Source organism: Phoxinus phoxinus (genome assembly GCF_949152265.1).
Source record: "Phoxinus phoxinus genome assembly, chromosome: 15".
Classification (NCBI taxonomy): Eukaryota; Metazoa; Chordata; class Actinopteri; order Cypriniformes; family Leuciscidae; genus Phoxinus; species Phoxinus phoxinus.
In genome coordinates, this window is record NC_136890.1 from 14,985,056 (window position 1) to 15,057,144 (window position 72,089).

General features: G+C 44.0%; 2 long non-coding RNA genes across 3 annotated transcripts; both read left to right on the forward strand.

Annotated features, from left to right (window-relative positions):
• Positions 1–30,628: 30,628 nt before the first annotated feature.
• LOC307011723 lies at positions 30,629–50,024 on the forward strand. Of its 2 annotated transcripts, none has more exons than XR_013800467.1 (4): positions 30,629–30,738; positions 42,530–42,587; positions 42,942–43,006; positions 49,991–50,024. It is a non-coding gene; the product is annotated as an uncharacterized lncRNA (long non-coding RNA). The 2 variants fall into 2 exon arrangements; XR_013800468.1 differs by lacking the exon at positions 42,530–42,587 and adding an exon at positions 42,707–42,771 and having other exon boundaries at positions 30,694–30,738; positions 49,991–50,016.
• On the forward strand, positions 38,641–40,177 carry LOC307011324. Its single transcript, XR_013800400.1, has 3 exons — positions 38,641–39,092; positions 39,554–39,585; positions 39,711–40,177. It is a non-coding gene; the product is annotated as an uncharacterized lncRNA (long non-coding RNA).
• Positions 50,025–72,089: the final 22,065 nt, after the last annotated feature.

The following is a 72,089-nucleotide window of genomic DNA, read 5'->3' on the forward strand; positions in this document are numbered from 1 at the left end:
ATTGACTGCGAGAAGGTGAATTGATTTGTATGGAGTGCATGGAAATATGATGGATTTTTTTCCCATCAAAACAATCCCTGAGGGATAACAGTCCAGGCAAGGGGGCGGTTGGAGTGTAAATCACAAAACCTAGAGAGGTTTTGCATGGTGTAAAATAAGCAGTACAAGGCAAGAAAACACCACTGCTTATGCAACTCCACCACCTGTTTCCAAAGCAGAATAAAGCTGATGAATATGCAGTTGGTCACACTGCATATCTGATATCTGTGTTTATTTAATATTATAAAAAAGCTCAGATGGATAATTTCATGGTGAACACTGAAGGAAAACACTAACCCAAAGGTTCTGATCGGCGTCCGTTTATTTGATAGCCATGAACGCACAAATCAAAAAGATCCGAAGTGCAAAGAAAACATGTCCGTGAACTGCACAAATGAGACATGATGCACTAAAAACAGCATTTCATTCCAAGTTGGGACTGAAACAAATGCTCTCGCATTAGTCTGTCTGGATTAAATCCCTCATTGCATCACTAATGAGTTATTTTATTTGTTTACCAGATGAGCTCGACATTGCGTATGGGATACTAACATTAATAACGTAATCAATGGGAAACAAAAACAACAGCAGCAAATAAAGCATATCTATTCATTCAGACCTGGCTCCCGCAAAGCCTTGATTGTCTGACATTGCTAATATCCTGCCTATTACAAATGGATTGAAAGCAAATTTCACTGCACAGTGACATGCCTGATTACTCCCATGTTTCAAGGGAAGTTATTCACCATCAGACAAATATTAGAAAGGGCCTAGATTAAAGAAGGGTTGAAACAGGAAGTCAAATCAAAGCTCCCCCTCCATGCACAGCTAATGAAACGTTTTCAAATACAAGCAATTCCAGAGCTGTAAAGAGTGCAGTGTGCTTTCACAAAAATACACACACATACACATAAAACGGCCCCACACAGACTATGGCTGCTTCCAAATCCACATACTGTCTGTATTGGTACTTCTTTTAAATAAATAGTTCCTTTGCGACCATTAAAAAAGTAGTATGTATAGGATGTATGAATATACTCTGGGCGTACTACCTTGGCTCCTTTTTTAAGGACATGTGACCTAACCAAGTCAGTTGCATTGCTTCATTGTCATTCACAAATCCCCTCCCATGGCTTCATGGGATAGTGAAGTGACAATCAGAAAATAATAGGTCATTTTTCCTATTGTGAACTACTACCCAGCTAACAGGGAATATTTAAATATTTAATTTTTAATTAACTTTATTATTTAAAGTTAATTAAACTAACTTTAAATATTTTTTATTTAAAAAAATAAAAAAACTTTAACTTTAAAGTTAACTTTAAATATTTAAAGTTTAAAATTTAAACTTTAAATTTAAATTTTTATTTAGATTTAACTTTAAAACCCAGAACTTTAAATATTTGTTTTAAGGTTATGTCAATGTTAAGATAAAACGAGAAAATGTTTCAAACTAAATTTCCAGAACATCCTTATGATGTAATTTATACTTGATGAATTTTAATCAAGGTTTTTACATGTCCTTAGAACAACATTCTTGAAATGTCCTTCTGATGTTATTGATATGTACTGTCATGTCTCCCATGTGGACTTTTTTTTTTGGGGCCCTCTTCTGTTTCTGTATAGTTTTTTAGTTGTTTGATGGATCCTTATTTTCTTGTCGTCTGGTTTTCTGGCTCCTCGTGTTCCCTATTCTGTTTTGTTGTATTTAATAAACTTAAGCCTGCAGTTAGTTCCACACCTATACCTTCGTTGCCCTCGCTTGTTACAGGACAACTGACCAAACGATGGAACTAGCAGGTATGCACCTTATCTTTCTCTGTCAGGGTGAGTTTTTCCTCGGGGACCATACCAGATCATTTTTGGACTTGACCTCACACTCATTTTCTGAACAATTCATTGATCACTTTTCATTACTGTGGACTTAATGAACAACTTAAAGCCCGGCTTTCCATAGATAGTACTTAAGGAACCTGCGAGTTTGTAAAGCATGCTCTCCTTGTCAGCGGCTCCCCCTTCACCATGGGAGAGGAGGAGGAGGATCTCACCATCAACACTCAAGAATTTGGGGGGCTCTATGTGTCTCAAGCTTCGGCGGCTACAGAGCTTGGCCCACAATGGGTCCTAGCATTCTCCAGCCTGTCAGTCTCAGCGCTCTCAAGCCTGGTGGTCTCAGCGCTTTCAAGTCCGGCTGTCCCAAGTCTGCTGGTCCCAGTGCATCAAAGTCCGGTGGTCTCAGCATTTACATTTATTAATTTTGCAGACGCTTTTATCCAGTAAGCGATTTATCGTGAAGTGGCAAACAAACACAAGAAGTTGTAAGCCGCGCTATATTGGTCCAATGAGGGTTTCCAATAACACGGGAAGGTTTCTTGCGCGTTCCGTCTTCCCAGCATCTCAAAGTAATTTGGGTTAAATGCAATACATTTCTCATAAGTATTTACTCGTTATTTCATCTGACTCCATAAATTAAAGGTTTTGATAATATCTATGCATCACTAAAAGTGAGCGAATGTTTTCTCTAAACTTCTCAAAACCTGATTTCTTTTTGTTTAACTAAGTTGGAAATGAGACATTTGTACCACTCACTCTGAGACATTTTAAATGATACTAAACATAATAATCATTCATATTATAGCACATATATATTCTTGTGTGAGTCTTTAGGCGTGAGAGGGAGTGAGACTGTATGGGGGAGGTCAGATGTTAATTTCCAGCAAGGTCCTTTGTTTCATAGACCAGTCTATCTCTCCAACCAGTTTCTCCAGCCTTACAAAGTGCTCAAAATACAAAGTTTCAGACATTGTGAGTAGCATAAGCTAGAATAGGGAGGGATAAAAGAAAGGTGAAAGCATATAATTTTTTTTATGATGATGAAGTTAAGTGCTCACGGAAGAGATGAGTTTTCAGCTGTCTTTTGAACGCTGTCAGGGATTCTGCATTCCAGTAGAAAGCGGGAGATCTTTCCATCTGCAAGGAACAGTAATCGAAAATGTTCTGGAGAGTGATTTTTTGCCTCTCGTTGATGGTACCACGAGCAGGAATAATTTCAGTAATCAAGTTGTGTGTTTTCTATCAGCCGTTTAGATTTAGGACCAGTGATGCCAGATTAACAAATTATCACTCTTTTGATCTAATTGTCTGAAATTGCTTGGGATTCAGTTTGATTCATTCGGGTTGGTTCACTCACGCACTAAATTGTTTACAGAGGTTTCTCACCTAAAAAAATATTTGACTACAATCTAGGAAACAAAAATTGCAATTATCTCTGCAGCAGTGAAGCAGGTATTTATTGCTCCTGGAACTTGTAAATGATGCTGTACTAAAGATGATTTAAATCCATTTATCCATCAGTATCAAAATAAGCACACACTTTTTGACGAGGGTACTTTGCGTCAGTTCTGATGAAAGGCTAGAGATTGCTCATATATGAATAATACATTAAAGATTTGGTTGATTATGATTTAACTTTTTTAACTTTAGTTAGTGTGTAATGTTGCTGTTTGAGCATAAACAACATCTGCAAAGTTTCAACGCTCAAAGTTCAAAGCAAAGAAAGATATCTGCTTTTAAAGAAAAGGACTAAAACAAACGGCTGGTAGGGACTACCCCAGATAGCAAGCACAGTTGGGCCGATTCCGGCTGAAATGCGTCATTGTCGCGTACGCGACATTCCTCCCGGGTTAGTGACATCACTAACCCTAGAATTTACATAAACCCCACCCCCGGGAATGAGATTTACAGATTGTCATGACAGAATATGCTTATCAATGACTAGAAGATAGTTAACTCCACATCAGCTATAAATTCATCAACTAACCATTCAGAAATGTCCTGTTGCATTCTACATGTTGTCACTTCTTCTTGAGTCTCTCCATCATTGTCTGACTCCGGATTGAACATAAAATACTAAAAGTTGTTGAATTTTTCAGTGCATGTCTGTGTGAGGTAAAAGGACACAAGCTGTTGAAGCTCCGCCCTCTGTGCCGGGAGCAGCAGCTCATTTGCATTTAAAGGAACAGACACAAAACGGTGTGTTTTTGCTCACCCTCAAAAAGTGACAACTTTAACATGCTATATTCAAATATCCAGTGTTGTGCATGAACTCGTTCATATTTTGGGCGAACGTGAACTGATCTTACTGTATTACTGCCTGATGAACGTTACTGTGAGCTCGTTCATTCTGGTGTCGGTGAACGGCACGCTCTCTCAGTTTAACTTCGTTCAATAGGGTGCCAGATTTCTATAGAGCCTTCCAGGCAAAAACCGGCTAAAACACCCCGTAAACGGGCCTTAATATGTAGCATAAAAAACACCCAATCTGGCAACACCAGCCACCAGTGTCTACCGACTCTCTTGTTCGATCTCGTTCATCAAAATGAACAAATCATTTTTCCTAATCATTTCGTTCATTTAAGGGGCTTTAAATGTTATACTATTAACTGGTAAATTCCCCGAACACATCCACTTACGCAATCTTGATCATATTCTGAATTATTAAATCATTCAAAAATCGTTTACAGGGAACATAAATGATTACTTTACCTTCCGAGTCTTTCGTTCATTTGTCACGTGACAGATGCAATGAATGGATTCATGAACGACTCATCACTAAAATCAAAACAAAAAGCAGCATGTAGGCGTCACATGATCATTTAAACGAGTTTTATGAGGATGGTAAACATCTGACGTAGCTTCAGTGTTAAAACTGATCAAATAATTGATGTGGTTCTATATGGGCTGTGGCAATCATTTTGAAAAATAATAGCTCGCAGCAACATGAAAAAAAGAACTACGAACTAGTTCATTTTTGAAACAGTGAACTATGAACTGAACTAGTTCATTTTAAAATTTGTGAACTGAACTTTGAACTAGTTCATGTAGAAAGTGAACTTTCCCAACACTGGAAATATCTGTGGGATATTTTGAGCTAACACTTCACATACACACTCTGGGGACATCAAAGTCTTATTTTACATCTTGTGAAAAGGGCATTATTCCACCCCTTTAATACATTACATGTATTTTAATGAGTTAACTAGAAGAAATGAATCAGTTTTGGCAAATGGCACACTGACCGAGCTCACTTGAGGTTTCTGAATCTAACTGACTTACTGTGATACACAAAATATCAAGGCCGTTGCTAATTCATTTGCTTTCACAATATAGGTCTATAGGAAATTACATGTAAAACATTGGAGGGTATGATACACAGCAATATAGTTTCACCTGTTCTGACTGTATCATTCATGAAAAAAAAGTAAAAAGAAACTGCTGTGATAAATACAGTCAACAAAATCTCATATTTTGATTCTTATGCACCTGCAACTTCGATGTGAGTAAAATTTATTTCACAAGTAATAGTATTAAAAGGCTCTCCACATGAAGTTCATATGCAATTCATCTCTCTTCTGGTTTGGTCTGTTCCTGTTTATTCTGCAATCAGATCTGGATGTCTGCTTTATGCAGCACCGCCAACACTAATGCTGCTCCATAAGTAAGGACCACTTATGCAAAATCATAACTGTAATCTCTTTATTCCATTACCGTCAATGACAAGTTCCAATGAGTCATACATATTTATTCATCAAGAGATTTCCTATATCCCACTGTTTGAAAAGCATTTCTCTCTGCCAGTTATGAAGCCACATTACTATTGCAGAAGCTTTATTTCAGAGGCAGATAACCCGTTCCAATTTTACTGTGGTCACACATTAATTAATCCTCAAGGAGGATTCAAAGTGCTACACTTTAACACAAAGCGTTGTCTCTGGAGCCTAAATGACTCTTTGTTCAGGATTAAATAAGAGGGAGAAGGGAATCAGTCCCACGTGACAGGAACAGTGAGAGGCTTTGCTCTGTTTGTAATGCTCCAGCAGTGCTGTTAACCCACAATAAAATCTGAATTAATGCACACATTCTTAGGTCAAAGACTATCTCATATCCCCTTCACCCAACAACACTGAGGATTTAAGAAGGAACAGGACATCACAGTGACAGTTAAATGACCACACTTTGCCTGCTATGAGATGTTTTAGCAGTGATAGGCGATGTTTGTCCATCCCACTTAGCTCATCAAGTTGATAACAGTTAAAACCGTTCAACTGGCTAAAAAGAGCAAAATGAGGCACAGACAGGGGCACAAAAAGGGGGTATGCAACAATTTCAAACAATGGGTTTATCAACACATTCTCACTCCCAACTCATCAAACATTGACACTTGGTCAGGTCACCCCTCTGCATTACTTTTTAACACACATGGTACGCCTTTAGCGTCATTTTGGGTACTCCGTTGATGTTTGCCTTATGCGCCAGATTAAGAGGCATTTAATTATTTGCATTTGTAAAAGAGTAAGTGATTTTTTAGATATTTATATTTTCAAAGGTAAATAGAAGGACCTAACCCTAGTCTCAGCCTCAGACGTCACACCAACTGGATTGGCTGGATTGTAGTCTGATGCAGATGGCACAAAAAATTGGAAACACTTCTGGAGTTTCTAAGTTGTCATCTGATTGGTTAAATTCTACAGGATGTCCAGGAAACGTGTGTGTTGCATTCTTTAACAGTCCGCATGGAAACAAAGATGCCATGACCCCAAACCCCCTCATGGAAAAAGAAAGCCATCGTGTTCACAACTGTGACAATGAGCGCTTATCAGGTTCAATTAAAGGCTGGATTTTCAAAAGTATTTGAAGTATGTAAAGTTTGCACTGTATACTCTTTAAAATAAGAGTTTTACAGATCAGTCTGTTAGGACATCGACGTTACATTTTCACTCCCCTAAACTTGATGCAAAAATAAAAAGAACTGTGATTGGTTGCTTTACATGTCAGTCAGATGGCATCTGAGTGGTCCTTGACCAATGAAAGCTGCTATAGAGTCCAGACCTTCTTCCGTCAGTTTGAAGGTCTAGCTACGCGAAACTAACCCCAGCCCTAAACCTACACGCTTCTTATGTTTCTTATAACCATATACTGTAAAATAAGTAACAGGCAAATGAATCTAGTCACATTCAAACACTGACCAAAAAACTGTATAAAATTATTACATACAACTCATGTTGCATTCCAAGTCTTCTGAAGCCATACAATATTTTTTTTATAATTTAGAACAAAGTTGAACTTTTAGGTTTTAAATGCTGAAAACGATACCGCTCCATGAATGCATGCAGCCATATCTAAGTCAAAAGATACACCCAAACTTTAACATGATGCAACCGGTTACGAGACACATGAGAGCCAATGCCATTTCACAATCAAAGCTTATGAAACGCTTCTTCTGGCGGCAATTTTTAAATGTGTATGCACAGGATTTGAGCTTGACGGTGGTCGTTTTTGGGTCTGTTCCAAAGACCGTTACATATAAGCTTTGATTACACTGTTTTAAAAATAATAAATTGATAAAAAATTGCGTGCTACAGGTCAATGAGAACTTTTTAATTTTAGCTCCATTAATATTGAAAAATTTACTTCATAAAAATTACTCCTCGGGTAACATTTGTGTTTAATTAAAGTGTACCAATATTTAATCCAAGACTGGCCACATGTGAATCCACAAATGTGGGAGTATGCGCAACCATAAGCCAGAAATGTCAGATCATTCGAAGACCCCCCTCCCCTGTCCAAAACAATTGCTGAGCTCAGAAGTTTTCAAAGAGCAGTTGACAGTTTAATTGCAGTTACATTCAGTTCAGCGCATGAATTACTGGTGGTGGTACTTAAATGTCAGGATATTGAGTGAAATATAGAGTCTCTTTTTTAGTGAATCAAGTTATTGAGTAGAAACACAAAATTCAATTACTTTAATTTGTTAAAGGGATTGCTAAATTATGACTCTGATTGGCTTATTTATTTTAGATATGACTGATTCAGCATTTTAGCCAAGTGGTCAAGGTTTGGCTGGTTAATATGGGCCAGGAGATGCCCTAACTATAGCAGTGTTTTTTTTTTATACTATTGACAGCCATTCAAAAGCAACCGTGCATTCTGACTAAATAATTTTTTTTGCAGATATTCATTGCTGATTTCAAATATAAAATTTACAGTAATACAAGCTTGGTGAACAGCTTTGGAGAATTTAATGTTTCCCTATTCAAAGAGACAGGAGCTGCGCTTGCATGCCTGAAAGAGCTGCCTGAGAGGAGTTTCAAAGATGGCCACTGAGTGAAATGACTGGCCATAAAGGGATTTTTATCACAATTTACATATACAATATATCAGCCTGGTCTCACTAGATATACATAAGTAGTCAGAACATTTGCAGGGACAAAAATATATATATATTTTTTACATTTGGATAGTAAAAAATGGATGTATTGACAGCATTTAAAACATAACATGCACTAGCACTTGGGCTTATCAAACTTAGTCATTCTCATTAAAATGCTCTTGTTAGGCTTATGATCTCATATTGGCTATGCGTGTGACTATGTTGTCATTAGCAACTGCTCGCGTTGCATACGCTGGCTTTTAGCACTATGCAGCACAGATTCAAACAGCTTGCGGTGATAGGAATTCGCAATTCATGGTGCTACTGCAAATGGAATCATTTCTTCTGTGGCACAGCTCTAAAACAGTCACTATTCAGTTGAGTCACTTCAGCGCTATCGGACACGCTTGGTCTATCTAGTTCTTGGAAACACAGCGTTCTTAAAGCTATAGTGTATTGTATACCGTGCTTGCATTTGAATGTATTTTTATTTGTATACCGTGCTTGCATTTTCATAGGCTGACATTCAACTTGGTTGTATATTTAGTAAAAAAAAACTGTTTTTTTTTAAACACTGCTTGTTCTAAAGGCTAGGCCTGTCTCGTGGCTATTGAAAACTGCTTGCATTAAAAGATGTTAGTTGCTATTGGAAACATGTTTTTTTTGTATTTTTAAGGTTATTTAGCCCAGTTGTTATTTGGAACATGACTGTGTTTTAGTCTTGTATCTGGTGTCAATGTCACATGCTGTGCTAAGCTTATCAGGTAGCCTATCAGCAATATGCTGTCATTTCAGCAACACTGCTCTCAGTACTGTATGGTGGTTGCTAGTGCAATGTTATTGAATATATGCTTGTTACTTAGGCATCTAGTATTATAGCGCATACGGTCCTCAGCACATGCTGTAGTAATCAAGCATTGTTTTATGCTTATCTGGTTGTATTGGAAAAATGCTCATTCTTTATCCTATCCGATTAGTTAAAGTTACCACATGCTAGTGGCTAAAGCTATTGAGATATCGGTAACATGCTTAGTACACAGTACATTTACCGCTGAGGTCTGGTATTCAACACTAACAACATCGTAGCTTGATGGTCCTGTGAAGGAGTGTGGAATCATGGGAGTCGTCATCTTCACCTCCACAGCCGATGGAATCCGTAGGATGGGAGCAGAAATCATGTTCATGAATGAGGAAGCACACTGTATTTCATTGGTTAGCTGCACACTGCATCTGACTCAGAGCTAGAGGGTGTATGCTTCCCTGACCGGACTACACTAGTTTTAATACTAGTCCTATAGTTATAAATACATGCTAGTTTTATCCGTTGGGTTGCCGCTAGTCTGAACTATTGCTGTAGGGTGTATGGTTCCCCTGCCAAACTACACTAGTTCTACCAGAAAGACTCGGGAGATAGAATGAAGTAACAAGCAATAATGTATTGACAGCCCAGCAAGCAGTTATTTCTTTGGCGCAGTCCGTAGTGCATTATCCGAGGGTAGCGAATCTGCATTTCCTGCCTGAAGACGAAGGCAGGGCGCAGCCGACCCCCCCGGGAGGTATGGACAGGACCATCCTGGTGGTGGTGGGGAGGATGGAGGTAATTGTCGTGTCAGCATCTGCAAACTCAAACATGTGTAAGTACTGATCTTTTATACAGCGAGTATAAGGACATGATTGGATAGATGTGAAGGTAATAAGTGAAAATTAAGTCTTCCTGGCAGAACTTATGCTAAAGCTTTCATTTTTAGCAATGGTTCTGTGATTATACAACATGCTTGTTGTATCCGTTTTGTTGCCGCTAGTCGGAGCTAGTATGTTTTAGTGTCTAAATAAACGTAATTGTGAGTGTGGTAGAACCAGACTAAAATACATACTAATACTCATGTGATTACAGTGGATATTTCAAAATGAAAAAATAATGAATGCATGGCTTTCTGAGTTTGCCTATACTATACTCAATGATGTTTTATTAACAAAGTTCAGGAGGAGCACGTTCAGACAATCAAACCTAATTAGACACGAGTGGACCACACCCTGCTAATCAACCCAATCAACGAGGTAAGAGGTGTATATATACTGCAAACTTACCTCGTTGACAGTTTAACAGCATCCCTCCACCACCCCATCTCCTCACTTCTAGTCTAAATACTCTTACAACAACGGGGGAGTACTCTGGGTTTGGGCAAAATTTCCGAGCTCGGAGCCCTCCCCCGGACAGCACGCCAAATACGCATAATCTTTACTCTGTTTAATTGATGTAAGGGTGAACTCGTGAAAATCAATAAGTACTTGTCTTATTGATTTTCTGATTGATCACTTACAAAAAAATGAAGGGTCAATAATTTTTTATGGTAGGTTTATTAACAGACAGAGACAGAATGTCAACCAAAACATCCAGAAAAAAAACACATTATATATATATATACTGAACAAAATTATAAACGCAACACTTTTGTTTTTGCCCCCATTTTCATGAGCTGAACTCAAAGATCGAAGACTGTACATATGTACATAAAAGGCCTATTTCTCACAAATCTGTCTAAATCTGTGTTAGGGGGCTTTCACACTGGGCTCGTTTGCTACGGTTCGAGCCCGAGCGAGATTGTTCTCGGCGCCCCCCGCAGCGTTGGTCTGGTTTCACACTCAACTTGATTCAATATATTGACTAATGTAAACACAGGTTTACAGTGCGTGTCGCATAAGTTGGCCTTCTGCTGCTTGCAAACGGACTCTTTTGAGCAGACAGTGGATTTCCAAATGTGTTGCCCTGATTCCACGCGCTATGTGCGAATACACTGCAGGCTCACTTTCGCTCGTATCCAAGGTAAATCATCAACACTATCATCCCACATGTGTTTTATTCAACTAAATACATCATAATCAGCTAAAACGCATGCACAGGTCACTTTACTTCTTGAATAAGTGTGCACCCGAGTCCGTGTTGCTTTCACATTCACGCAAACCGCAGCACGGTTCGGGAGCAACCAAACTCAGACCACCTTCTCCAGGTAGTCTCGGTTTCGGTACCCCAGTGTGCACCCAGGTCTGCATAACAGCGTTCACATTAGAAATTTTTCATGCAAACCGTTCCCTGTTCCGAATTAAAATGCCAGTGTGAAAGCCCCCTTAGTGAGCACTTCTCTTTTGCTGAGATAATCCATCCGCCTCACAGCTGTGGCATATCAAGATGCTGATTAGACAGCATGATTATTGCACAGGTGTGTCTTAGGCTGGCCACAAAAAAAGGCCACTCTAAAATGTACTGTTTTATCACACTGCATAATGCCACAGATGTCGCAAGTTTTGAGGGAGCGTGCAGTTGGCATGCTGACTGCAGGAATGTCCACCAGAGCTGTTGCCTGTAAATTGAATGCTCATTTCTCTACCATAAGTTGTCTCCAAAGGCGTTTCAGAGAATTTGGCAATACATCCAACCGGCCTCACAACCGCGGACCACGTGTAACCACACCAGCCCAGGACCTCCACATCCAGCATCTTCACCTCCAAGATCATTTGAGACCAGCCACCCGGACAACTGCTGCAGAAATCGGTTTGCATAACCAAAGAATTTCTGCAAAAAACTGTCAAAAACAATCTCAGGGAAGCTCATCTGCATGCTCCTAATCGGGGTCTCGGCCAGACTGCAGTTCGTCGTCGTAACCGAATTGAGTGGGCAAATGCACACATTCGATGTTGTCTGGCACTTTGGAGGGGTGTTCTCTTCACGGAATCCCGGTTTTCACTGTACAGGGCAGATGGCAGACAGCGTGTATGGCGTCGTGTGGGTGAGTGGTTTGCTGATGTCAACGTTGTGGATCGAGTGGCCCATGGTGGCGGTGGGGTTATGGTATCGGCAGGCGTATGTTGTGGACAACGAACACAGGGGGATTTTATTGATGGCATTTTGAATGCACAGAGATACCGTGACGAGATCATGAGGCCCATTGTTGTGCCAATCATCCATGACCATCGCCTCATGTTGCAGCATGATAATGCTCAGTCCCATGTTGCAAGGATCTGTACACAAATCCTGGAATCTGAAAACATCCCAGTTCTTGCATGGCCAGCATACTCAACGAACATGTCACCCATTGAGCATGTTTGGGATGCTCTGTTTCAGCGTATACGACAGCGTGTTCCAGGTCCTGCCATTATCCAGCAACTTCAGACACCCATTGAAGAAGAGGGGTCTAACATTCCACAGGCCACAATAAACAACCTGATAAACAGCTTGCACTGTGTGAGGCAAATGGTGGTCACACCAGATACTGACTGGTTTTCAGCCCATCCAAGACCTTAATGTGCTTCTTCTTGAGCCACTCCTTTGTTGCCTGGGTGGTATGTTTTTGGCCATTGTCATGCTGGAAGACCCATCCACAACCCGTCTTCAGTGTTCAGGCTGAGGGAAGGAGGTTCTCTTCCAAGATTTTACGGTACATGGCCCCGTCCATCAGCCCCTCAATACGGCAATATCATCCTGTACCCTTAGCAGAGAAACAGCCCCAGAGCATAATGTTTCCACTTCTGTGCTTGACTGTAGGGATGGTGTTCTTGGGGTCATAGTCAGCATTTCTCTTCTTCCAAACATGGCAAGTTCAGATGATGCCAAAGAGCTTAATTTTGGTCTCATCTGACCACAGCACTTCCTCCTAAGCCTTCTCTCAATCATTAGATGTTTATTGGCAAACTTCAGACAAGCTTCTACGTGTGCCTTCTTGAGCAGGGGGACCTTGCAGGTGCTGCAGGATTTCAATCAATTACCAATGGGTTGCTTGGTGACTGTGGACCCAACTGCCTTGTGATCATTAACAAGCTCCTCCCGTGTAGTTCTGGGCTGATCCCTCACCTTTCTCATAATCATCCTTACCCCATGAGGTGAGATCTTGCATGGAGCTCCAGATCAAGGGCCATTGATGGTTATTTTGTAGGCCTATTTCTTCCATTTCCGAATAGTGGCACCAACAATTGTCTCCTTCTCACCAAGCTTCTTGCTAATGGCCTTGTAGCCCATGTCAGCCTTGTGCAGGTCTACAATCTTGTTCCTGATGTCCTTTGACAGCTCCTTGGTCTTTCCCATGATGGTGGAGAGGTTGGAATTGAAGATACAGTCTCTGTGGACAGGTGTCTTTTATACACATTATGAGCTGACATTAGGAGTACTTTCTTAAAGTGACAGGACTAATCTGTGTTTCACATGGGCACATAACCAATCTGTGGGAGGCAGAATTATTGCTGGTTGGTAGGGGATCAAATACTTATTTCACTCGATTAAATGCTAATCAATTTATAACCTTTATATAATGTGTTTTTTCTGGATTTTTCTCTATCCGTTAAAATAAACCCACCATAAAAATTATAGACCCTTCATTTCTTTGTAAGTGGGCAAACTTACAAAATCATCAGGGGATCACATAATTGTACCGTTATGGTATATTGTACACTTCAAATACAGCTTTTGAAAAAAAAATATACAGTGTTTCTCTAAATATTTTATCATTTTTTCAAGGTCAGGTCGTCCACCAGCTGCATCTTAAAATTAACATTTGTATGTTACTGTGATGGAGAGTCTGAGACATTCGGATCCATTTGCAGTAATTTTATTGAAACACACAATGAAGCAAAAGACAAGGCAGACTAGGAACAGGCAAGGGAGATCCAGGAATCAGAGTGGTTACCAGGCGTGGGTCAGGGCAGGCAGAGAACGTTCGTGAAGGATCCTTGGAAACACAGGCTGGGGTCGGAGAACCAGGAATACTTGAGTAAATACAGAGATCGCTTGGAAATGAACGCCGTGGCAGAATCAAGACTTCGCAATGAAGGTGAGTTGGGAGTGTGCATATAAAGGGAGCTGAGAGAGTCAGAGTGAGAACAGGTGCGCTGATAATGGGATGGGACAGGGCTGGTAGGTAATGAGTGTGAGGAGGTGGAAGATGGGAAGTGCAGTCCTAGTACTCAGGGGAAAGTGATCTGATGCCGCCAGAGGGAGGCGATAGAGATCGTTCCGTGACAGAGCCCCCTCCCTGCGAGCGGCTCCGGAAGCGAGGGCCTGGACGACGACGGGGTCTCCCTCGGGGTCTAGGAGCTGGACGGTCAGGGTGGTCCTGATGGAAAGTGGTCAGAAGCGCAGGGTCCAAGATGTTCTGGGACCTCACCCACGAGCGCTCCTCAGGACCGCACCCCTCCCAGTCGATGAGGTACTGAAGAACCCCGCCGCGCCGCCTGGAGTCCAGAATCTCCCGAACCTGGTAGATCTCCTCGCTCCCGACGTCGATGGGAGGAGTACTCCTGGTAGCGTCCTCTGGGTTGCTCTCACTCCTGGGTGTAGTGGCGGGTCTGAGAAGAGAGACATGGAAAGTGGGTGAGATGCGGTATGAGGCAGGGAGTGCTAACCTGTACGAAACGGGAGTGATTCGTCTAAGGATACGGAATGGTCCAATGAAGCGGGGAGACAGTTTTTTGCAAGGAAGTCGGAGACGAAGGTTCTGAGTGGACAACCATGCCCACTGGCCCGGCCTGAAGAGGGGGCCGCCTCTTCTGCGTCGATCTGCCTGTCTTCTGAACTGACGCACAGCACGCTGAAGATGAACGTGGGCAGTGTTCCAAGTCTCCTCACTCCTCCTTAACCAAGTGTCCACCGCAGGGAGATCTGTGGGTTCACCAGACCAGGGAAACAAGGGAGGTTGGAACCCCAGTACGCACTGGAATGGAGTGAGACCGGTTGAGGGCTTGCGGAGGGAGTTCTGGGCGTATTCAGCCCAGACGAGGAACCTGCTCCAATCCTGTTGATTCTGATGGCAGTAGGTGCGGAGGAAACGTGTGAGGTCCTGGTTAAGTCTCTCCACCTGTCCGTTGGCCTGCGGGTGATAACCAGAGGTGAGACTGACGTTAATGTTTAGTTTGCTGCAGAGTGCTCTCCATACCCGAGATGTGAACTGGGTCCCCCTGTCGGACACCACGTCCTCGGGCAGGCCATACAAACGGAAGACGTGTTGAAGGAGTGACTCAGCGGTTTGGAGGGCTGTAGGCAGGCCGGCCATGGGTATGAAGCGGCATGCTTTGGAGAAACGGTCCACCACGGAGAGGACGGTGGTGAAGCCCTGGGAAGCTGGCAGGTCGGTGACGAAATCCACAGCAATGTGGGACCAGGGACGCCGGGGGATCGGAAGTGGTTGTAGTAGACCTGCTGGCTTCAGGTGAGAGGCTTTCACCATGTTACAAGTGGTACACTGATGAATAAACTTTACGGTGTCAGCATGGACTGAGGGCCACCAGAAACGGTTGGTTACCAGCTGGATGGTAGCAGAAATCCCTGGATGACCAGCACTGGGTGTGCAATGTACCCATTGAAGGACACGGGTGCGGAGATCCAGAGGTACAAACACCCGGTCAGGAGGACATTCTGAAGGAGCAGGGAGATTGTTCTGTGCCGCCGAAATCTCTGACATGATATCCCAAAGGACTGGGGCTACGATGAGGGTCGGAGGCAGGATGGGCTCTGGCTGTGAGATTTCAGTGGCTCCGTCAAACTGACGAGACAGAGCGTCGGCTTTCCCATTCTTGGATCCTGGGCGATACGTGATCTTGAAGTTAAATCTTGAAAAGAATAGTGACCACCTAGCCTGCCGGGAATTCAGTCGCTTCGCTGACTTGATGTATTCGAGGTTGCGATGATCAGTGAGGACCGTGAAGGGTAGAGGGAACGCCCTTGAGATCAGGATTCTCTGACTGACCGAGAGCAGCTTCAGGACCATGGACAGCGGACTGACAGTTCGCGGAGCAGAACGGGGACCACTGAATTATTTCTCTCTTGCACCACGAGATATGAGGGTCGTGCTTCTCCAGCCAGGGAAATCCTAGAACAACAGGATGTTGAGGTGAATTTATGGCGAGCAGTTGAATTAACTCAGAATGTTGAAAACCGGTATCGAGGGTTAACTGTTGAGTGATATATTGAATCTTGCCGGACCCCAGGGGGCGCCCATCCAAGGCTGCTATTGCCACTTGAGGTTCACATGAAACGAGAGGGAAATGATGAGCTTTAGCAAAAGTGACATCAATGAAATTTCCCGCTGCCCCAGAATCAATCAATGCAATGGTGTTAACAGTCTCATTATCGGTGCTGATAGATACTTTTACAGTGAGAGAATGCATAGTGAGGAGACTGGGACTCACCGCAGGAGAGAAATTAGAGCTGGGTCTCACGGGGCATGTCGCCCTCAGGTGGCCGGCTTTGGCACAATACAAGCAGAGGTTCCGGCGCATTCTCCGGTCGCGCTCCTCAGTGGTTAGGCGCGTGAAGCCGATTTGCATGGGTTCTGGTTCAGCATTGGCGGAGGAATATTCGGCGATGCGAGGTTTGAGTGACGTGCGGCGAGCGCGCATGAGGTTATCCAGACGAATGGTAAGGTCCATGAGTTGAGAAAGGGTTTTTCCGTCATCTCGGCATGCGAGTTCTCCCTGTAGATCAGAATTGAGTCCCTTACGGTAGAGTAGACGTAATGGATTCTCCTCCCAGCCCGTCTGAGCAGCGAGAGTGCGGAAGGTGAGGGTGTAATTCGCCGCGGAGGATCCTCCCTGACGAAGAGACAGCAACAGCTCACCCGGGTCCTTTCCGTCGGCGGGATGTTCGAACACCTCTCTGAATTGGATGAGAAAATCGTCATAAGAGGGAAAAGCGAGATTACCTCCTGACCACAGCGCCGTCACCCATTCCAGGGCCTTTCCAGTCAGTAACGAGCATATGAAGGACACACGGCCATCGTCGCTAGTGAAGAGGTGAGGTTGTTGATTAATATACAGAGTGCATTGCAACAGGAACCCCTTGCACGTAGCTGAAGATCCATCATATTTCTCAGGAAGGGATAAACGGAGACTATTGGATGTACTCACACTGGGCATGGGTTGAGCTGGGGGTGCAGCGATCTGTGTGGCCGCGGTGGATTGAGGAGAAAGTGACTGCATGGATCTCACCAGTTCCTCGGTGAGTGAAGTTAATTTCTCCAGCTGTCGTTGATGAACCACCAGTACTGAACCTTGATTAGAGAGTTCTGTGGAAAACTGATGCAGGGCTGCTGGATCCAGTGTTGGCGAAGTCTTCTGTGATGGAGAGTCTGAGACATTCGGATCCATTTGCAGTAATTTTATTGAAACACACAATGAAGCAAAAGACAAGGCAGACTAGGAACAGGCAAGGGAGATCCAGGAATCAGAGTGGTTACCAGGCGTGGGTCAGGGCAGGCAGAGAACGTTCGTGAAGGATCCTTGGAAACACAGGCTGGGGTCGGAGAACCAGGAATACTTGAGTAAATACAGAGATCGCTTGGAAATGAACGCCGTGGCAGAATCAAGACTTCGCAATGAAGGTGAGTTGGGAGTGTGCATATAAAGGGAGCTGAGAGAGTCAGAGTGAGAACAGGTGCGCTGATAATGGGATGGGACAGGGCTGGTAGGTAATGAGTGTGAGGAGGTGGAAGATGGGAAGTGCAGTCCTAGTACTCAGGGGAAAGTGATCTGATGCCGCCAGAGGGAGGCGATAGAGATCGTTCCGTGACAGTTACATTGACACTGTAAATGTATTTAAAGGATAATTCCGGTATTTAACACCTTGAGTCTATATTGTAGTTTGTTTTGGATGAACAAGAGTGGTGGACAACATTTTTTTGACAATGGTTCCTCTCTCGAGTTTTTTACTATAAAAGAATTGGCCATGGACCCATTTAACATTGGAGTCAATGGTCATGTCCGAAAATGTAATTAAAACAACCTTTAACATTAGTTTTCAAAACTGTGCAACTCACTTAGTGATTAGTGATGTTAGTTGATGTTCCAGAAACAAAAAGTGTTGCGAAATACAGTTTCTGTCGTGTTTTATTCGTCATTTTGTAAAATCCCATTGAATTCTGTTGAAGGACTGAGTGCTCGTTAATATAAATGCGCTACCGGTAACGGAAAGGGGGCTGTTTACATTTGGTCGATGTAGTCTTTTTGCTCGCTTCCGTTTCTCATAAGGCTAGCGAGCAGAGCAACTGTGCTCCGGGAGAGTAAGCGAAATAAACAAACAAAACCTTCATTAATTGTTACTTATAATATGAACTTGAACTCGACTATGACCGTGAGTGTCCCGCGAGACATAAACATCAGTTATCGCCATCAAGTGGTCGGGAGTGTGCTAACGCTTCAGATTCAAATATTGAGCGGAAGTTACACAGTTGTGAAGTGTCTGAAAAAATAGTTCCACTATAGCAAAATAAACGGATTGGAATCATATATTGCGACGATATATTGTTTATAATCATCAACGAACACCACTAACCACTCGGTGAGTTTAACAGTTTTGTAAACTAACATTATTGGCTGTTTTAATGACATTTTCAGACATGACCATTGACTCCAATGTTAAATGGGTCCATGGCCAATTCTATTATAGTCAAAAACTCGAGAGAGGAACCATTGTCAAAAAAAAATTTGTCCACCACTCTTGTTCATCCAAAACAAACTACAATATAGACTCAAGGTGTTAAATACCGGAATTATCCTTTAAAATGTTGGAATGGAAACAGCAAATCTCCAGTGGCATATCCTGTGTACAGTCGAGAAGCTTGCTAACAGAAATGGAAAGTTTCTAGGAGTGTGCTTCTTATAGTGAGATTTGGGTTCAAATCTATGCCTAGCCCCGGTGCGATTTGGATTCCAAGCAGGAATCAGCAAGAGCACCAGCCAACAAAACAAACCAATTTGTCTCATTCAGCCGTACCATTCCCCTCTGATTGCTGCCTTTCAGAGTTTAAATGGCATGTAAAGATACCTTTAGTACTGTGAAGGACATTTAATTTTGTTCCCTGGTGGTAAATTTCAAATTGATATTTATTCTTAAAAGCAAATTTGAGAGCTCAGGAACATTATGGAGTGACCTTTGAATGCAATGTTCAAACCCACTGTGATTATAACAAACACAGACAAGTTATAATGGCAACGTCTGATGGGTTGTTTTATATAACTAAAACTATGTTAGCACCCAAACCCTACAGCAATGGTTTTAACTGGTTACACATCCGGACCCACTTTACACTGAGCCAAAACATTATGATCAGTCACAGGGTAAGCAAATATTGTTGATCATGTCCTAACAAGGCCACATGTCAAGGTTTGGGTAGATTAGATAGTAAGCAAACAATCAGTTATCGTAATCAACTTGTTGACAAGGGCCAAATTGTTATAGGAAAGCGACTGGGTCTCTAAAACGGCAAGGCTTGGGTTATTCCCGGTCTGCAGTGGTGAGAATTTACCAACAGTTGACTGGTTGTTGGGTGCCAAAGGCTCATTGATGCACAAGGGCACTATAATGCTATCCTGTCTGGCAGGGGCGGAGTGGGACCAAAAAATCTACTGGGAAATTTCGTAGACCACCGGCCCTTGTGGGAGGTGGGAGAGGTTTATTTTATTAAGTTGTCAGGTGTAATTTGCAGGTGAGTCATGTCCCCCACCACTTTTTGAAACATTGAGGCACGGATGTACCCAATACAAATAAATAAAACATCTCCAGTTAACTAGCAGAGCATTCATTTAATTCGCAATTAAATAAGAGATCTAGCGCTAAAATCGGTTGTTTTTTTTAAATCAGCTGAACGCTCGTTGCCACTGCTATCAGTGTCATGGATACAGTGTTCTCGTCTTGTGGCTCGCGCACAGTCTTCACTCAGATGCGCTCTTCAATCTTTCCGTTGCGGAGACTCTCTAATCGTTCCGGTGAAATCACAAAAATAATGCACACAAACGTGTCCCTGCTTGATATAGACTGTAACCACTGATATTCGGTTTTGAAGAGAGAGAGAAAAAAAACTATACGAGCGCGGATTAGAACCCGCAACCTCTGACACGCTTGCCAAAAGATCTACCACTAGACCATTGAAGAACTCAATCAGATAATGTGGATTGATGCATTTATTTACGGGTTGAGCGGAGAGGCTGCACAGTTTGACCAGCAGGCCACCGGAAGGTATTGTTAAGAACTTGCAATGTATAACTATATTATCAGACCAGCCCTCGCGGCCTCAAAACACCACCGGCCCACCGGGAAAAGTCCCGACTCTCCCGATTGCCACTCCGCCCCTGCCGTCTGGTCTGAGCCAACAGAAGATCTACTGTGGGACAAGTCATACAAAATATTAATGATGGTTATGGGAGGAATGTGGTACAACACACAGTGCATCAAACTCTGCTGTGTAGCCACATTTCAATCAGAGTGCCTATGATGACCCCTTTCCGCCATCGAAAGCACCTAAAACAGGCAAAAGAGTGTCATAACTGGACCTTGGAGCAGTGGATGGTCCGATGAGTCTTGTTTGCTTTTACATCACATGGACAAACGTTTACATGTGCACCGTTTACTTGAAGTTATGGCACCAGAATGCACTGTGGGATGACGACAAGACTGTGGAGGAAGTGTGATGCTCTGGGCAATGTTCTGCTGGGTCTGTCCATTAATGTGGATGTAAATTTGACACGTACCACCTACCTAAACATTGTTGCAGACCAGTTACACCCCTGCCTAACAATGGTGTTCCCTGGAAGTGGCCTCTTTCAGCATGATGAACATAATGTTGTGCTAGACTAACAATTTTGATCCAACGTCTTGGTGCCAGATACAACAGGACACCTGCAGGGGTCGTGTAGGGTCCATGCCTCGGCTGGTAGGTGCTGTTTTGGCAGCACGCGGAGGACCAACAGCATATTGGGCAGGTGGGCATAATGTTTTGGCTCATAGGTGGCTCATTGGCAAAGTAATTCAAAGATTAAATAAAATTCAAAGAAAATCTGTGACCCATTACTGAGTCGCATTCCATCAGTTTAAAACCTCTGACCCAGATGTCTATGTGATACGATCCGGGAAAACCCATCACATGGTGAAATTTTACCCATTACAGTTTTGTTCATATTAAAGCTGGGTTCAAGCCCTTTCCAAATCTTTTTTTATTTATTTAATCGTTTGTCGGTAACAAAAGTTATGGTTATCTGAAGTCGGCTGACCGCTATGATTTTCAGGAATGGAATTTTGAGAAAAACAGGTTTAATGAATTGTCACGTCCTGCTAGCGGGATGATTGGCGCACTTTTTTCTTGCCTTTTTTTCATATCACATATTTTAGCAATCATAATAGATTAAGTATTATTCGAAAGCTTACCAACTCAAAATTCATCCTGTGAAAAGCGTTTTGAAATTGGACGATTGAGAGGCGAGCAAGAACTTTTAAGCGAGCAGCTACTTCAGACTCTTATGCTCCGCATCTCACGATAACGTTGGATAAAAAAACAAATAAAAACAACTTGTGTGCCATTGTAGTTTACACAGGACTGGTGGGAAATGTGCATTGATACACCTTTTATTCCAGATGTTATGTGGTTTATTTTGATAGGTGAAATGAAAATGACTTTGTAGTGTTAAGAGAAGGAGCGCTATGGGCGATTATATATATAAACAATTTTTTAAATGTGTGCGTGTTCTTAAAGAGAAAGTTCTTTCTCTTTAAATGTGTGCGTGTTCTTAAAGCGTGTTCTTATACTTGCCACTATAAATCGCTATTTTCTGCACTAAACTAGTGAATTTTGCCAAGATATTTTCAGAGATGATAGACAAGATGTTATAGAATAATAATTTAATGAAAACCCAGCTTTGACAAAAAAACTGACATTCAACCTATTTTTAGACCTTACTGAAAACGTACCAGCGCGACATCCGACGAGTTTTCCCAGAACGCATCACATATAAACACTCTTGCCATAGAGGAACATTTGTTAAAAGAAGGACACTTTTAACTCTAGCCATTAATGTCTAGATATCTATCTCTATGTACACGCACTTCTCAGAGAGCTACCACCACTAAGAGAAGAATCATTCTTGTTAGGCAGGACAAGGAGCTTCAGAAAGCTTAACAGCACAGCATACATCAATCAAATGTCAAACTTAATCAAATTGGACTGCCGTCACCTTGTTACAGTCCAAGAAATCTCCCTGTTGTCTTGAAGCAATCGGCCATTTGAGCATGCCAGATCTAATTTAATTCAGCAGAAGCTTGATTTTAAATCGTATAGCCATGCAGGGAATCTTTTTGCATGGATATTAAATTAGAGGTCAGGACTACACCAAGAATAGCTTCTCATTTTCTACCTTGGGCTTAGAGAGAGATATTGCAGATACACTGTATGATTCTGCCCCTGTTTAAAAAAAAACTTTATTTAACTTCCCAGAAGATACTACATAAAATAATTGAACTTAAATAAATGACAAAAACGCACAAAGTGCTACCAATCACAAAATGCTACTAATAGCCTTCAAAGGTATTACTGATTTTTTTCTGGAAAAGTAGGCTACTGATAAATTTATGTTCAGAGATCATATGTGAACAGGACCTTTTTAGAAAACACTGGTAAATCTGTTCTGCTAACTTTCCAGGATGCTTACTAGTAAATTACAATTTTCATGCTATGTGTGAACAAGACCAGTGTGATACTGTCTGGGCCAATTAGCCAATACAGCCTGTTCACAGACTGTGATTTGTAAATATAGTGGTTTTACATTTAGCATTTTTTTTTTTATATATTTTAATTTTAAATAATAGTGTACATTTATCCACCTTATTTTGCAATGTGGAAGTAAGCTATTTTCTGCGAATGTGCAAGACTTCCAATCCACTAGTTGCTAGAGGTAAATAACTAGAAGGATAACCAGTGTGTTTGTAATATCGACAATACATTAAAAATAAGATGGTAACCCGAGTGAAAAATAAATATACTAAAATGTTTTTGAAATACATTTATTTAATACTAAGTATATTACAAACACATTTACATATTTTTGTACTTAATATAAATACCCTGCAATTGTTGTTACATTTATGTTCTGTCCGTTTCATTATCATGGACTTTTAGTTTGTTCCGTTTCGAGGGAACTAACGCTGCATCGATAACGCTTTGGGAACACCCCTGCATGATTGCGTCTGAAGCACGTACTTTATGTCAGCTAGTCCAATAGAGAGAGTGAGTGTCACGGGTGGGTGACGTCACGACCAGGAAAGGATAAAAGCACATCCGGTCTGACCGGCGTTAGCTTCTGTGCCTCAGCAAACGCTCTGTCAAAACTGTCTGTCTATTTATTGTTATCTTGTCACTAGCATCTCAATATATATCAGAGTGAAATACAATTCAGGAGGCCAAAAGACTATCTGAAGCCTTTAAAAAGTATCTCCCTCGCCGTACCCAACCCCCTGGGGCTGTTGGGCGTGAGCATCCCCAGCCATCCAGCTCCTCATATAGAGCACAGCAAAAATAGGGATTCGCATCCCGTGCTCCTCCTCAAGAGTCACTCTCAGCCGAAGCCTTAGAAGCAGGTGTACTCACCCAACAGAGAATCAGGTTTTTACACCCGTTACTTCATTGTTCCAAAAAAGGATGGGGGGTTGTGTCCTATACTGTCTATACTGAGTCAAGAAACTCAAGTTCAAGATATTGACACTCAAACAGATCGTAACTCAAATCAATTTGTCAAAAATGGTTTGTCACGATAGATCTAAAAGACGCATACTTCCATGTCTCCATCCTCCCTCAGCACAGGAAGTTCCTGAGGTTTTATTTCGGGGCAAAGAATACTAATATTGGGTGCTTCCATTCGGTCTTGCCCTATCACCCCGCACGTTCACGAAGTGCATAGATGCAGCTCTGGCCCCGCTCAGGTTGCAGGGCATACGCATTCTGAACTATGGAGACGACTGGCTGATTCTAGCGGAATCTGAGCAGTTGAAGGTTCGGCATCGAGATGTCGTCCTCGCACACATGCAGAAATTGGGGTTGAGGCTCAATGCCAAGAAGAGTGTGCTTTCTACAGTACAGAGATCCACTTTCCTTGGTGTGGTCTGGGATTCAGCCACGAAAGAGTTAAAGCTAGGCCAGTCACGCACTGTGAAACCATTTGAGAGACTGTTAGGCCTCATGGCAGTGGCGTCCAATATGATACCTTTTGGCCTGCTGTACATGAGACCTTTGCAGTTGTGGCTCAGGACCAGAGGGTTCTCCCTGAGGGGAAACCCACTTTGTATGATCAGGATCATATGGCTGTGTCTCCGCTCCTTGGTTATATGGAGGAAACCTTGGTTCCTGTCACTGGGTCCAGTGTTAGGAGCTCTTTGCCATCGAGTTGTGCTCTCGACAGATGCTCACTGGCTGGGGAGTGGTAATGGAAGGCCGTTCAGCTCAGTCATCATCTTTCATGGCACATAACTTGCCTGGAGATGATGGTGGTCTTCAATGCATTGAGACATTTCCTCCCAGACCTAAGGGGCCATCATGTGCGTGTCTGGTCAGACAACACATCGGTGGTCTCTTACATAAATCACCAGGGGGTCTACTCCACTATGCAAACTGGTGCACCAGATCCTTCGGTGGTCCTTATGGAAGATACTCTCCCTGAGGGCAGTGTATATCCCAGCGTGACAGAATATAGGAGCAGACATCCTTTCGAGGCAGGGGCTGAGGCCAGGGGATTGGAGACTCCACCCTGAGGTGGTGGAGTATATATGGGAAGTTTACGGCCAAGCAGAAGAGGATTGTTTGCATCTCAACACACAACGCACTGTCCACTTTGGTTTTCCCACACACATCCAGTTCCCCTGGGGCTGGACACTATGGTGCAGACGTGGCCGAGGCTACGTCTGTACGCATTTCCCCCTGTTGCTCTGCTCCCAGGAGTTCTGAATAGAGTCTACCGGGATGGAATAAGCCTACTGCTAGTAGCACCACGCCGGCCGAGCCAGATTTGGTTCGCAGACCTTATATATCTCCTCGACTGCTCTCCCTTGGAGATTCCGGTCAAGAGAGACCTTCTGTCTCAGGCAGGGGGCACAATCCTTAATCCCCGCCCAGAGATTTGGAACCTGTGAGTTCTCTGATCGGGCCCAACACATAGATGCTGGTTTCTCAACTGAAGATGTACAGACCATCTTACACTCCAGATCCCCAGCTATGAGGAAACGTTACGCCCTGAAGTGGAAAGTTTTCACTTCTTGGTGTCATCAGCGTCAGTGGGATCCGGTTAACTGCTGAGTTGGTTCAGTGCTTGAGTTCTTACAAGATCGCTTTTCATCAGGATTATCTCCATCCACCCTAAAGGTTTACGTGGCGGCCATAGCGGCTTACCACACCCCTGTGGGTAATGCATCATTGGGTAGAGACCCCTTGATTATCCGTTTTCTCCGTGGTACTCTGAGGCTGAGGCCTGCAACTCGAACACGGATTCCGGCTTGGGACCTGGCTGTGGTCTTAAAGGGCCTATCTGCGGCTCCCTTTCAGCCCCTCGAATCGGTTTCAGAAAAGTTTCTGACCTTCAAGAAACTTTCCTTCTAGCTATTTTGTCCCTTAAAGGTCCCATGGCATGGATCATTTTATTATTTTATAATGTTTCCTGGGATGCCCTTATAATGTTAGTATGTTTTTTTAGATAATTTTTTTTCATAATTTAGAAATAAAAGGCATTTTTCATAGCCTGATTTGAGCCTTTGATTTGAAAACTCTGTTTTAAGGGGTGTGTCTGCTGTGAGACTTCAGTGTAAACGCCCACTGCTGTGATTGGCTGACATGCTTTATATGTGGAATTCTCTTGAAAACTTTTACTATTACAGCTATTATACGTTTTTACTATTACATCCTGATCGTTTGCTCCTGTCTGCCTCGCTGTGACTGCTGCTGCTGTGAGTTGGTTTGTGGCTGTAAGCTCTGTCTAAGCCTCGTATTAGCTTCTTATTTCTTTCTGTTTTGAACGATCATTTATTATCATTTCTAGTTGTTTATAGCTACTACTAAATACAGCTTACTCAACATCTCAGATTAACCTGACATCGCTAGCTTCAGTTAATGTTAGCACAACACGCTAGTAACTCGCTAGCCTGTTAACGCGCCACCCGTGCGCTCAGTTATTTATTTTTCTCACACGCGCCCGCGCCTTTGAGTTCATAAAAGCCCAGGTGAGTAAGAATCAGTCAACAAACACGGTGAGTAATGTCTTCTCCTGTTATTGTCACCTGCACTTCATGTCACATGTTTACCATAGCCTTCTCTGTCGGCAATATAGGATTTATATGTGATAAATGCAAGGAGACAGTCAGGCTGACGGAGAAGATTTCAGAACTAGAGACACGCATCCAAACTTTAATCGAGAATAGTAAGAAGAGTGCTAGAGCTTTAGATACTATTTTGGATGCGCCTAGCCTAGTTAATTCTTTACATGAGTCGGTTCCGGCTGAAGTAGAGCCCGTGCAGCAGGGCAGATGGGTGACAGTGAGAGATCGCTCTAGTCGCGGATCAAAAAACCACTTTTCCGTTCCGATAACAAATCGATTTGCCCCGCTCAGTGAAACACCCACTGAGAATTATTCTGATTGTGCCCTAGTTATTGGCGATTCTATTACACGGAACGTGAAAATAGAGACACCAGCTACCATAGTCACATGTTTGCCGGGAGCCAGAGCGCCTGACATCAAAGCAAATTTGAAAGTGCTGGCTAATGCTAAACGTAAATTCTCTAAGATTATTATTCACGTCGGCACTAATGATGTTCGACTCCGCCAGTCGGAGATCACCAAAATTAATATTAAAGAGGTGTGTGAACTTGCAAGTACGATGTCAAGCACTGTAATTTGCTCTGGCCCCCTTCCTGTTCGCAGGAGTGATGAGATAGTTAGTAGATTGTGTTCACTCAATGGCTGACTGTCTGGGTGGTGTCCGCAGAATAATATAGAATTCATAGACAATTGGAAAAGTTTATGGGGCAAACCTGACCTGTTGAAAAGAGATGGTATTCATCCCTCCTGGGATGGTGCTGCTCTTCTCTCTAGTAATTTGGCTCATAGTCTTAGAGATAAAACATGACAATCTGGGCCTCAGGTCAGGAAGCAGACAGACTGGCTTAACCGACCGTCTGCTAGCGGCCTCACGTCACCAAGGTCAGATAAATCCCATCACATACAGACTCTTTCACCTAGATATCATCATATAGAGACTGTGTCTGTTCCCCGAACTTGGAAATCCAAAATACGTTCAAACCCATCTAAGGTTAAAAATGTAATTGATCTTCAACAAATAAAAAACAGATATAATACAAATGAGCAAATAATAAAGCTTGGGTTGCTGAATATTCGATCTCTTACTTCAAAAGCGCTAATAGTTAATGATATGATTACAGATTATAACCTAGATGTGCTGTGTTTAACAGAAACCTGGCTAAAACCAAACGATTACTTTGCTTTAAATGAGTCAACCCCACAAGATTACGGTTATAAACATGAACCTCGTCTGAAACGCAAAGGAGGAGGTGTTGCTGTAATTTATAGTAATATTTTCAAAACCACTAAGAAATCTAGTTGTAAATATAATTATTTTGAAGTGTTGGTGCTTAATGTAAAAATATATAGTGTAAACGATAAATCACGTTTGAAAATTCTGCTGGCTACTGTATACAGGCCACCAGGGCACCATACAGACTTTATCAAATAATTTGCGGACTTTCTATCAGAATTAGTATTGGCTGCAGATAAAGTACTAATTGTTGGTGACTTTAATATACACATAGATAATGAAAAAGATGCATTGGGATTGGCATTTAAAGACATTATAAACTCAATTGGAGTTAGACAACACGTGTCAGGACCGACTCATTGTCATAATCATACTCTAGATCTAATACTATCACATGGAATAGATGTTGATGCCGTTGAAATACTGCAACAGAGCGATGACATCTCAGATCACTATCTAGTCTCGTGTAAATTACATTTAGCCAAGGCTGCAAAGCCGACTCCGTGTTATAAATATGTTAGACCGATCACTTCTGCCACTAAAGATTGCTTTATCAATAAACTTCCTAATCAGTTTCATCATCTCAGCATCCCGGATAGCCTAGAAGAACTTGATATTGCAACAGAAACTTTTAACTCTCTCTTTTCCAGCACTTTAGACACAGTTGCTCCGCTGCGCTTAAAGAAGATTAAAGAACATAGTCCAACGCCGTGGCACAACGAGCACACTCAGGCCCTTAAGAGAGCAGCCAGAAAAATGGAGCGCAACTGGAAGAAAACAAAACTAGAGGTGTTTCGGATTTCATGGAAGGAGAGCTCGATTGCTTACAGAGAGCCTTTAAAAGCTGCTAGATCTGCTTATTTTTCAACCCTATTAGAAGAAAATAAACATAATCCTAGGTATTTATTTGAAACAGTGGCTAAACTAACGAAAAAGAAAGCTTCTAGCCTAGAAGTTTCCAAACAACACAGCAGTAATGACTTTATGAACTTCTTCACTTATAAGATCGATAATATCAGGGACAAAATTATAACTATGCAACCGTCTAATACAGTATCGCATCAGGAAGTGCATTGTAGTCTCCCTGAGGGAAAATTTGATTCATTCATTGCTATAGGAGAGGAAGAATTTTGCAATCATCTAAATCGACAACGTGCATGTTAGACCCTATACCAACTAAGCTGCTGAAAGAGATGTTTCCAGATGTCATAGATCCTCTTCTTAATATCATTAATTCATCTTTGTCTCTAGGATACGTACCAAAAACCTTTAAGCTAGCTATGATTAAACCGCTTGTTAAAAAACAGCAACTTGATCCTACAAAACTAGTCAATTACAGGCCGATCTCTAATCTGCCATTTCTGTCAAAGATATTAGAAAAAGCAGTATCCTCACAACTGTGTTCCTTTCTTGAAAGAAATGATATCTGCGAGGATTTTCAGTCCGGATTTAGACCGTACCATAGTACCGAGACAGCTCTCGTTAGAGTCACAAATGATTTGCTCTTATCATCCGATCGTGGTTGTATCTCTCTATTAGTATTACTTGATCTTAGTGCTGCATTTGACACCATTGACCACAACATCCTTTTAAATAGACTCGAACATTATGTTGGCATTAGTGGAATTGCACTAGCATGGTTTAAATCATACTTATCTGACCGTTATCAGTTTGTAGCAGTAAATGAAGAGATGTCTTATCAATCACAAGTTCAGTATGGCGTACCACAAGGCTCAGTACTAGGACCGCTGCTGTTCACTCTGCTACCATTAGGAGATATCATTAGGAAATATGGAATTAGCTTTCACTGTTATGCCGACGATACTCAGCTGTATATTTCTTCAAAACCTAACGAAACCTACCAATTCACAAAATTAACGGAATGCATAGCTGATATAAAAAAATTGGATGACTAGTAATTTCCTACTACTAAATTCAGAAAATACTGAGATTCTAATTATTGGACAAAAAACTTCCACACGTAATAACCTAGAGTACTGTCTAACACTTGATGGCTGCTCTGTTAAGTCTTCGTCGTCGGTTAGGAACCTGGGTGTGCTCTTTGATACCAATCTTTCATTTGAAAGTCATGTGTCTAGTATCTGTAAAACCGCTTTCTTCCATCTTAAAAATATATCTAAATTACGTTATATGCTCTCAATGAATAATGCAGAACAATTAGTTCATGCGTTTATGACCTCAAGGATAGATTATTGTAATGCTCTACTGGGTGTTTGCCCTGCACGCTTAATAAACAAACTACAGCAAGTTCAAAACGCAGCAGCTCGAGTTCTTGCTAGAACCAGGAAGTATGACCATATTAGCCCTGTTCTGTCAACACTGCATTGGCTGCCTATTAAACATCGTATACATTTTAAAATATTGCTGATCACTTACAAAGCACTAAATGGTTTAGCTCCGCAGTACTTGAGCGAGCTCTTAACGCATTATAGTCCTTCACGTCTACTGCGATCTCAAAATTCCGGCCAGTTAATAATACCTAGAATATCAAAATCGATTGCTGGCGGTAGATCCTTTTCCTACTTAGCACCAAAACTTTGGAACAGTCTTCCTACCATTGTCCGGGAAGCAGACACACTCTGTCAGTTCAAATCTAGACTAAAAACACATCTCTTCGGCCTAGCATACACATAACACATTATAGACTTTTATAATTAGGCTGCATAGTTTAGAACAGCCGGGACCGGGAACACTTCCCGTAAATCCTGATGTACTTGGTAAATACAAATTATGCTTTTCTTTGGTGGGGGGAAGAAAATAATTACAGTAATTCTTATACTCCTGTTAAATTGATGACAGTAACATTCCAACAGACATGCCCGACAGAGGACATTTTTTTTGGTTTATTGAGGTTATTTCAGCTTATGAATTTTGTAATACATCATTTCATAAGGTAACCCATATATTAAGGCATTTAGCATATAGGAAATGGAAAATCGATTTCCATGATTTATTATTATTATTATTTTGCTTTCGATTTACACACTTAATTACATAAAGAGCGAATCGCACGGGATATAACGTTACCCCTGGCAACCAATCATCTAACCGTCAGCCGTCTCACTCGAACTTTCCATTTCATCCTGAGAGACTTCGAGGACGGAGCACGCACAACCAGCAATAACTAGCCAGGTGAGATGTAAAATTGTATTCAATATCCTAAAAATGTGTATTTCTAAATGTTTCACCACTACAAATGTGAAGATATTAGTTTTACCATTAAGTAGCCTAATCGGTGGTGGTGAGTTTGATGTAAGGGTAACAGTTAAAGTTATAAGGTATCTTTGTAACGCAAACATTCTAGCCAGTTAGCCGGATACTAACGTTAGTTATCACAATTAAGGTTTGATGTTAATGTCAGTTATTAATTTCAAGTTTAGGACAAAGTAATCGAAATGTTCTTGTTTCTGAACATTGTTTATAACTTACACCGTGTGCGTGTGGTCTGTCGCGATCATCGAGGCCTCATATGTGTGCCTAAGCTTACCACACAATTTTAACATTTAACGTTATAACATAACCCTACCGGTATAACGTTACACAAATTGAATGGACAACCACAGTGTTATCAGTCATATTATACATTTTATAACGTTAGTACAACCGAAGCACACTTAAAGTGAATAACGTTACACAGGCAGTGGAAGTCCCACCGAATGAATTCCCGCGTCTCGGCATCCACAAGTCCTTCAGAACAGACGTTCACAGCGTTAGATTTTGCCCATTCGTTTTCTTTCACTAATTCAAGTGGACTGCATTAGTTTATTAATGTCTGGATACAACCACTGCCAACGGACTGCGGTTCATTTAGTTGTATATTTGATATTAGTTTGATATTCACGAAAATGGCCATTATAATCCCTGTGGGGCTGCGCCAGATAATTCTTAAAGGATTAACGTTAGTTCACCTCAAAATTAAAATTTATAATCTGATAATTTACTCACCCCGATGTCATCCAACATATCCATGTATTTCTTTCTTCAGTGGAAAATAAATTAAGTTCCCTTTCGAAGGGAACTCAACAATACGTCATCGACGCTATGGGGAACGCCTCAGGCGTGACAGGTGTCTGAAATCACAATCAAATCACGGCAATCACATTGACCGGCGACAGCCCGTGAATCATTACGTGAATGATTAACGTGCGACCTGGAAGTATATAAGGGCGCCTTGCAAACATGACAAATCATCTTTTCGTCTGAAGGGACTGTATGTTTGAAACGCAAATTAAAAATACGGAGAAATGAAGAGTGCAGCAAAAGCTAGTTGCTTTCAGAAGTGTGCCGACCCGTGTCCTCGATATTTGACATCGGAGGACACACACCAGCTGTGCGTTTTCTGCTTGGGTGAAGAGCACGCACGGGAGGTTCTCGAGGGAGCTTCCTGTGCAAACTGTGAGCGTCTTTCCTTGAAAACGCTCCGCTCTCGTCTGTCCCTCTTCTCGAGTGAAGGGGGGTCAGCATCTGGGAAACCCCGTGGTTCAGGTCCCGCTCGTGCCGAGGCAGAGCGGGGACTTGCGTCATGGGGCTCCCAGATGGAGCTTGTCGATCACCTTGAGAGGGCTGTAAACCTCTCAGATGACTCGACAACTGACGAGGGTGAGCTGCAGGGCGATGATGATAGCCTTTCACCGACTATTCCTGCAGCTAGTGCTCTTCAGGACGCGCAGGAGATGGCTGAGGAGGTTGAGAGTCAGGTGGATCCTGAACCTCCTCAGCCATCCTGCCCCGTGTATGCAGAGCTGGTGGATGTGATGGAGCGCGCCGCCGGCAAGCTGCAGCTGCCATGGCAGCGCGCTAGAGGAGAAACCGCTCGTGGCAGGCTCGATGATCGGTTTCTCCCCGGCCATAGACCACCAGCCCAGGTGAGCCTTCCATTTCTCCCCGACCTCCACACTGAGGTCGAGAAGGCATGGAAGAATCCATACTCTGCCCGTATTCACCGGCATCAGCGGGCTAGTTTCGCTGATGTCGAGGGGATCGGAGAGTATGGATATGTGTCGATGCCGCCCATTGACGAGACGTTTGCGAACTATCTCGTCTCTGGACAGGCGTCGACACTGAGAGCTCCAACCCTACCATCCAAACCGCTGAAAACTACGGCTCGTTTGAATGGTAGAGCATACTCGGCAGCAGGTCAGGCTGGTGCTGCCCTGCACACCATGGCGGTCCTGCAGGCGTACCAGGCCGACCTGCTGAGGGATCTCGACCAGGGGGCAGGGTTGTCCCCTGAGGCGGTGGCTGAGCTGCGCCGCACCACAGATCTTGCTCTCCGGGCCACCAAACAAACCGCTGCTTCGATCGGCCGGTCGATGGCAGCAATGGTGGCCACGGAGAGACATCTGTGGTTAAATCTTGCCGACATCGGGGAGAAAGAGAAGTCCTTTCTCCTCGATTCGCCGGTTTCGCCCTCTGAACTCTTCGGCACCTCCGTAGAGGCGGTGGTGGGGAAGTTCAGGGAGGCAAAGGCGCGCTCAGCAGCATTTAAAACCTGCATACCGCTGAGATCCGGGTCCGCGCCCAGGCAGGTGGGATGACCTGGCCCATCCCGGTCTGAGGACCAGAGGCGGGGCCAGCGAGCCAGTGTCACCTCTCGTGCGCCCCCTCCAGGTAGGAGCAGGGCGCAGAAAAGGCGTGACTCCCGCAACAGGAGGGATTTGAGGGATGTTATCCAGCAGAAGCGTCAGCGCCGCTGAAGGATAACTCCTTCCGAGGGTCATCAAATCTGCCCTCTCCTGCTTCCGACTCCCCAGGCGTTCATCACATCAGGCCTGGGGCGGGGCCTATGATGAGAACTATGTTCTGATGGCCCGCCTAGGCTTGGCCTGTGAGAGCCCCTCTTTCAGGCATGTAAAGTGATGGACCCCAGGTTCATAAGAAACTACCTGACGAGTCTTCACTCCGCACGCCGCAGGTGAGCTGTCTGGTCTTCTTAAGAGTAATTTCTGAAGAATGTATACTAATATGTATCTCTCTACAGACCTCGTTCCCTGTATAGAGTCATGAGCTTCAGATAGATCTATATGTCCGGCCCACGGGCCGTTTGACTTCCTCCCTGAGTACATCGCCCCCTTGAGCTCTGTCTGGGTTTTCATTGGGCTGAGCGATTCTGCAGCCTGTTGTGTGAAATAACTATTTTTCTGTTAGGCTGTGGCTCCTCCGAGCCCTCAGGTAGATCTATGCTTGCAGGTTGGCCCTCACCAGGGCCGCCTCTGTAGCTGGCCTAGGCTGTGCCAGGGATAGTAGAGGCGCTCTGCTCTAGCATTTCTGCCTCTGAACCTTCACTGTGTGAATTTAGGTTCCTAGCATCCCTGTATGACAGCCTCCACCAATGGAGTCGTTAGGCCAAGGCCCGCCCCCTTCTCTGCATTCTGGGGCGACAAGAGTAATGCAGCGTGGTGCAGAGGTATGGTTTATAAAGATCCTGGGTTAGGCCTCAAATAGGCCTCCCCGGTACAATGTGTCTTTATTGAGCAGGGTGAGGCCACCTTTCGCCTCACGAGGAGGCTGGGTCTGTCTGCCCGACCCTGCCGTGCAGAACTAGCATACGGAGTACTCCCCTGTGATACAGGGCAGGTCTGAGTCCTTCACTTTCAGTTCTGTATTATCCTACCTCGCACCACTGTGGCTCGGGTTGAGCGGAAAGTTTTAGCCTTCACTTCTTTTTTGGTCGAAGTACGCTCCCCTGAAGCCAGAGCATTGCCATGAGCTGACGCCCATGCTTATAGTTGGTAGGCCCCTGACTTTGGGGCCTCCATTGAGGCAGAGTGGCGTATGTTGTACTCCCCTTGCTCAAAGGGTGCTAGCGCTCTTGCTGAGTACACTGCCATGGGCAATGTGATTAGGTACCAGAATGCTGTAGGCGCTGTCTAAACAGCTTATCTGCCAATGAAGGCTGCGCCATTAGGTAGTAGGCCTCAGCAGGCCTCCTGAATGGGCAGCTCCCATGAGGGCGCTGTAGGCCAGCTCACCTCATGTGGCTGGCCTTGGTGGTTCGGGCAGTTGACTCACTGATGGGTAGTAGGCCCTAAACAGGCCTCCTCGGAAGTGAGTCCCAACATTGTGGGACATACTTGTTGGTGTGGTATGATTCCCAACAGTGTACCTTTGGAGCAGATTGACTTGCTGTCAGCTAGTAGGCCCAACCAGGCCTCCCTGATAGGCGAGTCCCCAGTGGGCTGGCCTTAACAGGCCGCCTTCGAACTGTCACCCAGATTCAGGGCTCATAGCTACCAGTTGTTTAAGATTGCTATCAGGTAGTAGGCCTCCTCAGGCCTCCCTGAAGGTGAATTCCCACTTACGGTGGCTATCAGGTAGTAGGCCTTACCAGGCCTCCCTGTAGGCAAGCCCAAAGGACAGGCAACTGGACAGCTAGCCTGACCTACTATCAGGTAGTAGGCCTCACCGGGCCTCCCTGAAGGCATGTTCTCACATAGAAGCTGTGTCCCAATGTGAAGGCTGCATCAATCGAAGGCCGCGGACTTCAAATTATGCAGCCTATGCGTCCTTTGATTGTAGCCTTCGTGGAATTTCCTAATTGCGCAACCAGGTGTTCCCGATTACAGCTCCAGGCGCCAAGCAACGGTGCGAGAGTACAGCCATCCTGATAATTCATTTGATATTTGAGTACACAGCTATGGACCCAGAATTGGCCATTGCCATTTTTATGTTTTATATTTCATTGGAGAACATGGTGAGGATGTTTCAGGTCTTGTACTTAGGTTCAAATGTTCATTTATAATTACTTTGATGCAATTTTATAGGCTAGTGTATTCTTTTTATTATGCACATAAATGGACCTTGGTACATACATTTACACAGGTTTTCAACGCTATTTGAATATAAAACCCAGTTGAATATAAAAAAGTCCAGTGCGAATGTTACTCGCGCTCGTCATCGGCAGCTGTCACTGAAGACAATCGTCCGTAAGCTACACCGGTCCGAGCGCTTCAGTACGCCCTTTGAAATGGGACGGAGCTGTAGTTAGCAACAACTTGTTAATATTGTGACAATAGGCCTACATGTTGTTACTTTCATTGTCAGAATAACCAGTGGTGGTAAGTAAGGAACTACAAACTTCGTTCATGACAAGGAGGTTTTTTCCCTGCAGAATACACTTTTACTCTTGAGACCTTTAGGCCTACATTAGAGTAACGTTATGCAAGATCATTTTGCTTTACTAAGGTTTGAAATATATGACTAGTAGTTTTTCCCCAATGCGGTATTAGTGGTTATTAATAAAGCGTAATAAAGTATCTCAATATTTATTTCATGAGTCAGCCCTGCAAACCAGTTGGTAGAAAACTTAGTGGATAGTGGAAATATGCACTCAAACACTCAGAGACCATCAGATGAAATCCCACCAGCAGGAGGCCTTACCAGGGGCTCTATTGTGGAGCCTGTCGCGGTCCAGCAGCACACCAGGGTCTCCCACTCAGCTCAATACAAGTCTACATCATTCTTTCTTATTTTATGTACTGTACATTTAAATGTGTATGTTGATTTTGAGATTTTTTAACGTATGTTGTAAATAGTTGGGGGAAAAAAAGGTATAGAATCATTTGTTTCATGTAAAAATTATGACTGTCATTACAAAAATAAACTATGTCCAGAGCAATGAATTTTCTTTTATTTACACATTTAAAGTTGCATAAAAATAAATAAATAAACAGATTTTTTTCCCTTTTAAAAAATATAAGTTAAAAAAAGTTAAACAAATATATATAATATTCTCAATCATTCTTTCAAGAAGAGAAAACTCTCTCTTTTGCCTGTCCATCCTCTCCTGTGCTCTCCTCGCCTCTGCAGTCCCATGTCTTTCTCTAATCAAGTCCAAAACCTCGTCCTCTCGGTCTCTTCTTCGTGGTGCTGCCGGTGCTGATGCTGGTGCTCGTGCTGGTGCCTCTGGCTCCTCCTCGCCGTGGGCCCCCACTGCTGAACTTGACCCTGGTTTGTCCTCAGGGATTAAGGCAATGAGGACAGGGAGTGCCTCTGTCCCAACACCTCATCCATGAGGACAAACCAGGGCCAAGTTTCAGCAGTGGGTTTCCCACTCACACCCTCACCTGTCCCAGGACACTAAGGCAGAGCAAATTAACCATGGCTTGTTAACAACAACAGCACAATACATTTCAGCTAAGATGTGTGTATTAACTTTCTTACTTTTTTTTTTTTTTTTTTGGCCTGTATGAGAGTTACCTTCCCCAGCAGACCCATTTTCTCCAGAATTGCTATAAAAAAGCAGAAAAGGGTACATGAAAAATTAAAACCTTAAATTATAGTTAAAGGTTTTAACCTTATAGTTAAAACCTTTGTAGACGTAGCTTGCATGACACCACTACAAAAACACATAAAAGTAAAACCCCATTGCCTCGTCTACTGCTTTTCTTATTGTTGTGGGCTTTATACATGGGTTTCTGTGCAACGTCATCACGTAGATGCGCGCGCATCCGGTATTGTTTGTATACAAGAAACCTGTGTATAGGGTGAGTGATATTTCTTATAATACACAAGTGAGACAGACTAGTGCAAATATTACAATAAAAAATTTATTTAATTTATTTATTTAATTGCAATTTAATAAATTGAGCTGTCTGCTCCTTGCTCCCTGAAACAATTATTAAACTAAATATTAGGACAAGTTGTATACCACCTTACAAATGAAGCCACGCAATGGTGATGAATGAGTTAAGATGAAGTTTATAAGAAAGAAAAACTTGTGGCTTTTAACTCACTAGCTATTTGAGTAAATGAAAACATAATACTTACATTTAAATGTGAATTTGCCGTCCACCACCGAACTCTCGGCCGTCATTTTTTATAATAATAATGCTGTCGTCACCGGCGCGCGATGGCTTATGGGATAGAATCAGGCCGCAAGGATCCGTTTATGCATCCTTTCTTTCACGGGGAAATGAAGGGTGCATTTGGCGTCGCTTTTGAATCAGGGTAGCCTTCGTCGCGCCGCGATGACTCAACCGGCCTTCGAATACGGCCTTTGGATGATGCCGAATTGAATTGGGACAGCCTTCATCGCGCCGCGGTGACGCAATCGGCCTTAAAATGCGACCTCCAGGTGTGCAGCCTTTGAATTGGGACATCCTTCGTCGCGCCGCTGTGACGTTTCGTCGTGCCGCTGTGACGCAATCGGCCATCAAATACGGCCAATCGGCCTTCAAATACGGACTTCGGAGGCTGTAGCCTTCACATTGGGACACAGCTAGAATGATTATCAGGTGGTAGGCCGCTCCGGGCCTCCCTATATGTGAGCTCCCAAGTATCGTGGCTGTCAGGTAGTAGGCCTCACCAGGCCTCCCTGAAGGTAGTTCCCACATACTGTGGTTATCAGGTAATAGGCCTCACCAGGCCTCCCTGAAGGTGAGTTCCCACATACTGTGGTTATCAGGTTACAGGCCTCACCAGGCCTTCCTGGTTATGAGTTTCCACATGTCAGGTTACAGGCCTCACCCGGCCTTCCTGAATGTGGGCTCCCACATATTGTGGTTATCAGGTTACTGGCCTCACTAGGCCTTCCTGGTTATGAGCTCCCACATACTGTGGTTATCAGGTTACAGGCCTCACCAGGCCTTCCTGAATATGAGATCCCACATACTGTGGTTATCAGGTTACAGGCCTCACCAGGCCTTCCTGAATATGAGCTTCCACATACTGGGGTTATCAGGTTACAGGCCTCACCAGGCCTTCCTGGTTATGAGCTCCCACATACTGTGGTTATCAGGTTACAGGCCTCACCAGGCCTTCCTGAATATGAGTTCCCACTTACTGTGGTTATCAGGTAGTAGGCCTTGCCAGGCCTCCCTGTGAGTGGTTCCCCAACGATGCTGGGTTCTGGAAGCTAGTGGCCGCTTGCTATCAGTTCAGCTGGCCTTATTTGGCCGCTGCTAAAAGCGAGCTCGCGCCCTGGCTCAACTAAAGTGTTCGTCCTCTGCTACTGGTTCCCTCCCGGAACTTCTCTGCCTACAGCCTGGTTTCCTACCAGTCAGTCCATTGCTCCCCTCACTGAGGGTCTCTGTAGCTGTGTCCCAATGTGAAGGCTACAGCCTCCGAAGTCCGTATTTGAAGGCCGATTGGCCGTATTTGAAGGCCGATTGCGTCACAGCGGCACGACGAAACGTCACAGCGGCGCGACGAAGGATGTCCCAATTCAAAGGCTGCACACCTGGAGGTCGCATTTTAAGGCCGATTGCGTCACCGCGGCGCGATGAAGGCTGTCCCAATTCAATTCGGCATCATCCAAAGGCCGTATTCGAAGGCCGGTTGAGTCATCGCGGCGCGACGAAGGCTACCCTGATTCAAAAGCGACGCCAAATGCACCCTTCATTTCGCCGTGAAAGAAAGGATGCATAAACGGATCCTTGCGGCCTGATTCTATCCCATAAGCCATCGCGCGCCGGTGACGACAGCATTATTATTATAAAAAATGACGGCCGAGAGTTCGGTGGTGGACGGCAAATTCACATTTAAATGTAAGTATTATGTTTTCATTTACTCAAATAGCTAGTGAGTTAAAAGCCACAAGTTTTTCTTTCTTACAAACTTCATCTTAACTCATTCATCACCATTGCGTGGCTTCATTTGTAAGGTGGTATACAACTTGTCCTAATATTTAGTTTAATAATTGTTTCAGGGAGCAAGGAGCAGACAGCTCAATTTATTAAATTGCAATTAAATAAATAAATTAAATACATTTTTATTGTAATATTTGCACTAGTCTGTCTCACTTGTGTATTATAAGAAATATCACTCACCCTATAAAGCCCACAACAATAAGAAAAGCAGTAGACAAGGCAATGGGGTTTTACTTTTATGTGTTTTTGTAGTGGTGTCATGCAAGCTACGTCTACAAAGGTTTTAACTATAAGGTTAAAACCTTTAACTATAATTTAAGGTTTTAATTTTTCATGTACCCTTTTCTGCTTTTTTATAGCAATTCTGGAGAAAATGGGTCTGCTGGGGAAGGTAATTAACTCTCATACAGGCCAAAAAAAAAAAAATACCAAGTAAGAAAGTTAATACACACATCTTAGCTGAAATGTATTGTGCTGTTGTTGTTAACAAGCCATGGTTAATTTGCTCTGCCTTAGGATTGCAAGTGTCCTGGGACAGGTGAGGGTGTGAGTGGGAAACCCACTGCTGAAACTTGGCCCTGGTTTGTCCTCATGGATGAGGTGTTGGGACAGAGGCACTCCCTGTCCTCATTGCCTTAATCCCTGAGGACAAACCAGGGTCAAGTTCAGCAGTGGGTGCCCACGGTGAGGAGGAGCCAGAGGCACCAGCACGAGCACCAGCATCAGCACCACGAAGAAGAGACCGAGAGGACGAGTTTTTGACTTGATTAGAGAAGACATGGGACTGCAGAGGCGAGGAGAGCACAGGAGAGGATGGACAGGCAAAAGAGAGAGTTTTCTCTTCTTGAAAGAATGATTGAGAATATTATATATATTTGTTTAACTTTTTTTAACTTATATTTTTTAAAAGGGAAAAAAATCTGTTTATTTATTTATTTTTATGCAACTTTAAATGTGTAAATAAAAGAAAATTCATTGCTCTGGACATAGTTTATTTTTGTAATGACAGTCATATTTTTTACATGAAACAAATGATTCTATACCTTTTTTCCCCCCAACTATTTACAACATACGTTAAAAAATCTCAAAATCAACATACACATTTAAATTTACAGTACATAAAATAAGAAAGAATGATGTAGACTTGTATTAAACTGAGTGGGAGACCCTGGTGTGCTGCTGGACCGCGACGGGCTCCACAAGAGAGACCCTGGTAAGGCCTCCTGCTGGTGGGACTTCATCTGATGGTCTCTGAGTGTTTGACTGCATATTTCCACTATCCACTAAGTTTTCTACCAACCGGTTTGCAGGGCTGACTCATGAAATAAATATTGAGATACTTTATTACGCTTTATTAATAACCACTAATACCGCATTGGGGAAAAACTACTAGTCATATATTTCAAACCTTAGTAAAGCAAAATGATCTTGCATAACGTTACTCTAATGTAGGCCTAAAGGTCTCAAGAAAAGTGTATTCTGCAGGGAAAAAACCTTGTCATGAACGAAGTTTGTAGTTCCTTACTTACCACCACTGGTTATTCTGACAATGAAAGTAACAACATGTAGGCCTATTGTCACAATATGAACAAGTTGTTGCTAACTACAGCTCCGTCCCATTTCAAAGGGCGCATCTGAAGCCCTCGGACCGGTGTAGCTTACGGACGATTGTCTTCAGTGACAGCTGCCGATGACGAGCGGGAGTAACATTCGCACTGGACTTTTTTATATTCAACTGGGTTTTATATTCAAATAGCGTTGAAAACCTGTGTAAATGTATGTACCAAGGTCCATTTATGTGCATAATAAAAAGAATACACTAGCCTATAAAATCGCATCAAAATAATTATAAATGAACATTTGAACCTTCGTCTAAGCCGAAAGTACAAGACCTGAAACATCCTCACCATGTTCTCCAATGAAATATAAAACATAAAAATGGCAATAGCCAATTCTGGGTCCATAGCTGTGTACTCAAATCTTAAATGAATTATCAGGATGGCTGTACTCTCGCACCGTTGCTTGGAGCCTGGAGCTGTAATCGGGAACACCTGGTTGCGCAATTAGGAAATTCCACGAAGGCTACAATCAAAGGACGCATAGGCTGCATAATTTGAAGTCCGCGGCCTTCGATTGATGCAGCCTTCACATTGGGACACAGCTTATGAGTGTTTGGACTCCTGAGTCTGGTCAGACGGTCGTAGGCCTCTCGTGAGGCCTCCCAGTTAGATCAGCCCCTAGGCCTTCATAGGCCTCCTCAGTGTTTCAAACACAAACACTGGGTAGATCCGTGGATCGAGTAGAGAAACTCCCCTCTCTAGCAAGGGTTTAAAGCACTATGCTGAGTCATACTCTCCGGGATATCCCGTCTCTGAGATCCGGGCTGAGGTTTCACTGCCAGCTTCACAGTCCCTCGGGTTGGATGCCTTACCTAAGGCAAATGTCCAGAGGCTCTGTCTCCAGACAGACAGGAATTTGGCCAGACTGAAGTGTCCAACGTAGTGACACCAGGTCAGGCCGTCCTGGTGGCATTTCGGGTGGTATATTCCCCCGTATAGTGACTGGCTGGGGTTCCCTCGGGTTCCCTAGCCACATTCCCTAGAAGGGACCCCTTCTAAATTGAAGTTGTGGTCCTAGGCCTTTGAGCAGGCCCAGGTAGGCCTTCGGATTACATATTTGGAGTTCCTCCTGTTAGGCTTATAGCTTGGGCTATGACCGTAGGGAATGCTGTCACTGACAGCCCAGTGTGACCTGAGGGTGAGTGGTTCTTGCATTTCTTTTGAATTTGCTGGTTCTGACAGTTGTCACTGCCTCCTGGCATGCACTCCCTTTAGCATGGCGGCGTGGGTATATCGTTCCCCATAGCGTCGATGACGTATTGTTGAGTTCCCTTCGAAAGGGAACGTCTCAGGTTACAACTGTAACCTATGTTCCCTGAGAACAGGGAACGAGACAATACGTCTCCCTGCCATGCCTCGGGGCCTGCCTACCAAACAGTCCCTTCAGACGAAGGATGATTTGTCATGTTTGCAAGGCGCCCTTATATACTTCCAGGTCGCACGTTAATCATTCACGTAATGATTCACGGGCTGTCGCCGGTCAATGTGATTGCCGTGATTTGATTGTGATTTCAGACACCTGTCACGCCTGAGGCGTTCCCCATAGCGTCGATGACGTATTGTTGAGTTCCCTGTTCTCAGGGAACATAGGTTACAGTTGTAACCTGAGACGTTTTTTGAGGTAAACATTTCAGTATTTTTCTACACAGAATGGACTTTAATGGTAACCAACGATCCCAACGTTAAAATAATTCAAATGTCCGTCTCTCAATGCAGCTTCAGAGTCTCTACACAATCCCAGTCGAGAAATAAGGGTCTTATCGAGTGAAACCAGGTCATTTACAAAAAAAAAAAACATTTATACTTTTTACTTTTTAAGCACAGTTATCTCTCGGAAAGTAATCTCTCTGTGTACGTCTATGCAGTGTTAAATATGTTTTTCATATCTTTCAGCGTGAACAGTTGTCCGAGATTGCAGCGTGCTGATGACGAGTTTCGCTTTTTCGTTAAATACAGAGGTAAGTCATTTTCAGTTATTGAATAATGCACTAAAATTCTTACAATTAGAGCGGTTTTAGATTTGTAACGGATCAAGGAGATCAGGGTCATTCAGAAAGAAGATTCATTGTGAAAGTAATCTCTCTGTGTACGTCTATGCAGTGCTAAATATGTTTTTAATTTATTTCAGCGTGTACAGTTGTTCGAGATTGCAGCGAGCTGATGACGAGTTTCACACTTTCGTTAAATACAGAGGTAAGTAATTTTCAGTAATTGAATAATGCACTAAAATTCCTAAAGGAGAACTCCGGTCAATTTTAACAATTCTCTTATCATCCTTGATGTGTCATTACAAGTGCCCAGCCATGTTGAGTGATTCCTTCAGAGTGAACATGGTGAATCTGACTGCATTAGATGTGAAAGATATTCATAAAAATGATGTTAATTCAACAAGCGCACAGACCTGTATTTACTTCCTGTTTTCGGTCGAAGTCCACAGTAGTCGATTGTCGAGTTCACGCGCGTGATCATAGGTAACTAAACCTTTGCGCGTGAACTTGACAATCGACTACTTTGGACTTCGACCGAAAACAGGATGTAAATACAGGTATTTGTGCTGGCTGAAATAACATCATTTTTATGAATATCTTTCACATCTAATGCAGTCAGATTCACCGTGTTCACTCTGAAGGAATCACTCAACATGGCTGGGCACTTGTAATGACACATCAAGGATGATAAGAGAAATAAAAGCAGGTTTAAAATTTGCCCCATTCAAGTCAATAGGGTGCAAATTTTAAAAAGAGGATAACACGGTGTAGGCAACACCGATTTTTGTCGTTGTTCTCTGTATTGACAGCACTCCAAATTTACTAAAAATTGAGCTCAATGTTAAAATTGACCGGAGTTTTCCTTTAAAATTAGAGCGGTTCTCTTACGTAGAGTTCTCTCGTACAGCGTCGAAGAACGCTACGGGAAAGATATTTCTTTGTCGAGATTGAAGCCTAAAATTAATCCTTAATTTTGTAATAATGTAAAACGCTTTTCTGAAGCATACAACCTAGGCGGAGCAATACAGCTCACCCATTGGCTGCTCTGCCAGAAAAGCACAGCCTATGCGAGGCCAGGACGCTGACCAATGAGGGCGCTTCGCGCCCTTCTGCGTCACCTCCCGCCCAAACAGGCGTGGCCTAGGCCTATAAATACGAGCATAGCTGTCTAACACGCCGATTTTCTAAAATTCAACGAAGCTGCACGCATCGCTGGATTGGATTCGAGCCGCCACAGCCGTTTGGAACAAGCACCTCAGCAGGACGCGCCTCTTACCTGAAGCCGCTGGTCTTCGCCGCCTTCAGCCGCCGTTCCCTGCTGCGCTTCTCCGGCGTGGAATATCCTTTACATTATGTGTGTGTGTTTTGTGTGTGTGTTCGCCGTCGCGACACACAGTTTTTACACCTCCTGTGGCTCGTGTAGAGCCCCGCTCAGCGACAGGGACCACGTGCTGTGTTTCCTGCCTGTGAGTATCACGCAGCTTCAGCTCTCGTCGATGGCGGCTGCCATCGCTGTAATTTGATGCCTACGGTGACTCTGCGGACTCGCCTGGCGTTCATTTACTGAAGCTGCATCTTTTCCGCCTGCTGTAGTGCCGCGCCGTGAAAGCGCCGTGCTTAGCAGAGCCCGGAACCTCCCTTCACCACGAGGTGCTCGCCGCTGCTGCCGCCAGCTTCTCCGCCCGCTTCGCTGGACTCTATGATCGACGGACAAGGGCCGCTGTGTGCCGCCGCGTCCGTCATGAACGAGGAAGGTGAAGCCGCGTCTGTGGAGGAAGACTGCTTTTCTCTCCCGCTTCGGATGGGCGAGCTCCGAGGATCTCCCCTCCCCCGCCGCTCATGAGCGTCGACGGAGAAAGACCAGCATCGATGCGCTTACCGGCTGGATGGCTGTTTTTCTGCAGAGGAACGTACGTTACCGTCCTCACGACCCGCGCCCTTTTCTTCCTGAATTCACGAAGAAAGCGCGGAGTCCCGGAAAGCCCCGTCTTTAGCCAGGATGCGCACTTCTGCTTCGAGGAAAGCTACAGTGTTAAAATCCCGCCGCGGCCGGATTTCACTAAAATGTCTCGCTCGCACAGTCCCAACATACGCGACCGTGCCAGTGTATTTTGCAGTCACCAAATCAGCATCAATGCTCGTTTGCCTGCACACAAACGCCGTTTTCACGACGCCCCAGGTAAATCTGAAAATGTATTTTCTGGTGTCCCGGCCACGGCCGATGGTGTAATGTGTGTATCCGTAATGCCCACGACTCAGTGCCCATTCATACACACAAGCACAGCCCTGCACAATACAGGGCTTGCACACATAAAATCGACTCCTGTCGGTTGTGCTTCACATGTAAGTTAGTGAACGTGCCCGCTTTTCAGTGCCCACAATCACTACACACTGCATGTCCCGTGGTTTCTGTAAAAACGAAACGAATGTACGGTCAGTCGGTTCTGATAGACAGTACTCTCTGTGCTACACGGTGTCCCGGCCATGGCCGATGATGTAATGTGTGTAACTGTATGCCCACGACCCAGTGCCCATTTGTACACACAAGCACAGCCCCGCACAATACAGGGCTTGCACACATAAATCGACTCATTTCGATTGTGCATTATATGTAGTGAGCGTGCCCGTTTTCAAGCGCCCACAATCACTACAAGCTACATGTCACACGGTTTCTATGAAACGAAACCAATGCACGGTCAGTCAGTTCTAATAGACAGTACTTCCCAGTGCTATAAATGTACCCGCGTTCACGCACCCACATTTATTCTCAAACATGCCGAGCCGTACGGGGCTCGCACCGCACGCTCTCTCGTTCAGCTGAGAGAGCTGAGAGCGCGCGCGGGCTGCCCGCTCGATTAAGCGCGCCCCCGCATCACGCTGCAATGGCGCCCATGTTACAGCACACGACTGCTCTCGTGTCGCCGCCATTTCGCGACCAGAGCCCGGTTTTTCAACCCGTGCAAGCACAGCCCTGAACTACACAGGGTCTGCACACATAAAATCGGCTCATGCCGATTGTGTTTTACATGTAGTGAGCGTGACCCACTGCCAAGTGCCCACAACCACTACACACTGCACGTTCCGCGGTTTTCTGTAAAAACGAAACTAACGAACGGTCAGTCAGTACACAAACTCAGTGTCCCCGGTGTTATAAATGTGCCCGCCACCAAGCGCCCACGTTTATTCACAAGCATAACGAGCCCTACGGGACTCGTCCCGCGCGCTCTCTCTCGACACAGAGAGCCGAGCGCGCGCGGGATGCATACTGTGTTAAACATGCCCCCCGCCTCACACGCCACGGCGTCCATGTCACAGCACACGGTTGCTCTCGTGTCGCCGCCATTTCGCGACCAGGGCCCAGATTACATTCAACCCCTAGTCACACGTGCAGATGCATGGGAAAGACTTCCCGGGGTCTCAGAATGGGTGCTAGAGACTATAAAAAGAGGCTATTCGCTACAGTTTCATCGACGCCCTCCCCGTTTCACGGAGAAAGTCGAAACCACGGTGAAAACAGAAGTAGCACATCTACTTCGAGCCGAAATAGCGAAGCTATTGAGCAAAGGGGCCATAGAGCCTTTATCTCAGAGCGAAGGGGGTCTGTACAGCAGATATTTCCTGGTACCGAAAAAAGACGGGGGTCTCAGACCCATTTTAGATCTAAGGCGTCTGAACAAAACGCTAACAAAGCGGAAGTTCAGAATGCTCACGACCAGAAGTATCCTCGCGCAAATCCGCCGAGGAGACTGGTTTATGGCGATAGATCTGAAAGACGCGTATTTTCACATACAAATTGCGTCACGTCACAGGCGATTTTTGAGATTCGCCTTCGAGGGCCGGGCATATCAGTACACAGTCCTGCCATTCGGCCTGTCTCTAGCACCTCGTACATTTACAGTGTGCATGGACGCGGCGCTGGCACCCCTGAGACTCCGAGGCGTTCGAATTCTGAACTATTTGGACGATTGGCTGATTCTAGCTCAGTCGCCGTCAGAACTCGCTCACCACAAGACACTAATACTCGATCACCTCGAGTGCTTAGGTCTGAGAGTCAATTGGGAGAAAAGTTCACTGTTTCCCAGTCAAAGGATCTCCTTTTTAGGACTGGATCTGAACTCACTGTCTATGACAGCACGCCTGTCATCACAGCGCAGGCGAAATACCCTGCAAATGGCGAAATCCTTCCGCAGCGGCCACATAGTGCCGCTCAGGAGATTTCAGAAAATGCTGGGCCTCATGGCCTCAGCCTCTACAGTGCTGCAGTTGGGCCTGCTGCGCATGCGCCCACTACAGTTCTGGTTGAGAACGCGCGTACCGCGCCGAGCATGGTTACACGGTCGTTATCGCCTCAAGGTCACTCAGGAATGCATTTCAGCCCTGACACCATGGAGAGCGTCAGACTGGTACCGGTCAGGTGTAAGCCTGGGGACTTCCTCGAGCCTGAAGGTGGTGTCCACGGACGCGTCCACCTCAGGTTGGGGAGCACTGCTCGACGGCAGACCGCTCTTTGGCCAATGGGCAGAGCGAGCCAAACTACCGCACATGAACTGCCTGGAAATGATGGCGGTGGACTTTGCGCTGAGGCGCTTCTGTCCCCGGATAAAAGGACACCACGTCCTGGTCCGCTCGGACAACGTGTCGGTAGTAGCCTACATAAACCACCAGGGTGGCCTGAGGTCCCGAAACCTATTCAGGTTAGCGGAACGCATACTGGTGTGGGCCCAGCACAACCTGCGCTCGTTAAGAGCAATACACGTGCCAGGCCACTTGAACGTAGGCCCGGACAGACTCTCACGGAACAATGTTCCTACGGGAGAGTGGTCCCTACACACACAGACAGTACGTCTGCTGTGGAAAACGTTCGGCAGAGCGGAAATAGACCTGTTTGCAAACCAGGAAAACGCTCACTGCCCAGAATTCTTTTCGAAGAGCACGAACGCGCTGGCCAGAGTCTGGCCCCGCCGTCCGCTCTATGCTTTTCCTCCTGTCTCACTCCTGCCTCAAGTGCTGGAGCGTATCAAGGAGAGCGGATGCTCAGTACTACTGGTTGCTCCATACTGGACGAATCAGACCTGGTTCCCAGCTTTAATGCGACTGAAAAGTACTGCCCCGTGGCCGATTCCAGTGAGGAGAGACCTCCTCTCACAGGCCAAGGGCGCGATTCTGCATCCTCACCCCGAGCTTTGGTCCCTACACGTATGGGCCATAAACGGGTACCCGCTAACCTCCCAAGAGGAGTGTTAGACACGATCGAGCAAGCTAGGGCTCCGTCTACTAGACGGCTCTACGCTTCCAAATGGTCGGTGTTCTCTGGATGGTGTTCAGATCAAGGTCTGTCACCACTTCAGTGTGGAGAACCGGAGATTCTCTCCTTCTTGCAAGAGCTATTGGATAAGGGAAGAACCCCATCCACGCTCAAAGTCTATGTGGCTGCCATATCAGCGTTCGTTAATCCAACGCTTGGCCGTTCACTAGGCAGGAACGACCTGGTGGTCCGCTTCCTTAGAGGCGCCAGGAGGTTAAACCCTCCAAGGCCCCCCTCAGTCCCCGTTTGGGACCTTTCTACAGTGTTGAACGCTATGAAAGGGGCCCCTTTCGAGCCTATTCACTCAGTTGACATGAAACACCTGTCTTTCAAGACCGTGTTTCTTTTGGCTCTCGCTTCAGTGAAGCGTGTGGGAGACTTGCAAGCGCTCTCAGTGAGAGCTTCTTGTATGAAGTTCGGGCCAAACGACTCTGTAGTCGTATTGAAACCGAAGCATGGGTACGTGCCTAAGTCCCTCAACACACCGTTCAGGGCTCAGGTCATCTCCCTGTCGGCCCTGCCGGCCTCAGAGGACGGAAATAGCTCCCTTTGCCCGGTCAGGGCATTAAGAGCTTACGTGTCCCGCTCCGCTGTTTTTCGACAGACGGAGCAGCTCTTTGTTTCGTTCAGCGGACGCTCCAAGGGGCGAGCCGCGACGAAACAGAGTCTGTCTCGATGGGTAGTGGACGCCATTGCGCTAGCCTACGCATCTAGAGGTTTGGAATGCCCTTTGGGCATCAGAGCACATTCCACGAGAGGCATGGCCTCTTCATGGGCTTGGTATAGCGGAATCTCGTTACAAGATATCTGTATGGCGGCAGGCTGGGCCTCCCCGTCTACATTTATTAGGTTCTATAACCTAGAGGTTCCTGCGTTGCAGGCTAAACTGCTCTCGGTCTAGAAGACTATGTATTAGTGTCCTGCCCCGCGCTGCGGCCCAGGTCACTTCTATGTTAATATGTATAAGTGTTCCTGCCCCGCGATGCGGCCCAGGTCACTTCAATGTTTAATGTGTATAAGTGTTCCTGCCCCGCGCTGCGGCCCAGGTCACTTCAATGTTTAAGCATCACTCACTGACAATGTGTCCCTTGAGCATGCTATTACCCCTCATATATATCTATATTTACATATATATGCTGTTATGCCTTAAGAGGCACTACTATAAAGGGATGATGCTAATTTAGCCGCTCTCCCTATACTTCTTGGGGTAGGCACTTGTATACCAGGGCGCGCGCGCCCTTAGGTGTCTGTGTCGGTCCAAGAGCACGCACGGCGTTTTACATGGGGTTCCCGTAGCGTTCTTCGACGCAGTACGAGAGAACTCTACGTAAGAGAACGTACTCGGTTACTAACGTAACCTCGGTTCTCTCTAGAAGAGGGAACGAGTACTGCGTCTCATGGCCGTGCGTGTCCGCGCTGCGTCGCTTCATTGACGAAAATCGGCGTGTTAGACAGCTATGCTCGTATTTATAGGCCTAGGCCACGCCTGTTTGGGCGGGAGGTGACATAGAAGGGCGCGAAGCGCCCTCATTGGTCAGCGTCCTGGCCTCGCATAGGCTGTGCTTTTCTGGCAGAGCAGCCAATGGGTGAGCTGTATTGCTCCGCCTAGGTTGTATGCTTCAGAAAAGCGTTTTACATTATTACAAAATTAAGGATTAATTTTAGGCTTCAATCTCGACAAAGAAATATCTTTCCCGTAGCGTTCTTCGACGCAGTACTCGTTCCCTCTTCTAGAGAGAACCGAGGTTACGTTAGTAACCGAGTACGTTTTAGATTTGTAACGAATCGAGGAGATCAAAGTCATTCAGAAAGATTAATTGTGAAAGTAATCTCTCGGTGTACGTACGTTTATGCAGTGTTAAATATGTTTTTCATTTCTTTCAGCGTGTACAGTTGTTCGAGATTGCAGCGTGCTGATGACGAGTTTCACTCTTTGCATTGGCCCTGCCAAGTCTGGAGTGTTTTTAGTTTAACAAATTCAATTTTAATAAAGATTTTTAAACTGACTTCTGTGTGTTGTCATAATTAAAATACATAATATATAAAAGCAGTCCATTTACCATAATTGACTTATCTTCTAATAATCAGTAATTTAACTGTGAAATATTTTTTGAATACACGCCTTTAGCTTTCATTCTTTTAAGCGTGTAACAGATTGTAGTATGTAAAAATACCATAATCAATTATACTGCATAGTATCTTTACAGTATTTTAAAATACAGTGCAAAAACAAGCACTGTAATTCATTTTACAGTATAAATATACTGTAAGTTATTATACGGTATGCTGTAAAGTATTGTATTTTAAAATACAGTGCAAAAACAAGAACTGTAATTCATTTTACAGTATAAATATACTGTAAGTTATTATACGGTATGCTGTGAACTACTGTTGTCAGATTTACAGTCATTTTACTGTGGAATAAAATACTGAAGCTTGCTGGATATTTGTTGCCAGTAAGTTACTGTTGATTTTACGTTAATTTTTTTACAGTGTACATTTTGGCATAGGTTTTTTCACTAGGGAAGCAATAGCAATATCAAGGAGCATAAAAAGCTGTTTTGCAGCTCAAAATAACTAGAAGCTGATGACACTGGAAGCCAGACACATTTTTTTTTTTTTTTTTTTTACAAATAACGGCACCTCTTACCTTAAAAATAAGGGGGTTAACACTTTGTGTTATATCACGTTGGCATTACATTATCATAAATTAGTTAACACTGTCATGAGGGTGTTTCTATTACAACAGCTGAGGGAGAGACAGTAAAGTTTATATCTTTCTTTCGTTTGACTGCTGTAATCAATCTCCCTCTTTTTTCCCTCTTTTAGAAAGTGGGAATGGGAAATGGGAATGCAAAAATCATATTCGCTGTCATCTGCTGTTCACCAATATAGAAGTTTTAAAGTTGTGATGGAGGTGATTTGATTACTCCGATACATGTTTTTGTGTTCCACAGCGCTGATCTTTTTCTGTTTTTCTATGTATACATGCACTAAATGGGCATCTTTAATCCTTGTGCCGCATCTCGCTGATTTCCCAGCAGTCGGTGGTGTCATACATCAATCGCCAGGGAGATCTCAGGTCGGGCTACTTAGAACTACTTCTGTGGGCACAAGCCAACTTGAGCTCTCTGAGAGCAGCACGTATCCCGGGCATTCAGAATCTGGGTGCGGATATGCTTTCTCGAGACAACACTCCCCTAGGCGAGTGGTCTCTAAACCCTCAGACGGTTCGTCTGATATGGAGTGTTTTTGGCGAGGCCAAAATCAACCTTTTTGCCTCAAGAAACAACACTCACTGCACAGGTTTCTTTTCGAAGAACAGGTACGACCTGGCCCATCCTTGGCCCAGTCGCCCCCTGTATGCGTTTTCCCCCGTTTCCATGATTCCCCAGGTCATCAAACGGGTGAGGGAGAGCGGATACCCAGTCCTCCTAGTGGCCCCTCTCTGGAAAACCAGACCATGGTTCCCAGAACTGGTTCAGATGGCGGACAAAGTCCCATGGCCTGTCCCACTGAGGAAAGATCTCCTCACACAGGCGAACGGGACGATCTGGCACCCCCATCCCAGTCATGCGAGGTATTAGTGATACTCTCCTTCCTACAGGAGCTGCTAGACGTGGGCCGTTCCCCATCCACGCTCAAAGTATATGTGGCAGCTCATCATGCTCCGCTGGCTGGCCAATCACTGGGAAGGAACGACTCGGTCGTACGGTTCATGAAGGGAGCGAGGAGGATGAATCCTTCCAGACCCACTTTTATACCATCTTGGGACCTCTCCACGGTCCTTAAGGCCCTGAGGGGTCCGCCATTTGAACCGCTTCAGTCGGTTGATCTTAAACCACTTTCGCTAGAGACTGCTCTCCTGATGGCACTGGCGTCTGTCAAGTGAGTGGGAGATATGCAGGCGCTCTCTGTGAGCCCCTCCTGTTTGGAGTTTGGTATAGGTGACTACAAATTATACATTCTCCAAAGGTGACTCTGAAACCCAAACACGGCTATGTGCCCAAGGTGCTCTCTACAACGTTTAGAGCACAAGTGATTACATTGTTGGCTCTTCCCCCTTCCGATGGGGATGGGGAGGCTAATTTACTTTGCCCCGTTAGGGCTCTAAAGGTCTATTTGGAGCGCTCTGCGTCCTATAGGCAGTCAGAACAGCTCTTTGTCTGCTTCGGTGGTCGATCCAAAGGGTATCCTGTTACGCAGCAGAGGCTGTCCAGATGGATAGTGGATGGCATCTCACTGGCATACACCTCTATGGGCCAGGATTGCCCTATAGCAGGGTTCCTCAAACTCGGTCCTGGAGGGCCACTGTCCTGCACAGTTTAGCTCCAACCCTGATCAAACACACCTAGCTGTGAGTTTCTAGTGATCCTGAAGACATTGATTAGTTTGTTCAGGTGTGTTTGATCAGTGTTGGAGCTAAACTCTGCCCTCCAGGACCGAGTTTGAGGAACCCTGCCCTATAGGCACCAGAGCCCATTCAACTACACTCTAAAAAATGCTGGGTTGTTTCAACCCAAATTTGGGTCAAATATGGACAAACCCAGCAGTTGGGTTAAATGTTTTAATTAAAAATGTTAACCCAACGGTTGGGTTAGTCCATATTTGACCCAGATTTGGGTTAAAACAACCCAGCATTTTTTAGAGTGTAGAGGTATGGCCTCATGATGGGCGTGGTCCTATGGGTTTCCCATTCAGGACACTGGTGCGGCGGCCGGCTGGTCTTCTGTATGATTAAGATTCGACTAGTCTGGTCTCATCTGTATGATTAAGTCACTGTTCATAAGCACATTATCCCTTACTATGAACCAGCCTCTAGCTGTTTTTGGTCCCCATATATGTATCAGACTCGATGGTTCTGGTCTATTGGTATGTCATTTTGGGGTATGAGACTTGTGACATCACTGTATATCTGATTCAGACCCGACGGTGTCCAGTCTTATCAGTATATATATATATATATATATATATATTAGGGCCGGGACTTTAACGTGTTAATTAAGATTAATTAATTACACAAAAAATAACGCGTTAAACATTTTTAACGCATTTTAATCGCACTTATTTTTGCACCGCGGAACGTTTCTCACTGGATGAGTTTGGGCGGACCGATTATACTGGAGCACCAACTAGCTTTCACAACTTCCATAGACAGGATTTAAACGATAACTTCTAGCGTTGCCACCCGTCCCGGTTTTCCAGGGATTTTTTTGTGAAAATGTACTTCTAAAGTAGAATTTCCTGGTTTCAAATTAAACCGTTTCCGTCTACTGTTACTTTGTTTTCTTCATGGTTGTGTACATCCAATCCTGTGTCCGTAAACGGGTAAAACAGTGGATTGGCCAATGCCAGGCGTTTACTTTTATTTGATTGGAAGCTCAACTTATCGCCTAGCAACTGCCTGCGCTGTCGGTCGGTCGCGCGCGCATCAACACACATCCAGGACTAAACAGTGTGAGCAGTTGCTAGCTAGCTTTAAAAAACTTTCTTTTTACATCTATTGTGTGAAATTGGGGGAGAGACGGACGAGGAGGATAACACAACAAAATCGGATGAGCCATCAGTGTCAAAGAAAAAACTATTTACAACCTATAAGAGCATGGTTGTGTGCAAGCTGTGCAACAAGGAATTCGGAACGGCTATTGCTAACGTTACACTTAATGGCAAAAATAGCACTGGTCTGCTGGACTTGGTTAAACAAAAATAAACAATATTTAGTTGCTTAAGCTTATGTATTCAGTCATTATTCAATAGTATACTAAAAATCCATGTGAAAAAAATTACTTCTCACTGTTCTCAGGTCAAATATTTATATGCGATTAAAATGCGATTAATTTCGATTAATTAATTACAAAGCCTCAAATTAATTAGATTATTTTTTTTAATCGAGTCCCGGCCCTAATATATATATATATATATATATATATATATATATATATATATATATATATTTATATATTTGTATTGTTTCGTGAACTCAGGGGTCCTGAGTTTAATGTTCAGCCAGTTACATATGGTGCGGCGTTTTCCATGGTTTCCCCACTGCATATAGCTACGCAATACGATTGTGACCATTCTCGAAAGGGTCTTGTAACGGTGAGTTACTCAACTTTTAAATATTCACATTGGGCGCCAGACAGTTTACATAAACTGACAAACAATTGTTATTCTCCGATTACAGAAAACACAGAAAAACATAACGAGTCTTGCTGTTTTCATTAAGTCCATTTATATGATTTTCCCCAACAATTTTTTTTTTTTTTAATTACTCAGTGTCCAGCAGCAAGTTTTCAGAAATTAGCAAATAAATCAGTTTGTTACAACTGGAATACCAGCGTGGTTGCGCACAGACTGAGAAAGTTCAAAATTAGACCAAAGAAAACTACAACAAAAATAATTCCAAAACAGTTCAAAATATAAGCAAATAAAAATTTATATAATAAAATAATTTTAGTAGCAGATAGAGGGGATAATAATCGTTCCTGATGAAAGAGTGGGGTCATTTGATGTTTTGCAGGAAGAGAAAAAAGTAGGCTATTTAAGAGTCAGGAAATTTTGAGAGCGGGGGGAAGACTTAATTCTCCTTTTACCTTTCGATGATCATACGTCGGAAAAATGTCACAGAAGGGATTAACACTCACAGGGTAAAACTTGATGATTCTGCAGTTTCTCAAGTTTACTCTTTTCGCATTGGTTTTCACCTGCGTTCCAGTTCCAGTTCGATCAGTCGCTCAATCATCGCATGCGCGTCCGTACGCCAGTATTCTACAATGCAGACGTTCAGACTTTGTCGACGTGAACAATAATCCAACAGAGCACTTCACGACACGCTGTAACAACGCCTCGTTTTCCCTCAGACTTTTCCAGACGTGGATTCAACTTCCTCTTTTCTTTTCGCCCCCTGTCACTCAAAACCTCACCTCTTGTTGTTACCATTTTTCGTTTCCGTTCGAGCAAATTCTAATGATTATAATGAAATTATATAGATTTATTTTTTGTGTTATTTAATATGATTATTAATTAAATATTTGTTCCTTTTGACTAGCGGTTTGCTACAGGTTCCCTATAATGGCGAATTTTGGGCTCATTTATAGGCTCTGCCTCGCCCTATTTGGCGGTCTCTGACGTATGTTGGCGGGCTGTTAGCTGATTGCCGCATACACCAGAGGCGCCTTCGCCATTGGATGTGCAGTTGCTGCAGCACAGCCAATGAGTGAGCCAGTCTCTCACTGTGCTCGCTGTGCAGCTGCAATGCGCTTTATATTTTAAGCTTCAATAAATCTAAGGAAATTAGTTTCCACTCTGCGTATAGCTACGCAATACTCGTTCCCTACTCTCAGGGTTACGATAGTAACCGAGTAGTTTATTTTTCATTCATCAGTGCTACGGCTGTTCGGTTGGATATACTACTATTGTATGGAGTCTCAAGGTTTAAAAGAAAAATGCATCCTGTGTGATCAACCTTTTAGGCATATCACTCAGAAGAACAAACATTTTGTCAAATTGGACAGTGAAAATAGTCCTTTTATTCATTCAGGCATATAAAGCTAATTTATTGACAGAAAGCCATTTCTTGTGTGAAGTGAACAGCAGACATGGTTGATTTTAGCAGAAAAGTCAATCCAACAATTTCACAGTAATTTAAAAAAATTGTTTTAAATGAAAGCGGCTATTTATGCTCAATGAGGCAACACACAAAAAAGTATGTAAATCTTTGAATGAGATAATTTGTGTAATGAAGTTATACTGTCTTGTGAAATATATGAAAATATCAGTAATAACAAATAGCTTAATCTTTGCAGTTACAATAAAACTGTCACTATTATGTTGAGTTTGTTTAGTTATCATGGACTAGTTTGCCTTAACCAATTTCTGTCTCCCTTCATTAATTTTCCCGCCACTCCTTGGTTTCCAAAGTTTCTGTCATGATGAGTGCATTTGTATCAGCTGTTTGTCATTAATTACCTTGTTTGAGTTTCTATTTAAGTTGTTTCTTTCCTTCATTTCCATCATTCAGTGTCAAGTAACATTTGTGTTTAGCCTATTTGCCTGTTATTTGGATTATTATTAAAACTTAATGTTGGAACTCTTCTTCATCTTTGTCTATTTGCCTGCAAGCACATGTGACCAACCCTAAATGCATTTTTTTTAAAATAAATGTTTTGATAAACATTTAGCAAATTCTAAAGAATTGTACCTAAACTGACACCCTAAATATATCATTCATTTCTGCTACCAATAATTGCTTGGGAAGTTCTGGAAAACAAATATTGACCAGTGAAGCCATGACATGATTACAGTTGAGATATCTGTATCATCCTTCCACAGGCTCTCTGAGGATCAGATGAGAAGATAATTGTTCTGAAAAGAGACAAAGAAACATGAACTTGGCCATTTGAGGGGCCTGGAGATTTACTTTCCCTGAAAATTAAATAAGGGCAAAATATCCAATTGCATTAGTAAGAGTCAGAAAAGGCAGCAAATCGAGTTTGATGTTGTTTATATGAGAGGAGACTGGTGCCTGAATGTTGAAAGGGATGAAATATGATATTTATAACCCAATGTTTAGGGTGGTTTGTCATCGCTTTTTACGTGAGAGTGGTTCCTGTGATGAGGCTGGTCGACTATCTGTCATGTCTGCAACGCCATGCAAACAGACTGAAATGCTCAGATGGTGCAGCAAATTATCCCGTCTCATCTGGGTTTGAGCCTCAGTGCTAGAAAAACACACATTGGCTTTGTTTCAGACGAGATGGGCCTGTTAAGGATAACGTTTACTCCTACAGTGGCTCCTACAATGTTTGGCACGGAGCTTTGCCCCGCTGCCATGCACATGCAATTTTCCTTCTCTCATCCAAATACTCTCTGTTCCAGAGGAATCACAAAATATAATGCAACCAAATACACCACCGTTAGGGGTATACTCTGATCTCCACTGACAAGATTTGGTTTCACTTTATTTTGATGGTCCCTTTAACACATTCTGTTGACTATAAACACTGTTGCATCTATATGTCAACTAACTCTCATTAGAGTGTTACTATAGTAGTAGTAGACTGGTAGGGTAGGGTTATAATAAGTTGACATGTAGTTGCAGAGTTACTTACAGTCAGAAGAACGTCTGTTGGAGGAGCATCACAATAAAGTGTAAGCAGATATTAAGCAGACAGGTCTCGGTCTTGTCACAACGTTGACGGTCTTTGGTCTCGGTCTTGTCTTGGTCTCGGACCTCTCGGTCTTGTCTAGGTCTCGCTGTCTCAGACCGACATAGTGGTCGGGGGATTTAGCAATACAATACTACAATATCCACGACGACACAACGTTCGATAATACAACATTTATTATTATTTCGTGACCTTCAAATGCAACCAATCACATGCATGTATTTTTTTTTTTGTTGTGAAATAGCCATTTCGCCTATTTGAACAATGTATATCTTAATGGTCCAGTGGTAGAACTTTCGCCCACCGTGTCATTTCTGGGTTCTAATCCGCACTCGTATAGTTTTTTTTTTTTCTCGCATAGTTTTTTTTTTCTCATCAAAACCGATTATGTCCATCAGTGGTTGTATATCAAGCAGGGACACGTTTGTGTGCAGTATGTTTTGTGATTTCACCAGAACAAATAGAGAGTATCCGCAACGGACACGAGAAAACACTGTAGCTATCTGCGCCACTGATCACAGCGGCAACGAGCACTTTGATCACTTGATTTAAAAAACACATATCAGTGACATGATGGGTTTTAACTTCATTCAGGAGATTTTGGGTAACTGCACAACTGACAGATGACTTTGAGCGCACCGCCAACGGTGTGTGTGTGTGTGTGTGTTGTGTTGTTTGATTACAGTATTGTATTTAAGATGGTGTTAGACTAAATAAATGGTCTGAAATATCATCTGCATCTCCGTTGTGTTGACTAAACATTAGGCCTAATCCAAGTTTATTATTGTGTATCTTTAATTTGATGTTATGATTTCATCTACACATTAAGTATAATTTCAATTGGTAAAATATTTCTCATTTTTTAGACAGTTGTTGGAGGAGCAAGATGGTGTTGGAGGTGTTCGATGTTTTGTCAGATGAACCAGTCAGTACCAGTCATGTCAGTCCTCAACAGTACACAAAAGTTAAGGGAGTCTCAATCCTCTAATAGTGCAGTAACAGCCGTCATGCAATCTCTACACATAGTTGATTTCACCCAGTCTGCAAAAACATTTACAGTGAGCTCACAGTCACACACACGACATGGTCTGTCTTTGTATTTTTCTGCCGGTGTAGTTGAAGTAATACCGTCTATTGAATGTATGTATGCTGCTGTTCTTGAATTTATACAAGTTATTGCTTAGCTTCAACACTAGTCTGTTTTTTTTTTTCCCTCCGGTCTCGACTTGGTCTCGGTCTTGGTCTCGACTTGGTCTTGGTCTTGTCTTGGTCTCGATACCCTCTGGTTTTGGTAGTGTCTTGGTCTCGGTTTAGGCGGTCTTGACTACAACTCTAGTTGACATTAGCATACTTATAGTCAACAGAATGTTCAAAAGGGATCATCAAAATAAAGTGTTACCTAATATTTTATTCTCATTTATGACACCACGCTTCTCCGCCATTGATGAGTGGCAATCTGTGTTTTCACTGTTATATGGTAGTTATGGTAGTTATTAAGCTGTTATGGATCTTCTGAAATAGGCCACCATCTCTGGAGCCAAAAGCAAGTGAAGACAAAGATCTGCAGATAGAAGTTGTGTATGCTCAAGTAAGCTAATGTGATCATCAAACATTCAACAGCATATAAATCAAAAGTGCCTAACGTTATACCAAATGAAATATTGAAACCATAATAAAGAGGTAAACGACTGTGCAAGCTGTTGACATTAATGGACATTAATCTGTTTTAATCTGAATCTGATCTGAAAGTCACCCACATTCAAGTGCTGATAAAAACGAATGAAAGTTATATATATATTTTTTTAGAAACTGTCTTTTGATATATTGACTGTTTACAGTACATATTCCATCCCAAAAAATTCTTGGGACCATGAAAGTTTTGTAAATATGACTAAAAATGTTGCCGCTGGCTGGCAACTTAAAAAATAAAATGCTGGTGTGGAAAGTTCATTTAAACTTTAAATTGTAACTTTAAGAAGAACAACAAGATTAAGATTTATGAAAAATATATATTTTTTAGGAATTATATTTATTATACAAATAAAAAAAATATTTCAATAATGGTTTACATTTAAAAATAAATAAAAAAATGTGTAAAGCTTAATGCACTGATTTAAGACAATTTAGACAGTTTAGTGTCCACAGCAAGCAACTATTTTACAAGTGTTTATATCGACAGAGGACTATCATTAAGCGTAGCGTCAGTTCTGATAGGTCACGTTAGTCAAGCTCGCATCAGCTGATCCACATCTACCTATAGCAATATGACGCCTATCACTGTATACATACATAAGCTCCTTCAGTATTATCAGCAGCTATCGCGTTTCTCAGGAGCGAATTACCCTCCTCCATCCCCAGCTCCTCCTCTCTCCAGTCAGTATGGCATTCTGATTTACCTTGAATCAGAATAAATTCTCGAATTATGTTGTACTTTAAAATCTTGAATTAATGATATCAGCAATACATTAATGTTGGTTCTGTTCTGTTTACCCCAAGGGGGGTTATTGCTGCTCTCCCTGCTCTTATCCATGCTAGGCTGCATGGATGCACAGACAGTTATTGCCCAGAACAGAACCATACCGCCAATCCAAATTGTGTGCCATTGCCAATCGTATTTGACGATAGTGGTCCTGACAGAAATAAAGATGAAGGACAGAAACATGAGTTTTTGGCTGACACTTTACTGAATATGCAAAAAATCCTTTTTGAACCCTTAAATTATATGACACATCCTAGTGTGACTATGCTGAGAAAACTGATGCGTACTGTAGAAATGTGGGTGGTAATTTGTCCATATGTTATTCAGACGATAGTGACACATAACCTTGACTAAAGTCTGACTTTATGAGTCTTCACATAAAAGGAGGAGATGAAAAGTACAAATATAATTCCATCATGCACCACGCTCTAAATGAATATATCATATGAATGCTTTTATTCAAACTGAATGTTAAGTCTTAAAGGAATATATCATCCAACTATTTTAATTCTGTCATCATTTACTCACCCTCATGTCGTTTCAAATCATTATGACCTTTTTCTGTAAAAATAAATAAATATCTAAATATATTTTGAAAAATAGTTTTGGTCCATACAATGAAAGTCAATAGTGTCCAATGTTGTTTTGAACCCATTGGGTTTCATTGCATGGACTAAAACATTCTTCTTTGGTGTTCTCTAGAAGAAATTTGGAATGACATGAGAGTGAGGAAATGATGACAGAATATTTGGGTTAACTATCCCTTTAAAAAATAAAGTACAAGTTTGCCTTAAGATGCAATGCACATGGTGCCAAGACCCTCAGGTCTGGTTGTGTAAATGACAGTATCTGATCCAGCAGTGTGCAGATTGAGGAGCTGCCAGCAGTGTTCCCTTTCCAGACGCCAACATGAACCTATATTTCAATCTATGCTGACACACTTTCCCCAGGAACCTGTTTATGTATTCCACAGATGCCGATGCTTTTTCACTCCCATCTAAACATTTGTCTTAGACGTGGAGTTCCCAGGACTGGTCTTCTGTCATGAGTATTACAGCACCTAAGCTACCTTAGTCAAATGTTATTGGCAGGCAGTTTGGGAAGTGGCTGTCTAGGCAGCAAGGTGTTCTCCTTTTTAATCTCTTTTTTCAGCTGAAATTAACGTTGTCATTCTTCATTTCCGTATGAAAGCCCCGTAATGAAGATGCACACAGAAAACAGTCATAAATTATGGCAGTGAATAGATTGCTACTGCTGTGTTTTGGAAAGTGATTTCATTCATGTCAGAGTAATTGCCTGCTGTTAGATAGGGAATGTGAATGTTTTTAAATAATGGAAAACATACTGCTGACTCTGCGGCCCCCATCTAAACATTTTGTTGATAGGAGGTGGGTGGGATTTCAATATAGTATCTGAAAAGAGATCTTGAGAATGGGGTTTGAGCACCTTGTCCATCCGGCCAGCAAATTACCACAATAAGGCTTAAAGGAATATTTCGTCTAAAAATAAAAATTCTGTACTCAGTGGTGTAGTGTAACGAAGTCATAATACTTTGTTACAGTACTTGAGTATTTTTTGGGAGAATCTGTTCTTGAGTTTTTTATATTTCTGTCTACTTTTACTTTTACTCCACTACATTTCCTAAATAAAATATATACTTTTACTCTGATACATTTCCCCTAAGCAGCGGGCGATGTGACGAAGGCTGTCCCAAGTCGAAGGATCCTTTACTGTGCGTTCACACCGCCGCCGGCGAGAGCGACAGAATTCGCTCTCTCCGCCCTGCCAACGACACCCTAGAAAGATCCATGGACGCTCAAAGACGCTCTGACGTAGATCGAATGCTTGGTCTTTTTTTAAACTTTATTTAAAGGGGCCGCAAAGCAAACAAGCATGTTGATCGTTATTTTTGCAGACTGACCAAGTAGGGTACACTGTACGTTAACCTCATGGAATCTTTTAAATGTGAAAGTAAGAAATTGATCAATGGAAAGAACTTAACAATTATAGTGACATGTTTGTAAACAAAATAAACCACAGCCAGTTATGTGGTGTGTCTTTTGTGTTCATGGTTAAGTGCTAATCTAATTTGTATTCCCACTGAAAAACAAGCGTTCTAGCGCAAAAATGTTGCCTATAAATAGTGTTGGGCGCCTTCTTATCAAATGCACATGATCAACCACTCCTCTATTTTGCTTGGGAACTAATGTGGTCGGAACCAAAGTTTACTTGACTACGTTCTCTGGAATCATCTCAAGCGGAGGACTTCTACATTCCGATCGGTTGCCGCCGAACCGCGTCATAGCTCATCACCATAAAGTTGACCTGACTTCAACTCTCCTCGCCGCTCTCACCGTCCAAGATGCGTCGCACCGCCCTTGCCGGAGCTCGACGCCGGCTCACACCGCGTGTCCACTACAGTGGCAAAACTCCGCTCAGTGCCGCTGGCAACGCTATAACGCCTCCACTTTGGGGTGTGTCTGTTGTGAGTGTGTTTAATCTGTTCCCTTTCGAAAGCTACAATCGATGCTGCGCTGCTTAGCGCATTGGGAACGTCTTTAATCGTGACCTGCTGTGAATATAGTGTGTAAACACGTCGATGAAATCGACCGGAAGTAATATAGCCTCGGTCGGTGACGTCAACGGCGCGCACCCGCGACGCGAGGCTATAATTAGATGAGCCGCAGGTGCATCGTCAGGTCTTTTGTCTTCAGAGATCTCTCTGTGTTTGGTGTGCAAGCATTTATCTCCTCTCTATCTACTACAGATCTTTGTTAGGAGTTATTTAGTTTATCACTGACAGTGTGCAGATTTTCTCTTTCTCATCTCTCTACGATCTAAAAAGGAGAAAGAGAAATGTGTCGACGGAGTAAGCGCTGTGTCCCTCCATGTTCTCGTCCTATGTCAGAACTGGATACACAAGCTTACTGCTTTGTTTGTTTGGAAAAGAGCATGCTGCCCTTGCGTTTGAGCATGGTGAATTCGAGCACAGTGGAATGTTCACAGTTAAAGTGCTTCGCGTTCGCTTTGCTTATTTCAAAGGGGTGGCACCCACAATGCGATTGTGGGGCTCGCGTGTCGATCTGGCTGAGAAGCGAGAGACGGGTGCGTCCTTTTCGCTCGCTCTCTCTCCAGATCGCGATGTCCTTTTGCCTGACTACCGAAGCGTGCCGATCGGCGCTTCTTCGGCTCGGGCAGAGGACATTTAATCTCGTGAGTTTGCCGCCTACGAGCGTTCCTCCCGTGATAATAAAAGGAGAACTGCTCGGGGCGATCGTTCGTGCAGTGGCCAGACTACACTGATCACAACAAAAAGACACTCAAAGATTATAAATAAAGATGTAAATATAATATATATATTTATACATGACGTGTCTTTGTGCCCTCGACGTCGACCAATTCGACTATCGCAGGTGCAAAGGCACGCGATTATATGATGCTGTCTCAGATTGGAGAGACGCGCGCGGGCTTTCTCTCCCCTGGGATCGTATTATCACATGCATTTTCAGCGGGTCAGGCTGGTACCGCGCTGTACACTACAGGCATACCAGGCTGATCTTATGAAAGATTTAAATACAGCCTGTCATCCAGACCGTGTCTGATTGATATTTGGCTGTATTTATTGCTGATGAATTGAATGATGATGAGAAATCAGATATTCAATGCAATATATCAAATGCTTGTAATAATTTATTGTCTGGCTGTTCTTTGGCCACATTTAATTCTGAGGGATTAAATATTGTAAAAGCCATCTAAAATATATATATATTATGATGGACTTTGAGAGTACCGACTCCGAGCACTTCTCTCGTTATGATAAAGCGTGTGAGAGGTTACTCGAGTTGGTGACTCGTGCAGTGGCCAGATTACAGCTAGACTGTCCTCCTTGAGGATCTCCATGACGTTAACTCGTGCATGGGGAAAACCTTATTCTTTGTGCCCTTGACGTCAATTTATTAGACTATCATGGGGGCATGTGCATACGATGATGCGCCAGTCCGAAGAGACGCTCGCTGGCTATCTCTTCTCTGTGGCTCATCGTCATTTAAGGAGTCAGCACTCCCCACCAAGCCGTGTATAATGTCATCCACGCTGGTGGGGGTCAGACTGGTGCTGCTCTGCACACTATGGCAGTGTTGCAGACGTACCAGGCTGATCTGATTTAAAAAAAGAGGGCTCAAAAGCAGAGTGTGGCGAGTTGCGTTCCCCCTCGTAATGACTGGGGACCGGTTTGTCGCGCTCAGCAGCCTCATAATATACCAGAGACAGAAATCCTGAGTTTTTTGTCCCAGGTCTGTGGGGGTGTGCCCCTCCGGGATAGGGCATGTAAAATACATCAATCAGCTCCTACCTGACACCCTCACGAAACCACTGTTACATCCCTGCCACCTTTGGTGATTCAGGGGGTAGCGGTGTCCAGCGAAATGTTGAAGGTTCTGTTGTTTCCTGTTATCGCCCAGGACACAGAACATTTAACATTCCCCCAATTCGAAGTATTAAATTTGGTACCCTTTAAGAGACTTTGGCAGTGTGAAAGCTACTGCCGAGTATCTCTTTTTGTGTCCTAAAGACAGTAAAAGGAATATGTTGCCCTCCTCGTTTTAACGGTGTGTTCCCACTACCATAAAACAGAAGTAGGCGCATCTGCTGTCACAAGAAAGAAATGGGGGACTGCGTCTGTTTTTAGATCTTTGAGGCTTGAACCGTTCCGTCAGAACGCTCAAGTTCAAGATGCTAACTATCAAGTAGATCGTGTTGCAAATTCAACATCATGATTGGATCTTCACGGTCGATCTTAAAGACGCATATTTTCACATAGAAATATTGCCACAACACAGGAAGTTCCTGAGGTTTGCTTTTGGGGGCGAAGCCTACCAATATCGGGTTCTTCCATTCGACCTAGCCATGTTACATAGACGATTGACTGATACTGGCACAGTCTCAGGAGCTTGCGCTTTCGACATCAATATCGATCCACGCTTCTCTCTATGGGGTTGAGTTGCAACGCTAAGAAGAGCGTTCACTCTCCAACGTGCTTGGGGTTTAAATGGGACTCTGTCACCATCGGGGGCACAACTGTCCCCCGCTTGTCAAGACCATTTTTTAACACCCTAAAGCAACATCTGGCTAGGTCAGGATAGGTCTCATGGCAGCTGCGTCCACAGGGATCCCTCTGGGCCTTTTGCACATGAGACCACTTCATTTGTGGCTCAAATTCCCCAAGGGCAAATAGAGGCAAGAGCACGCATTGGGTGCATTGTGTCCTTTCTAAAAATCCATGTTTATGGTAAGTCACGCGCTGAACGCTTCGTGTACTTTCTAAAATCCATGTTTATGGTAAGGGTTACGCGCTGTAGCTTTGTTCCCTTTCTACGTGGTTCAGACCCCGGTTCCTCACCTTGGGTCCCACTCTTGGTGCGTCTTCTCGTCGCATAATGCTAACGACAGACGCCTGCCTGTCGGGCTGGGTAGCGGTCTTAAGTGATCGTCCAGCCCAAGGGTTTGGGGAGGCATCATCTTGACTAGCAAATCAATTGCCTCAAGTTGATGAAATATGTATTTCTGGCCCTGAAATACTTTCTCCCTCAGTTGAGAGGCTGTCATGTCCTAGGCTGTCATGTCCTAGTGCTAGAGCAGCAGCCTCTTACTTAAAATCACCAGGGAGGTCTACACTCACGCAATCTGTACAGAATAGTGAGGCAGATTTTCTCTGGGCCCAGGAAAAGTTCCTGTCACTCAGGGCAGTGTACATTTCCAGGGCATCTGAATGTGGGAGCAAATTTACTGTCCGGACAGAAATTACCAATGGGGGAGTGGAAATTCCACCCAGATGTAGTAAAACAGATCTGGATCAGATTTAATGAAGCGGAGGTGGACCTCTTCGCCGCCCAGCGGACAGCGCAATGTCTCCTCTTCTCTCTGAGTCACCCAGCCCCCTGGGTCTGGATGCGATTGCGCACACATGGCCCAAAATGCGCCTGTATGCGTTTCCTCCAGTGGCTCTGCTCCCAGGAGTTCTAGCCAGAGTTCGCCAGCAAGGGTCTTGCCTCTTACTGATAGCGCTGCGTTGGCCGAACAGAGTATGGTTCTTGGAGATATTTCTCTCCTCAACGGCTCGCCATGGGCGATTCTGGAGAGGAGGGATCTTCTCAGGCGGAGGGTACGATATTCCATCCCAGGCCCAACCTGTGGAATCTTCATGTTTGGCCCCTGATGGGTACCAACTGAGGGACACTGGGCTTTCGCCTGCCGTTATTGGGACCATTCTAAGTGTTAGGACTCCCTCCACTAGAAAGAGTTATGCCAACAAATGGGGTGTCTTTGAAAGGTGGTGTGTTGTACATAATGCAGATCCGGTCAACTGCCAGATTGCTTCAGTTCTGGATTTCCTGCAGGAAAAATTATCAACAGGTACATGCCCCGCCACTCTCAAGGTTTATGTGGTCGCTCTTTGGCTTGCCACGCCTTGGTTGACGGGGTGCCACTCGGGAGACATCCTCTGCTCGCTCGCTTCAATATTGGGGCCAGATGACTGAGGCCTCCCGTAAGAACCAAAGATCCCTTCGTGGGACTTAGCAATAGTCCTAGAGGGTCTGGTTGAGACCCCCTTTTTAACCTCTAGAGTCAGCGTCTGATAAACTTCTGACCATAAAGATGTTTTTTTCTTATGGCTATAACCTCTCTAAAAAGAATCGGGCACATGCAGGCTCTGTCAATATCGCCACCCTGCTTAGACTTTGCCCCAGGAATGGTGAAAGTGATTTTGCATCCTCATCCTGATTACCTGCCTAAGGTACCATTCTCGGCTGTACATCCGGTCACTCTAGAGGCCTTCTGCATTCCACCGTTCACAACGCTGGAGCGGGAGAGATCTCACAGACTGTGTCCAGTCCGTGCTCTTCAGGCCTACGTCCACCGCACTAGCCAGTGGCGTAAGTCAGAGCAACTATTCGTTTGTTATGGGGGCAGCAACAGAGGTGCTGCCGCCACTAAACAGACCATGTCACATTGGGTCAGGGATGCTATTGCTCTTGCCTATGAGGCGCGCGGCCAAGCTTCGCCAACGGGTCTAAGGGCTCACTCCACCAGAGGGGTCGCCTCCTCTGCTGCCTTGGCAAGAGGTGCCCCCTTGCAGTTTGTTTGTGATGCGGCAGGCTGGTCCTCTCCGCACACATTCATAAGATTTTATAGTTTGGATGTTCATACCACTCCGGGCTCTCACGTCCTTGAGTCGACATCGCAAGCTAATGTCTAGGGCTTTCCTACGTTTCTTGTGAGCACACCTACACAGCCGTAGGGAGTCCAGACACCTTCAAGCACGGCGGCGTGGGTATTCTCGTTCCCAATGCGCTAAGCAGCGCAGCATCGATTGTAGCTTTCGAAAGGGAACTTCTCCGGTTACTTAACTGTAACCTTGTTCCCTGAGAAAGCGGAACGAGATGCTGCGCTACTTTGCCGTGCTGATGATGTCCCAGGACTGCTCTTCAGACAAAATATCCTGACGATGCACCTGCGGCTCATCTAATTATAGCCTCGCGTCGCGGGTGCGCGCCGTTGACGTCACCGACCGAGGCTATATTACTTCCGGTCGATTTCATCGACGTGTTTACACACTATATTCACAGCAGGTCACGATTAAAGACGTTCCCAATGCGCTAAGCAGCGCAGCATCTCGTTCCGCTTTCTCAGGGAACAAGATTACAGTTAAGTAACCGGAGAAGTTTTCCGGTTTATTCGTTTTTTCGGTTTACCGCTTTCTTTAGCCTGCTGTCAATCCCACATTGCACTGAACATTGAAGCTTGACTTCCATAGGAGTTAATTGAAAACGTTCGATCCACTCCGCTCGCGCAGTGCCCGAGGACACATACCGTCTGTTCAGTGTTGCCAAGTCCGAGATTTTCCCGCGGAATTGTTTACCCGCGGAATTTGTTGCAGCGGGTAAACATTTTTTCCACGGGTTGATTTCTACCCCCTTAAGTATGGTTTTGAGGCTCCAACACCCACAGAACATACCTCAGACTCACAAATCCAGTGGAGAATTTGGCCGTCCGATGGAGAAGAGCCGAGGGGCTTTTTGGGCTTCTTTTGTTGCACAGACCTGGCAACCCTGCCTACCGTCCTTCTTTCCCCGGACCACGAAGGATAGAAAGAGGAACCAGTAGCACCAGCCAAGAGAAACGAGACCGAGAGGATGAGATATTTAGGGAGGAGGGCATGAAGTTTCAGAGAGAGATACAGAGAGGAGATCACAGGAGAGCATGGAGAGAATGAACAGATTGTTTTCTCTTCTTGACAGATTGGTAGAGAAATAAACTTTTGGTTATGTGAATTCAAATTTGTAAATGAAACAAGTGTATTAATTACTTTTATGTAAGTTATATTTGTAAATTAAACAAAAAAATTATTTCTGTGCATTGTTTATTTTTGTAAGGCCTCTGCTGGACGGACATTATCTGGGATGAGTGCATATTTCCACTGTCCACAAACAGGTTTGCAGGACTGACTCAGGTGTGGGCTGCCATGTCACTGAGTTGTTCTTAGAAAGAGGGAATAATAAGTTAAATTAACTCACATACTCAAATCAAACCATAAAATATTTTAACATAAAACGTTATATGTCCCTCCAGGACCGACATTGCCTATCCCTGATCTATAAGACATATTTTTAGTGTTTCCATTATTTTCTGTTCATATTTATAAAAACAATATCTAATATCAAAGTCTAATATCCATGTGTAAAAAGTACAATATTTACCTCTGAGATGAAGTGTAGTTGAATAAAAATATAAAGTACTTAGAATTTATACTTTGTATAAATAAATTTAAATAAATAAATCTATAGTATATCCACCACTGGTTATTTGGAAAATGAAGCAATCAAAATGTATTGTCACATTAACAAATTCTAGCAAGATGTGTCCCTGGAGTTGTTCAATTTGTCTGGTTTTGTCGCCTAGCAACTGTGACAGCCATTGTGACGAGCGGCAGTACCATATGTATGTACTTCCACATTTCCATCCTTCCATCTCACAGGAAGTTCCTGAGGTTCACTTTTGGGGGTGAAGCATTCAAATATTGGATTCTTCTGTTCGGCCTAGATCTCTCCCCTTGCATGTTTACCAAATGCATGGATGCAGCTCTAGCTCCACTGAGGCTTTAGGGTATCAGGGTGATAAACTATATAGACGACTGGCTTATTATGGCCCAGTCACAAGAGCTGGCAGTTCGGCATCAAGATGTCGTCCTTGCCCACATCCAGAGCCTGGGGTTGAGACTCAACCCGAAAAAAAAGTGTGTTGGCACCAGCTCAGAAAACCACGTTCCTGGTACTGGTGTGGGACACGATGCGGGCACAATTGTCTCCTGCTGGGATCGAGTGCATTCTGGCCACGGTGACCAGTATAAAGCAAGGCCAAGACATCACTGTAAAACATTTTCAGAGAGTGTTAGGGCTCATGACAGCAGTGTCCAACATTATTCCATTCTGACTACTGTGCATGAGGGCCCTGCAGTGGTGTTTTCCCAAGCGTTTTTCCCCGAGGGGGAACCCATTCCGCATGATCAGGGTTACGCGCAGATGCTTTCGTTCCCTTTCTATGTGGAAAAAAGCTTGGTTTCTATCCTAAGGGCCCGTGCTGGGAGCGTCATGTCGCCGGAAAGTCGTTTCGACAGACACCTCCCTCATGGGCTGGGCCCCGGACATTGATGGCAGGGCTCTGAGGAGCTTCCTCCCAGACCTCACGGGTCACCACACAGACAATGTGTCGGTGGTCTCCTACTTGATTCAACAGGGGGTTCTGAGATTGCGCCCTCTATCCAGATCGACCCATCAGATCCTCCTGTGGTCCCATGGAAAACTGCTATCGCTCAGAGCAATGCACGTCCCAGGGGACCAGAATCACAGAGCAGACATCCTGTTGAGCCAGGCTGAGGTCCGGGGAATGGAGACTTCCCACCAAGGTGGTGAAGCCGCTGTGCGAGAGGTTTAGCCAGTGGAAGTGGATTTGTTCGCATCTCGAGGGACGTCCAACTGTCCACTGTGGTTTTCTCTCACCCATACAGCCCCATTGGGTTTGGATGCCATGGTACAGACATGGCTGAGGCTACGCCTGTATGCTTTTCCCCCGATCGCTCTGCTCCCGGGAGTTCTGGAGAGGGTCCGTCGAGACGGTATCAGCCAACTTCTAGTAGCCCCGTACTGGCCGGCCTAAGTATGGTTTTCAGACATCATAGCACTGCTGGCAGGCCAGCCTCTGAGGAGGGATCTGCTTCCACAGGCCGGGGGCTCAATATTCAACCTGGACCAGGTCTGTGGAAACTTTGGGCCTGGCCCCTGAGGGGGCTCAGTACCTAGAGGCTGCCCTTTCGGCTGGAGTGGTTGAGACCATATTCAGTTCCAGAGCTCCTTCCACGAGGAGATTGTATGGCCTGAAGTGGAATGTGTTTCCACTTGGTCTAGAGAGCGTGAGGTGGACCAAGTTAACTGCCCGGTAGGCTTCAGTTCTGGAGCTCCTCCAAGATCGCTTCTCGGCTGGTCTTACCCCATCCACACTCAAGGTGTACGTGGCTGCCATTGCGGCTTTCCACACTCCTCTGGGTGATGGGCCTTTTGGTGAGACATCAGCTGGTCGAATGTTTCCTCGGAGGATGAGACCTGCGGCTCATACCAGAGTTCCCACATGGGACCTGGCAGTGGTTCTCGAAGTGCTGGTCGAGGCCCCCTTCGAACCTCTGGAGTCAGCTGAGGCCAAGGATCTTCCCTCAAGGTAGCTTTTTTATTAGCCATTACTTCTCTGCGGAGAGTAGGAGATCTTCACGTGCTCTCTATATCTCATGGTTGCCTGGAGTTTGCTCCAGGTGACATCTTGCATCCCAGGCTGGGCTATGTGCCTAAAGTGCCATGTAATGTGGCACAGCCTACGGTTCTCCAGGCTTTTCATCCTCCACCTCACGTGGACTTAATTTGCTCTGCCCTGTCAAAGCTCTCAAGATTTATGTCCAGAGGTCTTCATCATGGCAGAAGTCAGACCAGTTGCTGGTGTGCTTCGGGTCGCCCAAGAAGATTTTCCCGCAGACCATCAGTAACTGGGTCGTTCTCTATGACCTATCAGGTGTGCAGCTTGCCTTCACCTTTGGCCGTGAGGGCTCGTTGTGGAATAGTGGGTACTAGTTCCCCAAAGTGTCGTAGTCAACGCAGTTCGAGTTCCCTCGAAAGGGAACATCTCGGGTTACAACTGTAACCCTTGTTCCCTGAGAAGGGAACGAGACAATGCGTCCCTCCGCCACGCCTTCCCCTGCCTGGGAGCGACTTGCTTTATCGCAGAAGCTAACTCTGTTGTGTGCCGGCGTCCCTTTGTAGCTTCCGTGTATGCCGTCACGTTACATCATGACGCAACACCAATCAGGATTGGATTAGTTTCATTCATACTTCAGATGCGTTATGCTAAGGGCGTTCCCCAAAGTGACGTAGTCGAGGCAGTGTCTCGTTCCCTTCTCATGGAACAAGGGTTACACTCGTAACCCGAGACGTTTTATATATATATATATTATTTATAAATATCCAGTAGGAGAAAGGAAGGTATACAATAGTATTCTTAAATCCAAATAGAACTACTGTATAGTAAAATGGGGCACAATGTGCCAACTCTTTTGCTTGTTCTTAATGTTTAGCACCTACAAGTCTGTACTGAAAAAAAAAGTAAAATTAACTTAAAAGTTGCATGCAAAGACTTGCGAAAGAAAAATTAAGTCATTTTCACAAATAGAATTAAGTAAACTCTACTTAACTAAGTTAAGTAAAATTGCCAAAGAAAATAAGTAACTTTAACTTGGCCAGTAAAAGTCTGACGAGTAATTTCTAGTTGAAATTTACTTTGTAAAACTTTTTACTCAAACAATACAACACTGAATTTAACCATGCTTTTAAAGTGTATGCTTTACTTAGAAACATCTAAGTAAATAATACAATAGATATTGTGTTGACACCATATCTACATAATAGAAGTAACGCCCAAACGGACCTCGAAACTTGGTAGACAATACACAATGACAGAAACACTTGTCATTTTGAGTATAAAATGGTCTCCAAATGTCACAAAATGGCAAGTTACTAAAGCTAACAACAAAAGCAAAGATAAAACAGTGTAAATACAGCTGGAAAACAGTGAAAAATCTAACTTATTAACTATTGCCCCAGTGCATGATAGGAACACCATTATCAGGAAAGTTGAGAAGGTTTTACTTAATTTTATAACATTGATATTTACACTTTAATTTCTAAAAGCTTGAATTGAGTACTAATATAGAATTTATTTAGTTTTTTGAATTCTTGTCTTG